The 72,089-nt window shown below is 37.5% G+C and overlaps 3 protein-coding genes across 3 annotated transcripts; 2 read left to right on the forward strand and 1 right to left on the reverse strand.

The window, feature by feature from the left end:
* The first annotated feature begins 3,898 nt into the window (after positions 1–3,898).
* On the forward strand, positions 3,899–7,823 carry LOC131629672 (uncharacterized). Its single transcript, XM_058900453.1, has 2 exons — positions 3,899–4,203; positions 7,202–7,823. The coding sequence occupies exons 1-2, from the start codon at positions 3,899–3,901 to the stop codon at positions 7,821–7,823; spliced, it is 927 nt and encodes a 308-aa protein (XP_058756436.1).
* A 26,102-nt stretch (positions 7,824–33,925) lies between these two features.
* On the forward strand, positions 33,926–40,567 carry LOC131629673 (uncharacterized; the record flags this gene model as incomplete). The annotated part of the gene is made up of 2 exons (XM_058900454.1): positions 33,926–35,158; positions 40,496–40,567. Coding segments are annotated over 2 exons (1,305 nt in total), but the record flags the coding sequence as incomplete, so codon positions are not given.
* A 5,437-nt stretch (positions 40,568–46,004) lies between these two features.
* On the reverse strand, positions 46,005–46,877 carry LOC131629674 (uncharacterized). Its single transcript, XM_058900456.1, has one exon. It carries the CDS (start codon positions 46,875–46,877, stop codon positions 46,005–46,007), a length of 873 nt encoding a protein of 290 aa, XP_058756439.1.
* Positions 46,878–72,089: the final 25,212 nt, after the last annotated feature.

Raw genomic sequence — 72,089 nt, forward strand, 5'->3', positions numbered from 1 at the left:
CCCGGTAGAATTGGAACATAAAGCCTATTGGGCCATTAAGAATTTAAACTTAAATTACACTACTGCTGGTGAAAAACGAATTCTAGACATAAACGAATTAAACGAGCTTAGACAAGACGCTTACGAAAACGCTAAAATCTATAAAGAAAGAACAAAAAAATGGCACGACAAGCGTATATCTAGGAAAAATTTTAGCATAGGATAAAGTACTATTATTTAATTCTCGAATAAAATTATTTCGTGGAAAGCTACAATCTAGATGGTCTGGTCCATTCGAAATTACTAACATATTTCCGAGCGGAGCGATAGAAATCAAAGGAAAAACAGTCGAACCTTTTGTCGTAAATGGGAAACGTCTTAAACATTACCATCGTCTCGAGAACGATGAAAATATTCAAATTTTAAAACTTGACGAGCTGCCCGCTCATTCGAGAAAATGATTTTCATTTAAATCGTCGAGCTTACGACATAAAACAAAGCGCTTAGTGGGAGACAACCCACATTTTTATTTCATTTTTCTTATTCTTATTCTTGTTTTTATTTTTTCTATTTATTTAAAATATAATATTTTATTTTATCTTGTTATTATTTTAATCTTCTATTTTAATTTTTTATGCTTTTTACCACTTATAATAATTATTATAATTATAATCAATATTTTAAATCATTGTTATAAAAATCTCATCTTTTTATAATTATAATTATAATTATTATAATTTGTTACATCTTTTAATTTTTATTTCTACCAACGCTAGCCTAATTCTGACTTAATTTTCATACTTTTCGACTTATAGGCTTATTTAGTTACTAACTCATCAAGATGCAAGAAGTCGACAATATGGAAGTTGTGTTTCGAGGAAGAGGACAACAAGCGAGATATGCTAAGCTAGCTCAGAGGCAAATGGGTTTGACTCGCTATCCTCATCCCCCGACTGTGGAGAAGTTAGGAATCGACGAAAGTGTCATGTACTTGCTGAACCAAATCGGTTGGACCAGTTCTCACCTGTTCCGCAAATTCTGTACCTTCCGAAAGCTCACTATGGAGTTCTTGAGCTCATTGACCTATCTGCCTAATTGTGGACAAGGAGTGAGGAGAGGAATTATTCTTTTTCGACTCTTTGGATTGGAATATCAGTTTTGTGTCTGTGATTTTGCTGCTATGTTAGATATCCCTAATGGAGCGGATGCATACACCACAGTTCCAGAGGAACATCTTGCTTACTGGGAGTTGGAAAATTTCTGGGGTAAGATTACTGGAAACGATAATCCTGAAGAGCATGAGTTTCAATCCGAGAGCATTCATAATCCGGCCTTCAGATACCTGCATAAGATTATCGCTCACTACATTTTCGGTAAACCTGAGAATGTCACTGAAGTTTCCAGAGAAGAGTTGTTCATCATGTTCTGCACCTCTCAGAATCGTCCGGTTAATGCTATTACATTTATGCTAGCAAACTTCGAGCGCATCATGCAAGACGAAGTTTCACCTATTATGATCGGCGGATTCGTCACTATGATTGCAAATGCTATTGGTCTGAGAATACCACTGCTTAGATTGACACCTTTTGGTACCTATAACTCCATGGACATTCAATTTTGCTTTAACAGAGGTATCATTGGAAACCTTGGCCCTGATCAGTTTGACCTCCTTATTGATAACAAAGTACTGGATCAGTTCACCTTACCGAATCCAAGGACGAGTGTGCACAACCCTGCTAACTAGCTTTATTATGGTCAGATTCCTGATAGAGAATCATCTCCTGAAACTCCACAAACCTATGAACATTTTGATGATGACATGCAAGTATCGAAATCTGAACCTGACACTCCTCCTGGATACTATGACATGAATCCTCCCGAAGGCGAGCCTGTCCTTGAGTATGAACCTATGCCCGAGGATATTCTTGTGCCTGAATATGAGCCTCTACCCGAAGATAAACCTGTTCCTGAGTATGAGCCTGAGACTCCTACTGGTTCACAAGAAGATCAATCTGAAGATATGACTGATGTCGAGCCTGAACAACAACATCCTGCTGCATCCGCTGAATCAGTTGCCCGAGAAATACTCCTCTGAGGATCGAGCATGCTTATCATCCGATCACACATGGCCAAGCTATAGATGCACTTCAACATGAAGTTCAGCATATGCGCGACGAGCTACACACTCTACAAATGCACTTCTTTGATTTCATCGACACCGTTAATGCTCAATTCGACGAAGTCTTCAAGCACATTTATTCTAATGTGCAAAACAACAGACGTGGCTAGATGTTGACTTTTAGAATATTAGATTTTTATTTCTAGTTTTAGCAAATTTCTTATTCCTAGTTTAGAATTTAATTTTATGCATTTTTTATTCTGCTACTATTAACACTCAGTACCTAGTTTTAATTCGAAATGCAATATTTTATTCATCACTGCTACTGTGTTTTATCTATTCTGCTATCTGACTGCTATATATTCATGAATGCATATAATATACTCAGTCTGGTCACTAATATTTTGCTGTTTATAGTAACATAGCATGTCAATGTTCTGTACTGTTTATCATGTTTTATTGTACCTGTCAGAACACGACCACAAAAGTACATGCAAGACAGGCTTGTTCCCTAGGCTAGGAGACGTCCGTCTCCACCTCTGTGGGCCACCTATCTGCATGCAAAGGACAAGAGACGCCCGTCTCCATACACTGTCCCCCAGCAGACTGCACACCTGAGACACGCGTCTCCCAAGGGCGTGTAGCAGCTACTTTGTTCGTTTGACCACGCAGACCACAATAAGTCCCACTTTGAATTTTGAATTTTGAATTTCAAAATTTATCATTCAATATTCTTCCTCTTCCCCATAATTTCTTCCATTTAAACACCATAAACCACATTCATCCCTCCATCACCACCTCCATAACTCTACATCATTTTCCATTCTTCCTTCCATTCAAAATTCAAACACCACCATAAATCCCTTTTAATTCCATCTTTACTCCACCACTTTCAAACCTCACTATAAAACCATACCACCACCATTCTTTATCTTCACAACCTCCACACCATTTTCTACTCTTTTACTCTCCACACTTTTTTCTCCTAAACACAATATGCCTCCGGGTTCAGTCATCCGAAGTGTGCGCCCTGAGAGACCACCTCCCGACCTTTCACAAATTATCTTTCGAGAGGAAGACGACAATGCTCAACGAACCAAATATCTTGCTTTCTATGAACGTTCAGTTGTCCCCACGAAATTCGTGAACACTAAGTGTCTAGAAACTTTGGGTCTAATAGATGGTGTCACCCGTTTACTCACAAAATCTAGCCTACACCATCTCTGTACCGAACCCGTACCCACTTATGAGCCGTTAGTCTTAGAGTTCTTGAGCTCTTTCAACTACGACACTCCTTCTGATCAACCACTCTTAACCGGTAACATCCAGTTTCGGATGTTTAACCGTGAATATAATTTAGATCAAGAAGAAGTTGCTACGTACTTGCAATTTTCTAATGCACCAAATGCTCATCGCACCATCTTCGAAGAACTCCATGGCCGACCTTGGGAGGAACTCTCTTTTGAATTATGGTTTAATCTGACTGGCGAAAATGCTACCGGTTGGAGGAATCTTCACACTTCTCACATTCAAAATCCCGCTATACGTTATTTTCAACGTGTCTTGGGTAACACTATTTTTGCAAGATCCAACAACCACAAGGTAAACCAAAATGAGTTATTTTTCTTATTTTGTGCGCTAAATAATATTCGCATCAACGCCGCACCATTTATGCTCCAACACATCCAAGGCTGCATCAACGCTCCCGCTACAAATCCCTTCTGTTTTGGCGGCATTATTACCACATTGGCCTATGCCTTAGGCCTCGCTGACGACCTCATCTCCCTTTCCCATCTCATGATGCCTGTTCAGTCCCTCGATCTCACTTACTGCCGTGACTCTCACTTGGTGTCACCCCGTCATGATGGCCGTTACACTCTGGTCATCAACAAAGTTCTAATTCCAACTGTCATACTGCCATGCCCCGAGAAAATCAACATCCGTTATATTCAGCGTTGGAGGCTTGTTAATGAAAACCCTCAAGAAAACCAACCTGAACATCCTAATGAGCCGGTGGATGAAATGGAACAAGAGTTCAACCAAGCAGATGCTGGTTTCAACCAACCTCCTCAAAATAATCCTCCGCCAATTACTCTCGATGCCATGTATGCTGCAATTCAATGCCAAGACCAACTTTTTCAAGCTATGCAGACAAATCAAAACGAAACACTAAGGCTAATTCGAGAAATGCAACAAGAGCACCGTGACTACGCTATTAGGACCGAAGGCCATTACACAGAAATTGCTACACAATTGAATGATCTCAACCTTCATGCAAATGGCTCTCCTACTGATGGACGTCGACGTGTTCGTACAAGAGGCACAAGCAGTTCTCGCAACCGCAACAACGAGGAGTAGTTTCTATGCATTGAGGACACTGCATCGTTTAAGTCTGGGGGAGTCGTATTACTCGCTTTAGTATTATTTTTCCTTTATTTCCTTTCCTTGTAACGTTTCTTTTCAAATTCAATAAAGCATATTTATGAAATTTTAAGTCTTATATGCATATTCCCGTGTCTATTATAACTTTTCCATTTTCTTGAGCCATAACAAAAATTATTTCAAACGATAAATGCATAACCCCGCACGTTCGAGAAGTACGAAGCTACTTACCTTATACATAGAAACCAGAGTAAAGATTCGAGACAATACCCTTATCGTCCCGACACTCTAAAACCCCTAAGTATGCGTAACCGATTTGAATACCCTTTATACCGAAACCATTGACTTTAATTTTGAAGTAACCCTTATTAGTTTATTCTAGCAGTCGGCACCGTCTTAGACACCAACTACGCAGAGAGTCGATGAATATAAGTGTATGATCCATATAATTATTATTATATGCTTAACTGCCAACAGAAATGTACCTACTAAGTAAGGTGATCCTCACACAATCATTTAACCTAACAGTCACAAATCTCAGATATTAAAAACTCATTGTTGATTGGTTCAGAAGTTACCTGGTACTGAATTTGGTAGGAAGGACTACGGTTTGATTCCCCACAATCCACAAATGAGCGCTAAGGAGTATACCACATAAATGTGCCAGAACTCTATAAAAGGATCATAGTCACTAACCGGCTACTCTGCTATGTGCGTGTCAAGATAATGGGCTTAATGTGATTGCACGCGAATGAAACGGGTAAAACAAGGTGACAAGTCAAGGTCGAGCTATGATAGCATGATTCGGATTGGTATGCATGCTGGGAGTTGTCTAATGCCGCTACTGTAAGTTTATTGCTAAGATTCATCTCATAAGTTTCCGATGAAAACACTCTGTGGCTGAGTACGACTCGAACGACGTGGCGGATATGCATTTCATTTCGCTGTCCTCTTGTTTTTATCTTATTATTTGCTTGAGGACAAGCAAAGGTTCAAGTTTGGGGGAGTTTGATAACACGATTTTATATCGTATATTTAGCTTAAAATCCATAAGTATTATTAGTGTTTTCTTTTAATTATATTGTTTTATTATGATATTATGCGGGTATTTGCGATGTTTCAGGTTTTAAGTTCATATCAAGACTATTAGTGAAAAGAAGAAGAAATGGAGCAAAATTCATTATTATTTACTCTTAAAAGATGCAAGAGAGGTGTTGAAGTAAGAAAGAGGTGCAAAGAAGACCCAATTATGCAAAGATGCAAAGCCCAGCCCACGAAGGAGCTGGAAAGAACCACTTGAGCACGTGGAGACGCCCGTCTCCAACGTCTCTCTGCCACGTCATGCAAGGGAGACGCTCGTTTCCAACCGTTCCTATATTTTCTCCACTTGAGACGCACGTCTTAAGTCCGTTGCCTGGGTCTTCTCAAAAAGTGGAGACGTGCGTCTTCGAGTCCCAAGTCAGAACTCCCTACTTTCAAGCAACGTATCTGCAGATCCTCACCTATAAAAGGAGACTGATACCTCAGTTCTCCGGGTCCGAATTTTTGCTAACGAATTTCTTTCCAAGCATTTATTTCTAAGCATTAATTTCTTTCCTGCATTTTATTTCACCGCCTCTTTTTCTCATAACAATTTCTACACCGGAAATTGTTGTGAACCTTTTATAGATCTAGCCTTACGTTAGATTTATTTTTATTTTCCTTGCCTTTTAATTTTACGCCCAATAATATTTGAACAATGATCCAGCCGACCTGTGGCGGAAGTTCGAGTACTTCAAGATCCAGATATATTTCAGGTTAATTTTATTCAGGTTATTTATTTATTGCCTTTATATTATTTAATATGCCTTTCATTATAAATCAAACAAATTTATGCATGTTTAACCGTATCAATATGTCTGGCTAACTAATTAAGATATCGGTATGTAAAGTAAGTTAACCGTGGGATCCGAAATAAATTGGCTTAATTATATTTTATTAAATATCAGTTGTTTTTGGTTTTAGTCTAATTTAATTAATAGAGTCTTAAAATCAATAGAGCGAGAGTTTGAGGTTTTAAGGCCGACTAAGGTTAAAATCAATAGAGCGAGAGTTTGAGATTCTTAACTAGATAGTAGACATAGGACATTAGTTTTAAGGATGGAGAAAGCATATTAAAACTAATTAGAAATTATTTACTTTCAAAAAGTGTTTTTAAACCCGACGCGGGATGGCGAAAGCGTACGTTAGGGAATACTAGCATGAACCGAGTCAACAGAGCGAGAGTTTGAGACTAGGGGATTTAAGTAGATAACAACTTCATAAAGCAAGCATTTTATTAACTAAGTTCATTTGCAAAACCTTTTCTAAATCTAATGGGATGGCGAGAGTGTACATTATGAGTTAGGATAGTGGTCTAAATCAACAGAGCGAGAGTTTGAGAGGAGGATTTTTAATCAACTAAATTAATAAAGATCTTTAATTGAATGCATGCAATAGCCAATGGACCTTCGGATCACCTAAGTTAGACGAAATACATACTGATATACGTTATTATTATATTTCTTAGAATTCACGATTAGCTTTCCCTTTTAGAAACAATCAAAATATTAGTAGCCTTAGCTTTACATAGTAACCTTAGATAACGGTAGATCGATTCATAGTCCCTGTGGATTCAATATCTTTTAAAACTACACGACACGACTGTGCACTTGCAGTTATCAGATTTATAGACACGTAAAGTCGCGATCAGAATACCAATCTTACTGAGGATGTCGATGACATCGAAGAGAATAAGCACACTAAGGTCATTACTGAAATAGGTACCAATGTGATAGACTTAGATGAGTATTCTGACGACGAGTTACTTTCCTCATTGAATCCTAGTGTAGCCAACAGGCTGATGACTAGAAGAAAAGGCAAAGCTATTTCCCAAAGTTTCCCTGAAAAGAATGCAAAAGCTAAGAGCACTGTCAAAGACTCTATCAAGAAGAAGAGTACTTCTGCTGGTCCTATCAAGAGTAGAGTTGTGGCTAAGAGTGTAGGGGTTGGTCCCTCAAAGTCTTGGAGCAAGGTTGTTCCAAAGAAAAGAAAGGAGAGGGAAATTGTTGAATCTGAGTCTGATGTTGAAGGGGATGTCCCTAACATTCCATCAAGGAAGAAACCTACAACAAGCAAGCTTGCTGCAAGTATTCCTGAAATACCTATTGATAATGTGTCATTCCATTATGCCTCCAGTGCCAGCAGGTTGAAATATGTGCTCCAAAAGAGACTGGCTGTTGAAAGGGAGTTGACTCCAAATGCTCTTGAGAACAAGGAAATCTTAGAGCTAATTCAAGAAGCTGGACTATTAAAAACTGTGTGAAACCTTCCCAAATGTTATGAGAGGCTGGTCAAAGAATTTGTGGTGAACCTATCTGAAGATTGTGGAAACAGCAAGATTGTGGACTTCAGAAAGGTGTTTGTGAGAGGTAAGTGTGTTTCATTCTCTCCTTCTGTGATTAATAACTTCTTGGCAAGAACAAATGAAGCTTAACCCGAGCTTGAAGTGATAGACAACAAGGTTTGTCAAGTGATCACAACCAAGCAGGTAAAAAGTTGGCCCTTAAAAGAGAAACTAACTGCAAGTAAGCTGAGCATCAAGTATGCAATGCTTCACAAGATAGGACCAGCTAATTGGGTACCAACGAATCACAAGCCCACTATCTCAACTGTTCTTGGCAGATTCCTGTATGTTGTGGGAACAAAGGCAAAGTTTGACTATGGAACATATATTTTTGACCAAACTATGAAGCATGCTGGAAGCTTCAATGTTAAGGGTCCAATTGGATTTCCATCCCTCCCGTGTGGCATAATTATGACTCAGTATCCCAACATTCCCAATGAGCATGATGTAGTATGCAAAAGAGAAAGCCCATTGGCTTTCCACTATAATTTGTTTCAGGGTACGCATGTTCCAGACATTGTCATGACATCGGCTGAAACATCCAAGTCTGGAGCATCGGCCAGAAAAGCAGAAGTCATAGCAATATTAAAAGAGACCTGCAAAGAGCTGGAAGCTAGGAAGATATCCATTGAAAAGAAGATAAGTACTCTAGAAATGGATGAGGATGAGGAATTTGCAGATGTTGTAGAAATGGAAGATGAAGATGAAAAAGAGAAGGAAGTAGAACCAGAAGAAGAATTGGAAGAAGAGAGTGCCAGTCCTGCTGATGGATCCGAGAAAGAAAGTTATGCAGACACCTCAAGTGGGTCTGACTCTATGTAGTAAATGCAGCTGGAGTTTTGTTTGTTTCTTTTGTTTTGCTTTCTTTCGTTTAGTTTTTTCTGCGTTTTATTCGATTTCGTTCAGTTTAAGCTTTGTTTGAACCTATTTGGAATTTGGGGAGAAGACGGTAGTTTGCTTTGGCAACTTTTGTGGCCAAACAGGGGGAGAAGTAGTAATGTCACCCCAGAATAACAAGTATGGTTTTTGTGTGATCAACATATCTGATGTGCTTATTTTTGTGTTGATCTGTTTGTGCTTGTGCTGCTCTTGTGGTGTGGTTGGTTTTGATCTGTTTGAGCACTGTGTGCATACAAGTGGTGTATGTTGTCTTTTCTGTATTAGCTCTGATTGTGATTGTGTCTTGTTTGATTTGTTTCTGCTGCAAGTGTTTCTCTGATATGGTGTGACAGGTTCTTTTAGCCAAAAATTTGCCAAAAGGGGAGATTGAAGATGTTTTTCATGTTGGCTGCATTTGTGGTAAAACATACCTGAATGTTTAATGTCTTGACTGATGTCATTACATGTTTGATATTGTGTTATGCAGGCTGCATATGTGTTAAACTAATTCAGGTTCTGTTAGTGAATGTCATGACCGATGTCATGACATCCTTGTGTGACAGCAGGAGCTGTTATATTTTATTAATTGTGTTTCCTGATTTCTCTCAATCTACAATTTAGGAAACCTTTTATTGTGTGTTGAATATTTTGTGTAGAAGATTTCGCTGACAGCACATACTGTAACAAGCAGATGGCGTGTAAATTAAGTTAACTTGGTTAACCCTGATGTGTTTCTAAAATAAGCCCAAGGCCCAAGAGCTTCACATAAAAAGTCTGCAATCCTAATTTGGAACGTAGAGAGAAAGATTGTTAATTGTGAAGAACCATGGTTCTGTAGCTGTCTCTTGTACTCCAAGCAATTGTCTTTGATGATTGCGTTGGAATAGGTTGTTTTTGTTAATTGTCACTCTAAGCTTTTAAGCACGAGTGTGTGTTTCTTGATTGAAGCTTTTAAGCAGATCAAAGTGTGTTTTTGAAGTGTGTCTTCTCTCTGAATTTGTGTAATGTTTATTTGTAATCACTGCTGTGATTGAGGGGGAGTAAGTGGAGATACTCGGGTCTAGGAATAGATTGGAATTACATTGGGTAGGTTTTAAGTGAGGAGTTGTAAGCGGGGGAGTTTAACTCCTAATTAATTCTACTTATATTGGATTCCATCCCTGGCTTGGTAGCCCTCAGGTTTCTCTTCGAACACTACCAAACGTGTAGCTCACTTCTACTCAAATTCAGCAAGAATCACCCGACTTTGAACTCGCTTATCTCCCTCATAACGAACCCCCCAACATGAATAATATTCCAAATTTAAGGGAATTTTATGTACATTCCAGAACTTCAAGAATTTCTTAATTCGGAGTTACGAGTAAAAAGTTATGACTTTATTAGTATGAGCTGCTCCAAGAATACGAAAAATGGGTTTTGGAGATGAATATTTCTTCTTTCTAACTTCCAAATTCTAATTGGGAATGGAATGAGGTTGTCTCTACCAAAAACTCCCTTATTATTCTCATTTAGCATGGCCAATATCTAAAATGCCCCCTAACCATGTAGTATTTAATAACTTGCAAAATAGTTCATTTCTAACTATCTCCTTTGAATTCTAACTATTCCATTTATTTCCTTTTTGTAACTCAATATATATATATATATATATATATATATTACTCATTTAATTAGAACAAGGCCAATATGCCATATAATCACCATTTAACCAATTCAAATGACGATTACCAATGTCAGAGAATCAGGGTATTGTAGCGGGGAAATTTGTGAAACTAGAGCCATTGATTGACTTAGCTGAGATTTTAACAGAGTCTCCATCTCGCTTTATTGTTTCCAAAGGAAATGGGAGAAATAGCGAAATAAAACCCACATAAGTTTTTAAAATCAAAACTAATAAGATTATCAGAGATTTAGGTACGGGGGGTTTGTTATGTAAGGGGAAGGTTTTAAGCACCCCTCACATCTACGGTACTCCGTAGGAACCTTTTTATTGCTATTATTGTCATAAAACTTTTTTTTTTTTTAAATATGGTGGGAGGATGAAGAAAGAAGGTTTTAATAGTGAACTCGGTAAGATATCACATCTTAGGCCTACATACCCCTTAAGTGCAATTGGGAAGTCAAAGTGAGTATTTACAAAACTACAAGTTATAACAAACATTGATATGTTTGCTATACTCACTTATTTACCCTTAAGCACAAAGTATATACACCCTGGGGGGAAAGGATCAAAGCTACAAGTTATACTGACATGGTTGAATCTAAGGATCAAAGATGTTTCAATTTAGGGTTTTTGAAATTAGGGTTTTGAAGCACATCTAAACCTAATTGATTTTAAGATTAATTAAAAACCAAATCCTATTAGAGGAGTGGTCTATGGAAACATGGTATCATCAAAGTTGATTTTAACCTAGCCCTAATTAATTCACTTGGTAAAAAAAGTCAAAAGAAAATGATTTAAGAAATGGTTTCAAAACTTATAAAAGACTTGTTATTAATTTAATTTTAAAATGATAAAATAATAAATATTTTTGGATTTTTAAAATATATTAATAAAATAGATAGTTTAAATAAGAAGTGTGCAAAAAATCACTTAAAAATAAGTTAATTTGCTATCTTAATCAATTAACAAAAGTTGCAAAAGAAATAAAAGAAATTAGTAGTATGAAAGAAGGGATTGCAGCCAATGGGGTTTGAACCCACACCCTCAACTTTACAAGCTAAAACCTTAGCCACTGGGCCAAGTGCTTGTGTGTGGTCATAAGGCACCTACTGCAAATAATATATGAAGACAAGTTCTAAGTGCTTAAAAATGAAAATAATTCATAAAGTTGCAAAAAGGGTGGATCGAACCCACGCCTTGTATAGTAAAGCCTTGTAACACGCGCACTTGCCATCTGAGCCAGCTCCTTTAGTCATTAATGAAACACATTGCATTAAACTTAAAATAAAACAAGTCCATGAATTAAAAAAATGAAGCTTCATCTTCAACCTCACGACACTATGATTTTCTGGAAATTTATCAACATCAAAACTCAACCATTTTCAAAAGTGTAAAAGGAAAACATGTTCAGAATTTAATCACGAACTCAATCATGTATCACTCATTCATTTATATTAACTGTAACTCTTGAATTTCTCAGAAAACATGAAGAACCCTAGAATTTCAATTTCAAATGAAATGATTAACATGAACAATCAATATCTAATACCTTGGGGATTTCATTCAGCACATCAAAACAAACAACCTGGTATCAAGAAATGCAACAATTGGTGCTTAAACCATTAAGTTCAAAATAAAATTTTGTACCTTTGAAACTAGATATCGAAACCTCCATTAATGGAGGTCTGGAAGTGTTGTAGTGATCCTGTTAGCTTCACTAAACTCCCAGGTAGCTATTGCAATGCTCACCTTTGATTGAGAGTGGTTGGATTCCTCTGTGGACCTTGACCTGCAATGATGAACAAGTGGAATATGGAGGTTTGGATTCAAGTGTTTCAGTTGGATTCTAATGCATATACAAGTGTCTATATGCTATATCGAAGGTGTTTGAATGGTTAATTTGCCAAGAGATTGCAAGAGAAGAGAGTTTCGAAGTTATGGACTTAAAATCTCAAAAATGGAGAAATTTTACCAACTATGATTTGAGAGAGTTTCAGAGAGACTTGAGGGGGATTTCTGGTGTATTTTGAAGCTTAAAAATGGTCTCTATTTATAGAGAAACATTAGGGTTTGAGTCTGATCACATGGAGTCTCATGGTCCCATAACTCTCAAATGATTCACTTTTTGGGAAAAAGTTGTATGTGACAAAGTTGTTGTATGGATCAAGATCTACAACTTTCATGTTGGAATACTTTTAAGTTCCGTTTTGAATTTTGAAGTTACTTTCACATGAAGTTATGGCTAAAATACTTGAAAAACACTTAGAAATTTTCTAAGTCTTTGAACTTTCCAACTTTGACTTTTGTTGACTTTTTATTCTTGACTGATTTTCTTGATTTTTCTTGATCAAATGACTTCAATAATCATATGTTAATGATTTTCATCTTCAAAAGTCCATAGTTGACCAAATTTCCCAAAAGTCAAAGGTAGTCTTGGACAGTTGACGTTTTTCAAAATGAATTGCATTCTTGTGATTTTCAATTGAATCAAGCTCTCCTCTTTAAATGAATGACACGAGTGGCTTATAATAAGGAATTGGAGATTCTTGAATCATGTTTTGAGCCATGGAGCTATGTCCTAATTAAAAGTCAACCCTCTAGAAGAATTAGGTCAGAAACCCTAATTTGTGTGCCAGGTGAAATTGGAAGTGGTTGATCTTGAATTGAGCCACATTTGGACTTGAATATTGATGAGGATAACCATTTAAGAATGTGAGAATGCTTGAGATTCTTTTGGGGCCTCAAAAACCTAATTTCCTGAGTCTCCTTGATCACTCACCTACCTTGGGAAACAAGCAACAAGCAAGACACAAATCTTTTTTTTTGTATATTTGGGTAAGTAAATTATATATGGACAATGATGGTAATGATGATGATGACAATACTATGCATAAAATAATATGGGATCCAAGGGTCAAAAATTGAGGTACAACAGCTGCCCCTATTTAAGTTCCTTATACTTGATGCAGGGAAGATGGAAATATTCGTAACAGCGTGGTATGAGGGACTTAACTACAAAAAGATAGCACAATTTGGACTTTGAGATCCCACATATACGTCATGACCTGAATGCACGACTCCGAATTTTGCGGGGAACAAACAAAACGAGTCAATTACGGATTCTCTCGTAATGACAAGGACACGTTATGGATTCTCTCATATCAAGGATTATTTTACCATGAGTTGTCTCTGACACTGGAAAGACTCACCACTCACCGGGGAAAGTAAATTTCATCATGGACTGTTTCTGATGCAGGAGAGACACACCATCCATAAGGAAAGCAAACATCGGGCTCCATAATAAATTGTTTTTAACACTGGAGAGACTCACCATTCATTGGGAAAGAACAAACTTCAATATGAACTGTCTCGGATGCTGGAGAGACTAACCATTCATAAGGGATAGCTACCATATTCTTCAACAGACTGTCTTCATCATCTTGAGAAGGCTAACCATTCATCGGAACTTTTATCATGAACTGTCTCTGACGCTGAGAGACCAACTGTTCACAAGTTTCTTCATTGGAAATAACTTGATTGCTCCGTAGAGACCGTCATCTTCTTTCAAGAAAAAAATCTGGGACATACAAGTTGCTCAAATAAAGAGACCATCACTTGTTGTCGGATAATAAATCTGAAAGTAACTGCAATAACAATTGTTGGGGATTTAAATCCAACTTTCTGAGGAACCACAAACAGGTTTTTGAGGAGACCAAGTCTTCCACTGTGCAAAATAAATGCACTCTTAGAATCCAAAATTCGTTGATCCAAATAATCATATCTGATGGAGACAAAGTTCAATCCAAGGTTAAATTGGAAAGAGACATCCAATCAAGACACTTCTCAACGAGGAACAAGCTCAAATGAGGGTTCATCCTATCTTTAGATAGATAAATAAGCTAAAATAAAGTCTCCCCATGAGGGAAAAACTCTTTGGGGAACACGAGGATTATGGGTCTTTCTGCCTAAAGCTGTTGCTTAAATGGAGGGAGTAAAGACATTGCTTGGGGAGTAACAGTAACAAAGTTTCTCATATCAAAAGGATGCAAACAATGTGCATGTATGTAGAGAAAATATGAATGGATGAATGAATGTAATGCATATGCTAACGAAACAGACATATATAATAGAGATAACCACATGGGAAATGACAACACCGAGGTATAACCAGATACTCGACCGATCGTCAATAACATCTTCTGTTGAGACAAAACTTGATGGGGAGAGAGCACTCTCAAATCAATCTTTACTATCGACAGGATCCATTCTGAGAATAAAACCCGTTGAAAAGGGAACACATTCCGAGAAGAAAAACCTGCCTTCAGTTAGAGACAACTTGTGTCAAGACTCAGCTGCTTTATGGGAATAATTTGTTCAATGCTTAACTTCTCACTTTGAGAACTAACTTCCTTGGGAACCAAAGTCAACATCTCCTTTCGTATCCACGAGTTTTAAGAAAATGTTTTGTATTTTCATTTTTTTAATAGCGTGATTTTAACCTTGTCTCTAATTATTTTCTGGACTGCCCTTTCAGCTTTTCAGTCCCCCGAGACGCTCATTTTTCCTAAGTCGCCTTTTTCAGGTTTTCAACTTAGAGAGCTTTCTTTTTCTTTCCTTTTGGTGAAGTATTTCATGACCACATCGGCATTCATAGGATGCGGGAATTCCTCACCATCCATAGTCATGAGAGTTAAAGCACCGCCTGAGAAGGCTCGCTTCACAACATATAGGCCTTCATAATTGGGAGTCCATTTGCCCTTGGGATCTGGTTGAAGAGGTAATATCTTCTTGAGCATGAGATCACCTTCCTTGAATTTCTGAGGTCTAACTTTCTTGTCAAAGGCTCTCTTCATTCTTTCTTGATAAAGCAGACCATGACACAAAGCAGTCATTCTCTTCTCTTCAATGAGATTCAACTGATCATACCTAGCTTGACACCATTCAGCTTCTGATAATTTGGCTTCCATTAGGATCCTCATGGAGGGAATTTCAACCTATATCGAGAGTACGGATTCCATGACACAAACCAAGGAGAAAGGAGTTGCCCTAGTTAAAGTGAAAACTGATGTATGATATCCATGCAGAGCGAGCGGGAGCATTTCGTGCCAGTTCTTGTAAGTCACGACCATTTTTTGGATGATCTTCTTAATATTCTTGTTAGCTGCCTCTACCGCACCATTCATCTTTGGTCGATAAGGAGAATAATTGTGATGCTCGACCTTGAACTCATCACGCAACTTTTCCATCATTTTGTGGTTCAAATTGGAACCATTATCAGTAATGATTCTGTTGGGCACACCATAGCAAAAGATGAGGTTATTCTTTACAAACCTCACGACTACTTGTCGGGTTACATTGGTGTAGGAAGAAGCTTAGACCCATTTGGTGAAGTAATCAATGGCGACCAGGATGAAACGGTGTCCATTTGAAGCCTTTGGTTCAATCGTACCAATCATGTCAATTCCCCATATAGAGAAAGGCTATGGAAAAGAGATAACTTTGAGAAGCGTCAGAGGCACATGGATCTTATCAGCATAGATCTAGCATTTGTGGCGCTTCTTGACATATTTTTAACATTCAGATTCCATTGTCATCCAATAGTAACCCGCTCTTACCATCTTTCTTGTCATTGCATATCCATTGGAATGAGTTCTAAAAGATCCTTCATGAATTTCTTGCATTAAGAGGTTTGCGTCTATCCACGCATCTAAGTAACACCATGTCAAAGTTTCTTTTGTAGAGTACATCTCCAGTTAGGAAGAAATTACCAGACAATTTTCTCAAAGTTCTTCTATCTTTTCTAGATGCCCCAGGTGGGTACTCTTGTCTTTGGAGAAAGATTTTGATGTCATAAAACCATGGCTTGTCGTTGGTGACTTCTTTAACAGCTAATATATGAGTCGTTCTATCAAGACGAATGATTGTAATTTAAGGCGCTTCATTTGGGAACTCCACCTGATACATAGAAGCCAAAGTAGCCAATGCATCTGCCATTTAATTTTCCTCACGAGGTATGTGATGGAATTCAACTTTGTTGAAGAAAGTCAACAGTCTTCGGGCGTAATCTCTATAAGGAATTAAGCTATGATGATGAGTCTCCCATTCTCCTTTGATTTGATTAACAACTAGAGCAGAATCTCCATACATATGCAAAATCTTGATTCTAAGATCAATGGCTTCCTCCATTCCCATGATACAAGCTTCGTACTCTTCCATATTAGTGGTGTTGTCGAACATTAGTCTTGCAGTAAATGGTATGTAAGAACCTTGTGGCATGACAATGATTACCCCGATTCCATGACCATAAGCGTTAATAGCTCCATCGAAGATCAAACCCCATCGAGATTCAAGATCAGGTCCTTCTTTCGGTAAAGGCTCTTCATAATCTTTTGATTTCAAATACATAATCTCTTTATCTGGGAAGTCATCTTGTAATGATTGATCATCATCAATTGGTTGATGAGTTAAATGGTCATCCAGAACACTTCCTTTGATGGATTTTTGGGCACGATATTGGATATCATATTCTGATAACAACATCTACCAGCGGGTAATTCATCCAGTCAAAGCAGACTTCTTAAAAGAGGTACATCATTGGATCCATTTTGGATATGAGATATGTCGTATGGGTCAACATGTACTACCTTAGTCGGCGAGTAGCCCATACAAGAGTGAAACAAGTTTTCTCGAGCAGTGAATATCTTGTTTCATAGGCGATATACTTTTTGCTCAAGTAATAAATGGCATACTCTTTTCGACCAGACTCGTCTTGCTGACCCAGGACATATCCCATTGAATCTTCAAGCACGGTCAAATACATGATCAACGGTCTCCATTCTACTGGAGGGATTAAGATTTGAGGTTCCAGTAGGTATTCTTTAATACTATCAAAATCTTTCTGACATTCTTCTGTCAATTTACACTCTTGGTCCTTACAGAGAAGTTTGAAGATTGGTCCACAAGTTGCAGTCACGTGAGAGATAAATCTGGAGACGTAGTTCAAACGTCCAAGAAATCCTCTAACTTGTTTTTCTCTTCTTGGTGAAGGCATTTCTTGAATGGCCTTGACCTTTTCGAGATCAACTTCAATACCTCGTTGGATGACAATGAAGCCTAAGAGTTTCCCAGAGCGGACACCAAAAGTGCACTTGCTAGGATTCAAACGAAGTTTATATTTCCTCAAATGATGGAACAACTTCAGCAAGTGCTCCACATGCTTATCTTCAGACACAGACTTTGCAATCATGTCGTCCACACACACTTCTATTTCTTTATGTATCATATAATTGAAGAGAGTTGTCATTCCTTATTGATAAGTTGCCCTAGCATTTTTCAAAACGAATGGCATCACACGGTAATAAAATGTGCCCCAAGGTGTGATAAAAGATGTTTTCTCCATATCTTCATGCTCCATCATGGTCTAATTATAGCCATAAAATCCATCCATAAATGAGAAGACATTAAACTTAGAAGTGCTATCAACCAGCATATCAATATGTGGTAATGGGAAATCATCCTCTGGACTAGCTCTATTCAAGTCTCGATAATCAACGCACATTATTACTTTTCCATCCTTCCTGGGAACAAGCACTATGTTGGCCAACCATTAAGGATATTCTGATGTAGCGAGGAAACCAGCATTGATCTGCTTCTGAACCTCTTCTTTGATTTTGTCTGCCATTCTGGATGAGTTCTTCTTAACGTCTGCTTGACCGGCGGACATTCTGGTTTTAATGGCAGTCTTTGCTTTACAATGATGGTACCCAATCCATGCATATCTTGATATCTCCAAGAAAAGACATCCACATATTCTTTCAACAGTTTAACCATTCTTTCTTTGACGCTTGTTTCTAACAATGACCTAATTCGCACTTTTCTTTTCTCTTCTTTAGTACCCAGATTGACCACTTCCAAAGGCTCTTTGTGTGGCTCAATGATCTTTTTCTCGTGCTTAAGAAGACAAGTGATATCTCCAGGGATTTCTTCATCACTTTCCTCTTCAGCTTCGTACACAGGATATTCAAAGTTGGGAGAGGGCCTAGGATCATTGTTTTCAATGGGTTTAATAAGAGATAATATGCACATGATTTATGCTTTATTTTAGAAATAGATAAGAGAATGCAATAGTTTATGTGCAAATTTTGAAAATTATTTTTTAGTATTGGTTTTTTAAGTGTTACCATTTTATGAAAAAGATAAACGATAAACAAAATGGAAGCAAAATTGCTCTTTATTTAATGATTTGAAACGAATCCCTACAGAAGTTCACTTTTTCTTGGGAAGAACAAAAGGAATTATTTTAATCAGCCCGACACAATACTCTTTTTCCTTGGCCTGAGCGAAAGGATTTTTTAAAAAAGACAGAAAATTACTTAGACTCATGAACAATAGAGGAAATATTGATGGAGGTCCAACTGGAGCTAGCCTCTCCATGCGTCACAAAGATTGAACATTCTGGAGCGTCTTCAATGACAACAGCTATGTCTTCATCGTATGGATTGATGAAGCCAGCACTTTGATAGGTCTTGTGTAGAAATTTGTCGTAGTTAATAGATTATGGTTTCTTCCCCTTTAACTTCCGAGGTATGAACCCTATACCACTCTTGTTCTTGATGGTAGGAAGTTCGATGACATTCCCCAACCTTCGTACCATCCTTGTTCAACCACTTCTTAGGCATCTTTCCAGAAGGAAATAGATGCGCCAACTTTCTTTTCGTGCACACAATTGACAATTTCTAAGGCTTGGATTTGAGTCCCAATTTCTTCGATATTAGCATCGATGTTTGGAGCAGATGACAATTGACTAACAAACATAGTTTTATCTCCATAAACAGTTATTAGTTTGTCATTCACAGCAAATAGTCTTCCATAATAAATAGTCTTCCGCATCATCGTTTTTAGTCTTAAAGACCGTCTCTACGGCCATAGATTCTTTACCAAAATCCCTTCTAGGCGCATCCTTCTGAGGAGGAACTTGAGCAAACAGATTATTATTTTTTGGCTTTTCCTTCTAAGGAGGAACTTGAGCGAACAAATGACCGCTTTGAGTCATACGGCTCACATCAGCAATGTTTACAATAGTTGGCACAAGACCAGGCTTAACTTCTTCTGTTCCAGCCATGATTGTAGCACCATACTTCCAGGGAACATTAGTACTAGAATTATAAGGAAATGGCTTTGGCATATGAATTGTGAGAGGAACAATGGCAATATTATGACTATCATAGGGTACCTCTACAACTTTTGGAGCATTAACTTCAGCAGTTACTACATCCACTTCAGTACCTTCATCTCTCTCATAAGTAATATGGAGAGTCCTCTCATCCAACATCTTCTGAATTTACCTTCTAACTTTTCGACACCCTCGGGGGTTCTCAAAACAGATTCTACAAGCAGCATGATCATATTGAAAGAAAGCTAATCTGCATAGGTTGATATGCACCTGAACAAATGTTTATATGATTAAACGGATATCCCAGACTTGATACCTTCCATGGCATTCATGCACCATGTTTACTGAAGCTGACCCATGATTGGGCAAAGGATTTTCTTGAACATTTGGATTAACATCCCTGAAGGTGAGCATGCCACTTCGGACCAGTTTTTGAACTTCACTCATGAAAGGATAACAATTATCAACAGTGTGACTAGGAACACCTTTGTGAAAAGTACAATGAGAGTCAACTTTTTACTAGTATGGAGGATTAGTAGGAGGAAGTGGTGGATCCTGTCATACCCCAATTTTTGACCTAAGATACCACCTCATATCATTGCATATGCATCATTTGCATCTCTAACAAATTGCATAGCCTGTGTTTGTTACTTGTGACTCAGCAGGATTTGATCAGGAAATCACTCATCAGTACAAGTAACAATCAATTAGGGTTTTGTTCTCTCTTCATTTCAAATGAATCATCTTCATCTACAATCAATATTTGGTCCTCAGAGATTCATTTCAACAAGCTCAAAGGCTCTAAACCAACCAGATTAGGGTTTTGACTGAAGATAGCATACTCTTGACTTTTGCTCAGGATTTGACCTAATGACTTGGGACATGACTTCAAGACCCCAAGTGCATCATTTTGACCTAATCCATTGGCTCAGAATATCTCCTACACAAGGATTGATCAACAGTGAAATTTCAAATCATCAGAATTAGGGTTTTAAACTATCAGGGACTGAAATCAGGGATCACATTTGGGAAACCCTAAAAATCCCCAAGAAGTCAATCAAAGGTTTCAATAATCTTCAAAAAAATTCACTTCGACAAGCTCAAAAGCTTTGAATCGACCAAATTAGGGTTGTTCATTCATTCACTCATTCTTTGCAAGATAATTTCATGTACGTGGGTGCTTTCATTTTAAATGCACCATTGCCAATTTGTGTGTTTCAAGAGTTTTGTTTGGAATCTATTTCAAGATTTTGGCCTATGGATTCATCATGGTGAAGAATTGATTCATATGGATTATTTGAAAATTGGTATAAGTTTGGAACAATTCATGAAAATTGCAAGAAATATCTTTTAGTCAATTTGTTGAAAGAATTGCTTCAAGTATGGTTCTAAAACCATAAATTCAAGAATTAAAAGTTCATTGGTGGAAGAACATTCTTCACATTACTCCAAGGATTTCCCATCATTTTCTATATCAAAGGGAATTGAATTTCAAATTCAAAATTCATTCAAGAAAATTCAAACTTCATTTTTGAGTAGCAAATCCATTCAAGGATTCTAAGAGAAATTCAAACATTACAAGTGAAGTTCTTTTACATGAACAAAGTTCTAAATTTCAAATGCATTACAAGGGAACTTTATCTAAAGTTCAAGAATCACAAAATTCCATTCATTTTCAAGAATGCAAAGTTCATACAATTTAAAGTTGGAATGAATTGGAATTACAAGAAAAAGAAAAAAAGCTTCAAAGACTTTCTTGAATTCTTCATTCTTCAAAGTCTTCATTCTTCAAAATCAAATTTCTTCATGCTTTCCTCAATGATGCTCATGTCACATAAAAAAGGAAAACAAAAAGGGGTGAGATTAGCAAAAGTTCAATAATTCAAAAAAAAAAGATTAAAACAAAACAAAAGGAATCAAAGAGATATTCCATGTCCACTTGCAAGAGAAATATCTCATAAAGAATATTTTTATTCTTATTCTATTCCTTGCAATGATTGTATCTTGCCAATCAAGTTTACCAAGTGCCAAACACACCCTTAACTTTTCCTATAAATAGAAGGCTTCACTTCATTGCAAATCACACCAAAGCTACTATACTACTAGCTTTCTCACTTCTCTCTTTTCTCTCATAGTTTTCAAGTTTCTTGGCAAGAAGAAGCAATTCTTCAAACCAAAGAAAACCACTTGAGAAGTGAGAATTCCTAGTTACAAAGTTCCATGGTTTGAAGAGAGTGAAGAAGAAATTCTTCATACCTTGGTGGAGAGTTCCAACTTGAAGTCCATCTTCAAGTCTCCCTAACATCCAAAGAGGTGGTGGCCATCTTCATCAAAAGCCTACAACAACAAGCAAGGTGTTAGAGAAATTGTTAGTAACAATTCAAGGTTGTTAGTAACAATAAGGAATTCAAGGTGTACCTTCAACAATAATCCGGCGAAAACCTCATCGCCGTAGGTAAGTTAATTTCACTCTTTTTCTCAATATTGTTGTTGCTATGAACATGTTTCTCTGTTAAAACAAAATTTCCAGAAAAAAAGAGAAAGCATATGTTATTATCATAAAAAAGGAAACCAATTGTGTCATGGAGAACGAAATTGAGTAAAATACACAAATTCGAAGACTGTTGTTGTTGCTGCAAGTGAAAAAACGCAGAGACAACAACAACAAAGTCCCAATTCAGCAACAACCACAGTTGCAATAAAGGTTCAGAGACACAACAATTAGCAAAGCAGCAGATCTGAATCATACAATCAACAACAATTTTCCAGAAGCAGCGATCAGAGGCACATACCTCAACATCAAAACCGGCAAAAATCTCCTTGCCGTAGGTAAATCATTTCTGCTCTTGCTCTCAATATTACTGTTAATTGTTACTGCAAGTTTGTTGTTCTTGTGCTTCACTGAAAACAGAATACAGAGAGTATAAAACAATTGTCACTAAATCGGAAATGAGAAAGGGCCAAGCTAATTTTTGAAGCAATAAGCAAATTCAAAACAGAATGAAAGCAAAGTTTGGAAACAAAACCTGTTTTGGTTTGGATCATAAAAACCGAGAGTCTCCAAGCTCCTCCCATGGTCGCTGGAAGTTACTGTTGTGTTGAAATCAAGAGAGAGCAAGCACAGTTATTGTTCATTCACAGAAAAAAGAAAAAGAGCATCATTTTGTTGTTGTTACCGCGAGTGAAGAGAGAACCGAGAGAGAATGTTCGGTTGTTGTTCCGAGAGAGAGCACCGCGAGAGAGACTGTGAGCTCGAGAGGGACCGCGAATCCGAGTGAAAGCTTGTTGTTGTTGTTCGATCGAAAGAACCGAGAAGAGATAATCTGTTCTCCCAAGTTATTTTTCCAGAAAAAATACGTGAGGGAGAGAACACAGAGGCGTTGCCTCTTTTGTGTTTTTTAGGGTTTTTTCTAACCCATCCTCTTGCTAACTAACATATGGGCGGATCCGGGTTCCACCTGACCCGACCCGGTCCAGCCCAATGATGTTTTTTATTTGCTTTGCACACCCCATCCGATTTTCAGCACACCTCTGGCCCAATTACTTGGTTTTTTTTACTAACTATTTCTTTTAATTTTCTTTAAAAGATTGTTTGCATAAAAAAGACTTAGTATTTTTATTTTAATATAGGATTTAGTTTGATTTTCTAATCCTTATTGAAAAAACTCCAAAAAAATATTTTAGATGCATATTTGATTTTATGTTTTCTAATTATTTTCTTTTTCCATGAAAAACACAAAAATATCTTTTCTTAGATTAATTTTGTTTGAATTTGATATTCTCATATTATCTTGTGTAGTTAATCATTTAAACTTTTATTTGATTATATCACTTGAATTTTCTAACTGCATCCGAGACTTCGAGATTATTTCTCTGTTGTTCTCTGTTTTTTCTGTTTGTTTGGTCTTCCATTTGCTGTAGAAATCCATAAACAATTACTGGATGATCATGGAATGCTGAAAGCTGTGAACTTATTCGACATTCTTTTCTGCTGGTGAGGATGCTTAACATCTGTTGAAATCCTAATTTATTCCAAGTACATCATTTGAGGATCACGGTAACACCTCAAACTCAGAAATTCAATTTCTCATTCTTCGAGGTAAGCTTAAAACTCCATAACCGCAGAAACGAATTACTTGTCTGTTTTCTTCAATTCAACTTCATTTTCAATCAACTGTTTTCACAACAGTAATCAATTCACTTTCAAATCATGTAACTCATTTTCAAAACGATGTGGGGCCTCTCGAATATTAGAGAGTGTAAGTCCCATTTCTTTTCTTTTTGTACAGTTTTTTAAACAATAAAACTTTTTCAAAATAAAATATTTTCAAACAAAACTTTTCAAAAATATACCATGGGCCTCCATGTAGGTATAAGTCCCAAGCCCCTTTTGTACATACCCATTCCTGTACATGAAATTAGGTATTTCATTGTACACATACATTTTTGTACATATCTCAATCTGTTTTTTTTAACTTTGAATAACAAACCAAAAATGAAGGTTTTCTTTAAATCTTCCCAAAAATACCATGGGCCTCCATGTAGGTATAAGTCCCGAGCCCCTTTGTAAATACCTGTTTACATAGCTTTGAATAAATTCAAGAGGGCCTCTCCCCGAATATAAAGTCCCGAGCCCTGTGTATACAAATGGATCATGCTTACAGGTATATTTCCTTCATAAACTCCATTATATACACGCACTTTGTCATATATGTATAACTGTTCATATTTGTTCATGTACTTGTTCATGTTTGTTCGTACTTGTTCATACTTGTGATTGTGTTATATATGCTTGTTCAACTTAGTACAACACTAGGTTCCCCATAGCCTCCTATTGGGCTTCGTGCAAAGAATCTCTCTAGTTTAGGTTAGGACATAGAGTATGGTTTCCCGGTGAAATCGCTCTAAGAGCTCAAACCAACTATACCATGCCTCCCCTTGGGCTTTGTACAAACGAGTGACCCTCCCATAGCCTCCTCTTGGGCTTACAATGCAAGGACCCTGGATTGTCCCTCCCATAGCCTCCTCTTGGGCTTACAATGCAAGGACCCTCGGATAGCCTCCTCTTGGGCTTCGTACAAGGACCCACGGGCTTCTTATAAGCATCCCAAATATCCAAATCAAAATACCCTAGGAGATTAGACATTTATCATCTCTATGATAGGAGTATCTCTTCTATATCATCACAAACAATCAATCAATCAAACTTTTTTGCCACAAGGCTGGCTAATCAATCAAACTTCTTTTTTGCCACAAGGCTGGCTAATCAATCAAACCGTTTTGCCACCATACTGGCTGATTAATCAAAGTTTTTGTCACAAGGCTGACTTCATTGAAACTTTTGCCACAAGGCTGGCTGATTAATCAAAACTTTTTGTCACAAGGCTGACTTCATTGAAAGTTTTTTGCCACAAGGCTGGTTAAACAAACAAAAACATCTTTATCATTCTAAGCGCCATAAGTGGCATGGCCCAGGGCTTATAATGAAAAGATTTTCAAACAAAAACAAACAGATGTATGTGATGATATAGATTAGATACATCGAACATTTAGATGACATTTGTCTCTTTTCCTTTGCTTCCACTAGCATAAGTGGGAACTACGATTGCTCTGACTTTCTCAACATCCCTTTGAGAATACGTAGGCACAAGGTCGATCCTTGGCGAGCAAAACAAAACAAAAAAAACCATTCAAACCTTAGCACCCGTAGACCCCGAGCTACAGATGCTCTGATTCCCTCTAAGGGATATGTATGCAGAGGATCGCGATGATCTTTGCGAGCATAATCAAACAAACACCTTAGGTCCCACCTATTTCACAATAGAACCTCCACCGTAACATAGAATGAAAAACAATAAAGAATCCTATAGAGTACTATAGATACGTTGGGTGCTAATACCTTCCCTTCGTATAACCAACCCTCTTACCCAAGATCTCTCCCCCCACCTTTTAGGTTATTGCAGCTTTTTTCCTTTTCCTCCTTTGGAAATAATAAAAAGTTTGGTCGAAACAAAGAAAAATCATTTTTTATGAGCACTCGAGCCCAAAGAAGGCATCAGGTGTCTCATCCCACAAAAAAGAGGAACAAAACGATTTTTCGCCCGCGACAGAAAAATGGCGACTTCACTGGGGATTGGCATCTTTTTATTGTTTCCAAAGGAAGGGTTATTTCTAGTTATTGTTTTTTATTTTAATTTTTGTTACATGTGTGATTCTTTGGTTCTGTTACTTGCGTGGTTCTGTTACAAGTGATACATTATGGACAAATCCTAACCCGGATTAAGTACACATAAGAAATTAGGTGGAGGGTATAGTCATGTACAGGCGTACGTGAGAATCCTTCCGCTCAGTGGAGGTTCCTTGTTGGTAATATATGTTTAGCATGTTTCGTAGCGAAAACATTATTGCTGCATTGAACTTTAGAAGCTGAGTTGGCCGTAGAACCCCAACCCATCCTGGCCTTATTAGGACATGGTGCAGAAACGATCCAGGTGAAGACTTGGATAGTTGTCATGCGGAGAACCACACTCAGACGAGTTTTTCTTGAGAATATTACTGGCTCATGAGATGAATTGTGGAAGGCCGGTAATATCCGAAAGAAAAATGTAGACTCTGACGTATCAGTAGAACATGTTGTGCAGGTGATTAACTAGATCTATCCCATTTTTGGTTCTCTGACCTCATGCTCGTGACGCTGGACCTTTGAACTTGTGTGAATTACCATGTTTGTGTTACCATGTTTGTAGTACCATGTTTGCGTTACCATGTTCGTATTACCATGTCTGTTTTACCATGTTTGAATATGTGGCATTCATGCATCCACGCATGCATACATTCATTAGAAAACCCATCTTTTTCCATAAAAAACATGATTTTTCCAAAGATTTAGAGAAATTTTCTTTGCAAACATTAGGATTAAGTTATGGAAGAGGTAAAGAGGCATACCAAGAAATATGGTTTCAAAGCGCCTGATGTGGGAAAACTGATAGAGTTATCATCTTTTGTACAAGATCCTTCGGATTTTAGGAAAAGTTATGGAAAGCTTTTGCCTATCCTGAATACTCATGTTGATGAAGGACTTCTCAAAACTCTAGTTCAGTTCTATGATCCCGTCTACCGTTGTTTTACCTTTCCAGACTACCAGTTGGTACCAACCTTGGAAGAATACGCCAATCTTTTGGGTATTCCTGTGTCTGACAAAATACCCTACAATGGTTTGGAAGCCATTCCTAAGTCACACGTCATTGCAGCAAGTATCCACTTGAAGAAATCTGAAGTAGAGAGTAATTGGACTACCAAAGGAAACCTCCCGGGTCTAACTTCACACTTCCTAATAAAGAAAGCCTTTGATTTCATCGAAACTAGTAGCATGATAGCTTTTGAAGCTGTACTAGCCCTGCTCATCTATGGGTTAGTTCTGTTTCCCAACGTCAACGACTTTGTTGATATCAATGCCATAAAGGTCTTTCTGATTGGAAATCCTGTTCCGACTTTGCTTGGTGACATGTATTTCTCTGTTCATCATAGGAATCGCCAAGGCGGTGGAATCATTGTTTGTTGTGCACCTCTGTTGTTCCAATGGATTGTTTCACACTTACCCGAGTCTCCTATTTTCACAGAAAACCGAGAAGGCTTGCGTTGGCCTCGAAGACTTATGTCTCTTACTAATAATGATATCCGTTGGTATACCTTGGCTCACTGTGGTACAAAAACCATTGAAAGTTGTGGAGAATTCGCCAACGTACCCCTCATTGGTACACAAGGAGGAATTAACTACAATCCGATTTTAGCCCGACGACAACTCGGGTATACAAATTCAGCTAAACCCTTTGGTCTCGCAGTGGAATGCTACTTTTACAAAGAAGGGGATGATCCTCAAAGGTTGAAAACAAGAATGGTAAGAGCTTGGTACGATGTCCGATGGAAAGAAAAAGGTGAAGCGAGAAATTGCATTGCCGTGGACACCCATACCTGCTGGGTAAAGAAAAGAGCAAAAGAGTTTCAAATGCCTTATGTTTATGAAAAACCCATGTTCCCTGCAGTATCTCAATTGCCCAACATTCCCACTATGGAGGAATACCAAGACACTTTAGCCAAGATGAGGATAGAGAAAGACGCTTGGGAAGAAAAGTTTCGTAAGACCGATGTGGAAAACAGAAGGTTGAAGAAACGAGTGAAAGATCACGAAGAAACTCTTTACCGTCAAGATGGATGGCTCATGAGCAAAAATGAGAAGATTCGTCAGAAAGACGCTGCAATCAAGAGGTACATCAAAGAAAGCAAGAAAAATCTTGAAGGATCAACAAGCAACGCTCCGAATCCTGATGATTGGAAGAATGTTGTTGACAAACTGAGGACCGAAAAGGCCGAATTAAAAGCTCACTATGGGAAAGAAATCATGAAGCTCAAGCTGCACAATGCATTTGGTTCTTCGTCTGATGAAGATGTTTAGGATTTGTTTAGATTTTCATGTATCATTTGATTCTGTAAGGAGCTATGCTCCAATGTTGTAACATTTTCCTATTATTTCAATAAAAGAACAGTTTGTGTACAAATGTTTGCAAGGAAATAATCTTTAAAATATTTGGAAAAAATCATAAACTTTTTTTGCATACATCATTCTGCATATCGAGTCTGTTGTATAGAGTCTTATCTTTTGGATCTTTCTCCATTAGATCGTCAAGCTGTCGCGTCTCAAAGTTTCTCGACCGCGCTCGCAATCAGATCACAGATACAATCTCGTTCAAGTAGAAGAAGAGTAATGGAACACTCTGAACAAGAGAATATTGAGCTTCGTGGTACAGTGACCACTCTTCAGGAAAAATTGGAAAGTCTCACTACTCTGGTTGACTCCTTAATGGCCGCACAGAATCAGCCGCCGCCACCAAACAGTCAAGCAACAGTGACATCTGAAGTCACTACTCCAGTTTCTACAGTTGCATTCAGCATTCCATCTTTCTCCATGCCAGAAGGTTGGGGCACGCCTTTCAGCTTCGGTACAGGTTTTCGCCATAATGTTTCTGGGGTTCAAACATCCACAACTGAAGCGCCTGCTGCACAAAGTTCACAGTTCACTCCAAATCAGGGGGTAACTTTTTCTCAAGTCACTATGGCACTTTCTCAACCCACTATGACGGTTCCGACTCCTATGGTTCACACTGTTCCTTACGGAGACAATGAGATTTATCATGATCAGGGTGATAGCACAAATCAGCGAAGCCTTGTAGGAGATCTCCAAGAACAATTCAACAAGATGCAGCTGGAAGTCAAAGCTATTCGGGGAAAAGATTTGTTTGGAAAGAATGCCCAGGAACTATGTTTGGTTCCCAGTGTACAAATACCTGCTAAGTTCAAGGTCCCTGACTTTGAGAAGTACAAAGGTAGTTCTTGTCCGCAAAGTCATCTTGTGATGTATGCTAGAAAGATGTCTACTTATGCAGATAATCATCAGTTGCTTATCCATTACTTTCAAGACAGTTTAACTGGTGCCGCACTGAAGTGGTACACAGGCTTGGATAGCACTAATATTCGAACATTCAATGACCTAGGTGAGGCCTTTGTCCGACAATACAAGTATAACTCGGATATGGCTCCAGACAGAGATCAGCTTCGATCCATGGCTCAGAAAGACCATGAAGCTTTCAAAGAGTATGCCCAACGATGGAGAGAAACTGCTGCTCAGATTAATCCACCATTAAAAGAGAAAGAGATGACAAAGATCTTCTTGAATACTCTCAGTCCGTTTTATTATGAACGCATGATTGCTAGTGCTCCAAGTGATTTCACCGAAATGGTAAACATGGGGATGCGTCTAGAAGAAGGAGTCCGAACCGGACGTCTGACTAAAGAAGGTGGATCTTCGAGTGGAACCAAAAAGTTCGGAGGTGGTTTCCAAAAGAAGAAAGAACAAAGTGTTGACATGGTATCCCAAGGGAGGCCAAGAGGAAATGTCAATCGTCAGCGACAGGTTGCTTCTATTGCACCAGCCGTTAATACAACACCGAATCCGGGATTCACTCCACAGTTTCAACAACCACAGCCTCGACAACAGGCTCAGCAGCTTAACAATAATCAGAATCGAGTACAAAGAGCTCCACAGTTTGATCCGATTCCAATGACCTACACAGAGTTATACCCTGCTTTGATTGAAAAAGGTCTCGTTCAAACTAGAGCACCACCACCAGTACCTGAGAAACTCCCATGGTGGTACAAAGCTGAAGTCTCATGCCCTTATCATCAAGGAGCGCCTGGCCATGATCTTGAGCATTGCATAGCTTTGAAATATGAAGTTCAGAGGTTGGTTAGATCTAATCTTCTCTCTTTCAGAAATTTGAATCCAAATGTGCAAGCAAATCCGCTGCCCAATCATGGAGGACATGTTGTAAACATGGTGTATGGATGTCCTGGTCCGTACCCAGTCTATAATATCAATTTCTCAAGAGCAGATTTGGTACAAATGCACGCCACTCTCTGTCGAGGGCCGAATTTTCGCCAGCATCAATATGGTTCCTGTAGCATATGTTGTGTAGATCCTCATGGATGTTCGATTGTGAGAAGAGATCTCCAAGTGGTGTTGGATAATGGTACTATTCAGATCTACAGAAATAGGGATGAAAATGAAGTTAACATGATAGGATGTTATCCGCATGAGCTTTTAGTCTCAGATATCAACTCGGAAATGCCTACAGTTAACATCATCGTTCCTCATTTCAACATGCTTGAGCGCATGGAAGTTACTTACAACAAGCCAAAGGTTCCTGTTGCTCCTTTGATCATTTGTCTACCTGGACCTGTTCCTTATGACTCTTACAAGGCAGTTCCATACAATTACAATGCCACAATGATAAAGAATGGACAAGAAGTTCCTTTACCTACTCTTTCATCTGTCGTGAACATCGCTGATGTGAGTCGAGTAACAAGAAGTGGACGTGTGTATACTCCACTACCTCCAAAGCAGCCTGTTGCTCCTGCTACCGGACAAAATCCTGTCAATACACCAGTAGGGAATCCTGTGGAAACTCCTGTCAGTAATACAAGCACTGATGTTGGTCAATCCAGTGGAACCAATGTCAATCCTGACTTTGATGAAATTTTGAAACTTATCAAAAGAAGTGAATATAAGATTGTGGATCAGCTTATGCAGACTCCTTCAAAAATCTCAATACTTTCATTGCTTTTAAACTCAGAAGCCCACAGGGAAGCCCTGATGAAGGTCTTGGATCAAGCTTTTGTAGATCATGATGTGACTGTTGACCATTTTGATGGGATAATAGCTAACATAACAGCTTGTAACAATTTAAGCTTCTGTGATGAAGAACTCCCCGAGGAGGGTAAAAATCACAATCTTGCTTTGCACATTTCTATGAACTGTCAGTCAGACTCTTTGTCCAATGTGTTGGTAGACACCGGATCTTCCTTGAATGTTATGCCAAAGACGACTCTGGCTCGTTTATCTTACCAAGGAATGCCTATGAAGTTCAGTGGTGTAGTTGTCAAAGCATTTGATGGATCGCGAAAATCTGTTATCGGCGAAGTCAACCTTCCCATGACAATTGGTCCATAAATATTTCAAATCACTTTCCAAGTCATGGACATTCAAGCTGCTTATAGCTGCCTGTTAGGACGACCATGGATCCATGAAGCAGGGGCAGTAACTTCTACGCTCCATCAAAAGTTAAAATTTGTAACAAATGGAAAATTGGTAACAATAAGTGGGGAGCAAGCTTTGATGGTGAGCCACTTATCCAATTTCTCTTTTATCAGTGCTGATGATGTGGAAGGAACGCAGTTCCAAGGTCTCTCTTTAGAAGACGAATCTTCCAAGAAGAAAGCATCGATCTCTTCTTACAAAGAGGCAGTAAAAGTAGTGAAAGATGGAACTACCACTGGCTGGGGGTAGGTTGTGATCCCTACTAAGAATGAAACCAGAGCAGGTCTCGGATGTTCACCAACATTCTCAAACTGCACCAAGAAGGATGAAACCCTTCGTCCGATCAAAGAAACATTCATTAGTGGAGGATTCCTTAACCCAATTCTTCAAGAGGTCAATGTCCTTATCGAAGAATGCATCGAAGAAGGTCTCTCCGATACTGAAGAAGAATGGAAATGTTATCTCAATGACTCGGGATACATATCTCAGGAAGAACCATATCCTCCTTCAGAGAAAACAAGTGCTAAAGAAATTCCGCCTATTCCTGCAGAGGTTTGGGACACCTTGGGACAACAAAGTGGAAAATTTGATTATATGGTGAAATATACTGCGCCTGAAAGTTCAAAGATTGCGATTGAGGATATCCAACCAACTGGATGGGGAGATTCCTTTGAATATGATAGTCAACCAGAAGAGGCTTATCAGCCCTGTCAATTTTCTCAGCAACCTGAAATTACTGGAGATTTCGGATTCAATGCATCTGCCAAGATTAACAATCCTGAAGATGGTTATTATCACATAAATGCCATTTTTGAAGATGAAGGGGAAGATGGTCCCGCAACTGACTCAGAAAGTGTCGCTGACAATGAGTCTCTTCATCCTGAAGACTGGGAAAAACATCCTGAAAATTCTGAAGATTGTGACTCATCTTATGCTCTTCAAGAAGTAGAAGAAGACCGTTTCAACTCTACAAAGAACAAAGGTGACAAGCCAGGACCTTCAAATCCTGCTCGACCAGCGGTCAATGTCAATACTGGAGATAACTCTGGGGAGAATTTTCCTGAATACATAATACACAGAGGAGTTCGTTGCTACTGGAAAGCTGTCGACGTTCTGAATGTTGTTCGCCGCTCAAAGTAATCACCTCGCTGTTATTTTGACCTCCTGCCTTGCCCAAAGCAGAGAGATGTTTTATAGGGCTTTGCTTTTTAATGTTCCGCCCAAATAACTTTGTGTATAGGGCTTTGTTTTAAAAGTTTCCCTCTTTGTCCTGCCCAAGACAAATGAGTTTGTGTTTAGGGCTTTGTTTCAAAAATGAATCATAAATAAAGCGTCATTTTGAATTCCCTACATTATATGTTTTATTTTTGCTTTTTTCTGGAAATGGTAATCCTAAAAAACCAAAAAAATAAAAAATAAAATAAAAAACTTTTTCAAAAAAAATCTGCATACACTCTTGCATTCATAAATTTTCTGAAATAAATATAAATCATATGTGCAGATTAACTATTGATAAACCCATTGAATGCAATAACCCTATGCCCTCTCCCAACTTTGAGTTTCCTGTGTTCGAAGCCGAAGAAGAGGAAGAAGAGGAGATCCCGGACGAGATCTCTCGATTACTTAAGCACGAGGAAAGAGTTATTCTGCCTCACAAAGAGCCTCTAGAAAAGATCAACTTGGGTTCTGAAGAAGACAAAAAAGAAGTGACCATTGGATCGCTGCTTGATGCTGATATCAAGAGTAAGTTGACAGACCTTCTCAAAGAATATGTTGACGTGTTTGCCTGGTCCTACCAAGACATGCCTTGGTTGGATACCAATATTGTTCAGCATTACTTGCCATTGAAGCCAGAATGTCCGCCAGTTAAGCAGAAATTGCGAAGGACTCACCCTGATATGGCTAACAAGATCAAAGTGGAAGTTCAAAAACAGCTCGACGCAGGTTTTCTTGTCACCTCCGAGTATCCTCAATGGTTGGCCAACATAGTGCCAGTTCCGAAGAAAGATGGTAAAGTCAGAATGTGTGTTGACTACCGTGACTTGAACAAGGCCAGTCCAAAAGATGACTTTCCATTACCGCATATCGACATGCTGGTTGATAACACTGCTAAGTTCAACGTCTTTTCCTTCATGGACGGGTTCTCTGGTTATAATCAGATCAAGATGGCTCCCGAAGACATGGAGAAGACATCTTTCATCACCCCATGGGGTACCTTTTGCTACAAAGTGATGTCGTTTGGATTAAAGAATGCAGGCGCAACTTACCAAAGGGCAATGACTACTCTCTTTCATGACATGATGCATAAAGAAATTGAAGTTTATGTGGACGACATGATAGCCAAGTCCAGCACAGAAGAAGAACATATTGAATACCTTTTGAAGTTGTTTCAACGACTAAGGAAATATCAGCTTCGCTTGAATCCTAACAAATGTACTTTTGGGGTTAGATCTGGAAAACTCTTGGGTTTCATTGTCAGCCAAAGAGGTATTGAAGTAGATCCCGACAAAGTCAGAGCTATTCAAGAGATGCCTGCACCAAAAACTGAAAAGCAAGTAAGAGGATTTCTCGGACGATTGAACTATATCTCCAGATTCATCTCTCAAATGACTGCTACTTGTGGGCCAATTTTCAAGCTTCTCCGCAAAGATCAAGGGGTTGTATGGACTGAAGATTGCCAGAAAGCGTTCGACAGTATCAAAGAGTACTTGTTAGAACCACCAATATTGATTCCTCCAGTTGAAGGAAGACCATTAATCATGTACCTTACCGTGTTAGAAGAATCCATGGGTTGTATGCTTGGACAACAAGATGAAACCGGTAAGAAGGAGCATGCCATCTATTACTTGAGTAAGAAATTCACAGACTGTGAGTCTCGTTACTCCATGCTCGAAAAAACGTGTTGTGCTTTGGCTTGGGCTTCAAAACGTCTCCGCCAATACATGATCAACAATACTACTTGGTTAATCTCCAAAATGGATCCGATCAAGTACGTCTTTGAAAAGCCTGCCTTAACAGGAAGGATTGCCCGATGGCAAATGCTGTTATCCGAATATGACATTGAATACCGTGCTCAAAAAGCGGTCAAAGGAAGCATTCTCGCCGATCATTTGGCGCATCAACCAATTAATGAATATCAATCTCTCAAGTTTGACTTTCCTGATGAAGATGTCTTATACTTGAAGATGAAAGATTGTGACGAACCGTTACCTGAAGAAGGTCCTGATCCTGGATCAAGATGGGGCCTAATTTTTGATGGAGCAGTAAACGCTTTTGGCAATGGAATTGGGGCAATCATCATCACTCCCAAGGGTACTCATATCCCGTTCTCCGCCAGACTGCTATTTGATTGTACCAACAACATCGCAGAATATGAAGCTTGTATCATGGGTCTCGAAGAAGCCATTGACTTAAGGATCAAGATCCTCGACATATATGGAGATTCAGCCCTCGTGATCAACCAAATCAAAGACAAATGGGAAACTTACCACCCTGGCTTGATTCCTTACAGAGATTATGCAAGACGTCTGTTGACTTTCTTCAACAAAGTTGAGTTGCATCATATACCTCGAGATCAGAATCGAATGGCAGACGCCTTGGCTACTCTATCTTCCATGTTCAAAGTCAATCATTGGAACGATATGCCTACAGTCAGAATCACGCGCCTTGAAAGGCCCGCTTATGTGTTTGCAACTGAAGCAGTCATCGATGATAAACCGTGGTTCCACGACATCAAGCGCTTCCTTCAAACTCAAGAGTACCCGCTTGGGGCATCAAACAAAGATAAGAAAACTCTAAGGAGGCTTTCTGGCAGTTTCTTCGTGAATGGAGATGTGCTATACAAAAGAAACTTCGACATGGTTTTGCTCAGATGTGTGGATAGACACGAAGCAGACATGTTAATGCATGAAGTGCATGAAGGGTCCTTTGGAACTCATTCAAATGGGCATGCAATGTCCAAGAAGATCTTAAGAGCAGGATACTATTGGTTGACAATGGAATCAGACTGTTACAAACACGTGAAGAGATGTCACAAGTGCCAGATCTACGCAGATAAGATCCATGTGCCACCGACTCTACTCAACGTTCTCTCATCTCCATGGCCTTTCTCCATGTGGGGTATCGACATGATCGGAATGATCGAACCGAAAGCTTCAAACGGTCATCGTTTCATCTTAGTAGCCATTGATTACTTCACCAAATGGGTCGAAGCAGCATCTTACGCCAATGTTACAAGACAAGTGGTTGTGAGGTTTATCAAGAATAACATCATTTGCCGATATGGTATTCCCAGCAAGATCATTACTGACAATGGTTCAAACTTGAACAACAAAATGATGAAAGAACTGTGTGAGGAATTCAAGATTGAGCATCATAACTCTTCTCCTTACAGACCAAAAATGAACGGCGCCGTTGAAGCTGCCAACAAGAACATTAAGAAGATCGTCCAGAAAATGGTCGTCACTTACAAAGACTGGCATGAAATGCTGCCATTTGCTCTACATGGGTACCGTACTTCAGTGCGTACTTCAACAGGGGCAACTCCCTTTTCTCTAGTATACGGCATGGAAGCTGTCCTCCCCGTAGAAGTTGAAATTCCATCAATGAGAGTCCTCATGGAGACTAAGTTATCAGAGGCTGAATGGTGTCAAAACAGATACGATCAGTTGAACTTAATCGAAGAAAAACGTATGACTGCTCTATGCCATGGACAGTTATACCAAGCAAGGATGAAACAAGCCTTCAACAAAAAGGTTCGACCTCGTGAATTTCAAGAAGGCGACCTCGTGCTTAAAAAGATCTTGTCTTTTCAAACAGATTCTAGGGGCAAATGGTCTCCTAATTACGAAGGCCCGTATGTTGTCAAAAGAACATTTTCCGGCGGCGCCATGACTCTTGCAACCATGGATGGTGATGAACTCCCACATCCTGTGAATGCTGACGCAATCAAGAAATACTTTGTCTAAAAAAAATACAAAAGAACAGCTCGGTAAGTCGAAAACCCGCAAAGGGCGACTTAGGCAAAAATGAGCGTCTCGGTGGACTGAAAACCCGAAAGGGCGGTCCAGGCAAAAATTAGAGACAATAAACAGAAAAAATTCATCCTGGTAGATTGAAAACCTGAAAGGGCAATCTAGGCAAAAATTAAGGATTTATGACAAAGTAACTGCATCAGTCAATACTTCGTCACCTGAAGAGTCTTCTTCATCAAAGGATCTTCAATCAAATCATCGCCAATCTGAAGCGACAAGCACAGTTGGAACTCAAGGTTGTTAGGGAATAGTGGTTATTGCTTTCAATGTAGCCTTTTCCGCATAATTACCATTTCCAACTTTTGTAAATACTCCATGGAATCACGCCTTTAGCTGATTACCATCCTATTAAATAAATTTGAGCCTTGTGCCCATTTGTTTGCAATCTTTAATTTCTTTCAGCTTGCAAAATGACGCTTTAATTGTGTTATTCACTTTTGAAACAAAAAAGAAAAAAATAAGTTTTAAATGAATTTACTTCACTTTTCTTTTTCAAAATAAAAGCGAAATTTTCCTTTGAGTTGTGAACAACAGAAGGAACATCAGCAGTCGTCTCCACAGGATGAACAAAAGGATTCTCCCTGAAAAATTGTTGAGACAACGGTATTCTTGTCCCAGAAAAGAATTCTTGAAGCAATTATCCCTCGAGGTAAAGAAGCTCTTCTATCCCCAGTGAAGAAGCTCTTCTATCCCCATTGAAGAAGGTCTTTTATCCCTAGTAAAGAAGATTTTCCATCTCCAGTAAAGAAGATTTTTCCATCTCCAGTGAGGAAGTTCTTTCATCTCAATGAGAAAAGATGCTTATCTTCCCCAGAGAAGTTTAAAGCATGCAACACCATTCATCACCCGTGTTATCTACACCGTGTTGAAGAACATTTGCCAAGTATCTGGTTGTATTGCGACGTCGGTCCTTCTCCAGTATATACTTCATTGTCTGTCAGTCTCGTCAGCATGCATGCTACATTCATGACATTCATCATTCATACATATTTGCATCATTTATGCATTCTTGCATTTTTCAATAATCGCTTGTTCAGGATATATCTATCCCAAAAAAGTAGAGAAAAAAGAAAAAAAGAAGAGAAAAAAAAGAAAAAGAAAAAAAAAAGAAACAAGTATGGGCGTGTCATCTCTCCAGTAGGCTGTCACCCATAAGCAGAAAGAACATCTTCTTTCTCCAGTTCCCCACTGAGATCATTCCTCGTGGAAGAAGGTTGCTTTAGTTGTCTCCTCTCAAAACAAAGGAGAAAATCCCCATTTGAGTTCATTCCTCATGGGTACAAAGTCTTGTTTGACTGTTTCTTTCCAAGTTCATTCATGGATAGAGCCTTGTCTTTGCCAAAAATTCAAATTCCGATTCCTCAAACAGAGTCGTGAAAAAATGAACCATAAACAATAGCCTCATCATCTGAGCAGTTTATGTTTCTTTCAAAAAATTTCCTCTCAAGGAAATCAATCATGAAGATCATTTGACGATCAGGGCCTTATTACTGTTCACAAGGCTGAATAACCAGTAATTTCCCTAGCAAAGTCTCCAGGATCATTTTATCACTTGGCTGATAATTGATCATGTCTTCAAAACCACTATCACAAGGCTGGTAGTCGGTAACCTTTTGTTCTGGTTATATTATTCAACATGTCTATCACAAGGCTGATAGTCGGTAATATTAACCGAACCTTTGAAACTCTTTTTACCTTGTCAAGTCTATCACCATGCTGGTAGTCGGTAACACAGTTTCATACCTTTCACCTTCGCATTATTAAACAAGTCTATCCCTCTGTTGATAGTCGATAATGTCGATAGGTAAGCTTTTCTTACAAAGCTATCATTCCCCGGTGAAGCATACACTTGCTTCCCCGAAAAGAAAGAAAACGGATTCTCTTCCTAAAACGGATTGAGGTATCCTTCCCAATCTCTTCTTCCCCAGCGGAGTCAGTTCTTGATATCCCCTCGGTAAAGATATCCTTGCATCATTCGCAATTTTGGTATCTTAGGTCCAAAATTCGCGTCTTCTGATATTTAAGTCTCTTCCACCCTATCAAAACGAAGATTTTCAATCTTCATGTCTCAGGTTGAAGAAACTTAAATAGGGGCATCTGTCATACCCCAATTTTTGACCTAAGATACCACCTCATATCATTGCATATGCATCATTTGCATCTCTAACAAATTGCATAGCCTGTGTTTGTTACTTGTGACTCAGCAGGATTTGATCAGGAAATCACTCATCAGTACAAGTAACAATCAATTAGGGTTTTGTTCTCTCTTCATTTCAAATGAATCATCTTCATCTACAATCAATATTTGGTCCTCAGAGATTCATTTCAACAAGCTCAAAGGCTCTAAACCAACCAGATTAGGGTTTTGACTGAAGATAGCATACTCTTGACTTTTGCTCAGGATTTGACCTAATGACTTGGGACATGACTTCAAGACCCCAAGTGCATCATTTTGACCTAATCCATTGGCTCAGAATATCTCCTACACAAGGATTGATCAACAGTGAAATTTCAAATCATCAGAATTAGGGTTTTAAACTATCAGGGACTGAAATCAGGGATCACATTTGGGAAACCCTAAAAATCCCCAGGAAGTCAATCAAAGGTTTCAATAATCTTCAAAAAAATTCACTTCGACAAGCTCAAAAGCTTTGAATCGACCAAATTAGGGTTGTTCATTCATTCACTCATTCTTTGCAAGATAATTTCATGTACGTGGGTGCTTTCATTTTAAATGCACCATTGCCAATTTGTGTGTTTCAAGAGTTTTGTTTGGAATCTATTTCAAGATTTTGGCCTATGGATTCATCATGGTGAAGAATTGATTCATATGGATTATTTGAAAATTGGTATAAGTTTGAAACAATTCATGAAAATTGCAAGAAATATCTTTTAGTCAATTTGTTGAAAGAATTGCTTCAAGTATGGTTCTAAAACCATAAATTCAAGAATTAAAAGTTCATTGGTGCAAGAACATTCTTCACATTACTCCAAGGATTTCCCATCATTTTCTATATCAAAGGGAATTGAATTTCAAATTCAAAATTCATTCAAGAAAATTCAAACTTCATTTTTGAGTAGCAAATCCATTCAAGGATTCTAAGAGAAATTCAAACATTACAAGTGAAGTTCTTTTACATGAACAAAGTTCTAAATTTCAAATGCATTACAAGGGAACTTTATCTAAAGTTCAAGAATCACAAAATTCCATTCATTTTCAAGAATGCAAAGTTCATACAATTTAAAGTTGGAATGAATTGGAATTACAAGAAAAAGAAAAAAAGCTTCAAAGACTTTCTTGAATTCTTCATTCTTCAAAGTCTTCATTCTTCAAAATCAAATTTCTTCATGCTTTCCTCAATGATGCTCATGTCACATAAAAAAGGAAAACAAAAAGGGGTGAGATTAGCAAAAGTTCAATAATTCAAAAAAAAAGATTAAATCAAAACAAAAGGAATCAAAGAGATATTCCATGTCCACTTGCAAGAGAAATATCTCATAAAGAATATTTTTATTCTTATTCTATTCCTTGCAATGATTGTATCTTGCCAATCAAGTTTACCAAGTGCCAAACACACCCTTAACTTTTCCTATAAATAGAAGGCTTCACTTCATTGCAAATCACACCAAAGCTACTATACTACTAGCTTTCTCACTTCTCTCTTTTCTCTCATAGTTTTCAAGTTTCTTGGCAAGAAGAAGCAATTCTTCAAACCAAAGAAAACCACTTGAGAAGTGAGAATTCCTAGTTACAAAGTTCCATGGTTTGAAGAGAGTGAAGAAGAAATTCTTCATACCTTGGTGGAGAGTTCCAACTTGAAGTCCATCTTCAAGTCTCCCTAACATCCAAAGAGGTGGTGGCCATCTTCATCAAAAGCCTACAACAACAAGCAAGGTGTTAGAGAAATTGTTAGTAACAATTCAAGGTTGTTAGTAACAATAAGGAATTCAAGGTGTACCTTCAACAATAATCCGGCGAAAACCTCATCGCCGTAGGTAAGTTAATTTCACTCTTACTCTCAATATTGTTGTTGCTATGAACATGTTTCTCTGTTAAAACAAAATTTCCAGAAAAAAAGAGAAAGCATATGTTATTATCATAAAAAAGGAAACCAATTGTGTCATGGAGAACGAAATTGAGTAAAATACACAAATTCGAAGACTGTTGTTGTTGCTGCAAGTGAAAAAACGCAGAGACAACAACAACAAAGTCCCAATTCAGCAACAACCACAGTTGCAATAAAGGTTCAGAGACACAACAATTAGCAAAGCAGCAGATCTGAATCATACAATCAACAACAATTTTCCAGAAGCAGCGATCAGAGGCACATACCTCAACATCAAAACCGGCAAAAATCTCCTTGCCGTAGGTAAATCATTTCTGCTCTTGCTCTCAATATTACTGTTAATTGTTACTGCAAGTTTGTTGTTCTTGTGCTTCACTGAAAACAGAATACAGAGAGTATAAAACAATTGTCACTAAATCGGAAATGAGAAAGGGCCAAGCTAATTTTTGAAGCAATAAGCAAATTCAAAACAGAATGAAAGCAAAGTTTGGAAACAAAACCTGTTTTGGTTTGAATCATAAAAACCGAGAGTCTCCAAGCTCCTCCCATGGTCGCTGGAAGTTACTGTTGTGTTGAAATCAAGAGAGAGCAAGCACAGTTATTGTTCATTCACAGAAAAAAGAAAAAGAGCATCATTTTGTTGTTGTTACCGCGAGTGAAGAGAGAACCGAGAGAGAATGTTCGGTTGTTGTTCCGAGAGAGAGCACCGCGAGAGAGACTGTGAGCTCGAGAGGGACAGCGAATCCGAGTGAAAGCTTGTTGTTGTTGTTCGATCGAAAGAACCGAGAAGAGATAATCTGTTCTCCCAAGTTATTTTTCCAGAAAAAATACGTGAGGGAGAGAACACAGAGGCGTTGCCTCTTTTGTGTTTTTTAGGGTTTTTTCTAACCCATCCTCTTGCTAACTAACATATGGGCGGATCCGGGTTCCACCTGACCCGACCCGGTCCAGCCCAATGATGTTTTTTATTTGCTTTGCACACCCCATCCGATTTTCAGCACACCTCTGGCCCAATTACTTGGTTTTTTTTACTAACTATTTCTTTTAATTTTCTTTAAAAGATTGTTTGCATAAAAAAGACTTAGTATTTTTATTTTAATATAGGATTTAGTTTGATTTTCTAATCCTTATTGAAAAAACTCCAAAAAAATATTTTAGATGCATATTTGATTTTATGTTTTCTAATTATTTTCTTTTTCCATGAAAAACACAAAAATATCTTTTCTTAGATTAATTTTGTTTGAATTTGATATTCTCATATTATCTTGTGTAGTTAATCATTTAAATTTTTATTTGATTATATCACTTGAATTTTCTAACTGCATCCGAGACTTCGAGATTATTTCTCTGTTGTTCTCTGTTTTTTCTGTTTGTTTGGTCTTCCATTTGCTGTAGAAATCCATAAACAATTACTGGATGATCATGGAATGCTGAAAGCTGTGAACTTATTCGACATTCTTTTCTGCTGGTGAGGATGCTTAACATCTGTTGAAATCCTAATTTATTCCAAGTACATCATTTGAGGATCACGGTAACACCTCAAACTCAGAAATTCAATTTCTCATTCTTCGAGGTAAGCTTAAAACTCCATAACCGCAGAAACGAATTACTTGTCTGTTTTCTTCAATTCAACTTCATTTTCAATCAACTGTTTTCACAACAGTAATCAATTCACTTTCAAATCATGTAACTCATTTTCAAAACGATGTGGGGCCTCTCGAATATTAGAGAGTGTAAGTCCCATTTCTTTTCTTTTTGTACAGTTTTTTAAACAATAAAACTTTTTCAAAATAAAATATTTTCAAACAATTTTCAAATCATTTTCAAAACAACAAAACTTCAAAACTTTTCAAAAATATACCATGGGCCTCCATGTAGGTATAAGTCCCAAGCCCCTTTTGTACATACCCATTCCTGTACATGAAATTAGGTATTTCATTGTACACATACATTTTTGTACATATCTCAATCTGTTTTTTTTAACTTTGAATAACAAACCAAAAATGAAGGTTTTCTTTAAATCTTCCCAAAAATACCATGGGCCTCCATGTAGGTATAAGTCCCGAGCCCCTTTGTAAATACCTGTTTACATAGCTTTGAATAAATTCAAGAGGGCCTCTCCCCGAATATAAAGTCCCGAGCCCTGTGTATACAAATGGATCATGCTTACAGGTATATTTCCTTCATAAACTCCATTATATACACGCACTTTGTCATATATGTATAACTGTTCATATTTGTTCATGTACTTGTTCATGTTTGTTCGTACTTGTTCATACTTGTGATTGTGTTATATATGCTTGTTCAACTTAGTACAACACTAGGTTCCCCATAGCCTCCTATTGGGCTTCGTGCAAAGAATCTCTCTAGTTTAGGTTAGGACATAGAGTATGGTTTCCCGGTGAAATCGCTCTAAGAGCTCAAACCAACTATACCATGCCTCCCCTTGGGCTTTGTACAAACGAGTGACCCTCCCATAGCCTCCTCTTGGGCTTACAATGCAAGGACCCTGGATTGTCCCTCCCATAGCCTCCTCTTGGGCTTACAATGCAAGGACCCTCGGATAGCCTCCTCTTGGGCTTCGTACAAGGACCCACGGGCTTCTTATAAGCATCCCAAATATCCAAATCAAAATACCCTAGGAGATTAGACATTTATCATCTCTATGATAGGAGTATCTCTTCTATATCATCACAAACAATCAATCAATCAAACTTTTTTGCCACAAGGCTGGCTAATCAATCAAACTTCTTTTTTGCCACAAGGCTGGCTAATCAATCAAACCGTTTTGCCACCATACTGGCTGATTAATCAAAGTTTTTGTCACAAGGCTGACTTCATTGAAACTTTTGCCACAAGGCTGGCTGATTAATCAAAACTTTTTGTCACAAGGCTGACTTCATTGAAAGTTTTTTGCCACAAGGTTGGTTAAACAAACAAAAACATCTTTATCATTCTAAGCGCCATAAGTGGCATGGCCCAGGGCTTATAATGAAAAGATTTTCAAACAAAAACAAACAGATGTATGTGATGATATAGATTAGATACATCGAACATTTAGATGACATTTGTCTCTTTTCCTTTGCTTCCACTAGCATAAGTGGGAACTACGATTGCTCTGACTTTCTCAACATCCCTTTGAGAATACGTAGGCACAAGGTCGATCCTTGGCGAGCAAAACAAAACAAAAAAAACCATTCAAACCTTAGCACCCGTAGACCCCGAGCTACAGATGCTCTGATTCCCTCTAAGGGATATGTATGCAGAGGATCGCGATGATCTTTGCGAGCATAATCAAACAAACACCTTAGGTCCCACCTATTTCACAATAGAACCTCCACCGTAACATAGAATGAAAAACAATAAAGAATCCTATAGAGTACTATAGATACGTTGGGTGCTAATACCTTCCCTTCGTATAACCAACCCTCTTACCCAAGATCTCTCCCCCCACCTTTTAGGTTATTGCAGCTTTTTTCCTTTTCCTCCTTTGGAAATAATAAAAAGTTTGGTCGAAACAAGAAAAATCATTTTTTATGAGCACTCGAGCCCAAAGAAGGCATCAGGTGTCTCATCCCACAAAAAAGAGGAACAAAACGATTTTTCGCCCGCGACAGATCCCTTAATTGAACCTGATTCTTCTGCAGTAGTACATGGAGAAGTTCAGCATATGTCATTGGAATGGGATCAAACGGTGGATACCTTGGAGCCCTTGGTTGATTTTGTTGCTGAGGTGCCTATTGTCGAGGCTATTGCTGAGGTCTCTGAACATTCTGTTGCGGATCCTGATTAATAATGGAAGTGATAACACCAATTTGTTGAGGTTGATATTGTCTCTTCCTTCCTCTTGAAACGGCGCTTACAATTTCTTCTTACTTTTCGGCAAAGTTACTACCAAACCTTTTTGCCCCACCACCAGATGATGATGAACCATTTTCTTTGTTCATACGACCTTCTCGGATACCTTCTTCAAGTCGCATCCCCATGATTACCATCTCAGTAAAGTCATTGGGTACGCTCGCCATTATTCTTTCATAATAAAATGTACTTAGGGTCTAGAGGAACACCTTAGTCATTTCTTTCTCTCCCATCGGATGGATGATTTGAGGAGCTAGTTCACGCCATCTTTGCGCATACTCTTTGAAAGATTCTTTCTCCTTCTGGGACATAGCGCATAGTTGATCTCTATTCGGCCCCATATTAATTTTTTACTTGTATTGTCTGATAAATGCTTCACCCAAGTCATGGAAAGTACGAATGTGTGTACTATCCAAACCCATATACCTTTTCAAGGCAGCTCCAGATAAGCTATCTTGAAAGTAGTGAATTAGCAGGCATTGATCTTCAGTGTGCATGGACATCGTTTGGACAAACATGATCATATGACTGTGAGGAAAAAATTCTCTTTGTATTTCTCAAATTCTGGGAGTCTGAACTTGGCAAGAACTCTGACATTCGGAACCAGGCATAGATCATTAACTTCTTTCCCAAATAGATCTTTTCCCCTTAGGGCCTTGATCTCTTTCTGTATCTCTAGAAATTGGTCTTCAAATTCTTCCATTCTTCCCATACCTTCAGAAGGTTTGCCATGGAAAATTTCTCATCGTGGAGAGGAACATGATTCACCATAGCAAGAGTAGTAGCCATAGCATCTTGAGGAATTGCATTTTGTTGAACAAGAAATTTTTGCCCAGCCAATTGGAAATCCATCTCTATTCCATACGACCTAGTGGTCATAGGATTCAATACTAGAATTGCAGAAATCTGAGGAGTCTCGACTTCAGAGATCACAGTAGCTTGAGCTTGAGTTGATGGCTGACTCTGAGCAGCCACCAGGTCTTGAACCATAGATGTTAATCTTTCAATCCAGAGCATAAGACAACAACTTCCTCTTGTCCCTCTTGATCATCAATTGTACCATCTTCCATTCTTCGACGATGATTGGCGCGAGTAATATACTGGTGCGTCAGTTTGACTTTCTGAAGAGAGAAGGAAGGAATAAGACTCTAACTTAGGAGTGAATGTGACATGATGCATGCAATGCAAAAGACCTTTTCATTTTTATTTTTTCAAAATATCTTAAAACATCTTTCAAGGAATTATTAAGATCATGTAAATGTAAACACTATAAGGTAACTTGAAGATAAAATTTCATTCATTACTAATAAGGGACAAGGGTCATCCTTGGCACAAATAAGGGATAAAGGGTCATCGAGGGTATCGAGGGTCATTGAAGGTCATCGAAGTACCATTTTATTTCAAGAGTTTACAATGGGACAAGAGACGTCGAAGGTACAAATAGTTTCAAGAGTTACAAAATAGAAATAATAAAAAAATCTAGTAAGAGTCCTAAAAGCAACCATGAGATCTCATTGTGAAGTATCCATGTCATCTTGACTCTTCTTCTTCAGCTTAACCTTTTCAAATTTTTCAATGATGCTCTTCCTTGTATTTTCCTTAGGAGAGAGTGCTTCTTCTTGCTTCCTCTTATTCTCTCTTGCATACCTAGAAATTAGCTTCCTTTTCCATAAGCTACCCATCTTGGAGGAAAAGTAGGTCATCTTTTTCTTTGAGTTCTCATCAAAGAGATATTCCATCATACCCTTCTCACATTCTGATGCTTCAAACCTGTTCTTCTAAAACTCTCGTGATTTCTTCATCTTCTTTAGATCTAATTGGAGATCTTCCATTATTGGAGGAGAAACAACACGTGCAACTGGTTTTTCAATAGGAGGTGAAGATGTCTCAGGGAGATAAGGCACCCTAAGTTCAGCAGCTCTTGAACTAATCCATTCCACAAAAGGCTGAGGTGAGAGATCCCCTTTTGTTTTACAATCTTTGATTTCTTTTCTATGACTTGGATGCCAAGCATTAGCAGTCATTTCTTTAAAGTCTTTGTCCTCTATTCCCTCTTCAAGGAAAAATCCATCCAATAAGATATTCCTTGGTCTTTTGTCCATAGGAAACCCAAATTGACGACGAGCTAGAATAGGGCTATAATTGGTTCCTCCTTTTATACGAAGAAGATGTACATTGGGGAAATTACCATAGCTATCTAGGGTCTTCATTCTACAAAAGTAGTTGTTGGTCCAATCAATATCAGTGTTGGTGAAAGTCATGATCTTTTGAGACAACCTTTGTCCTTCTTGAAGGTCCCACAAATCATTGGTATTTGGAAAATGAGAGATGTACCACTTGTATAACAAAGGAGTACAACATGTGATCATTCCCTTTCCATAGTAATTCCTCAAATGAATGGAGTAGTAAGTGTTCCCAAGCAAAGTAGGAACAAGGTTTCCTTTCATAAAGACTTTGATGACATTCATATTAACAAAGTTGTCAATATTTGGGAACAATAACAATCCATAAACCAGTAGGGAAAATACAGCTTCAAAGTCATCTTCCTTTCTTTCTTTTGAAAAGGTGAGAGCTTTCTCTATCCAAAACTGAGCAGGAAATCTAGGTAATTTCCCTTTAGTAACCATATTCTTCTCAATCTCATCCTTCATTAAGTGGGTGAAATTTGCAATGTCATGAGACTTTGGATCTTTTTTCAAACTAATAAAGGGAATCCTTATAGTAATGGGAAATCCTATGATACTTGCATATTCTTCCAAGGTTGGTAAAAGTTGATAATCAGGGAAGGTAAAACGATGATACAAGGATCATAGAATTGAGCCAATGTGGAGAGAATCCCTTCCTTCATCTTTGTCTTGAGGAGATATAACATCTTTCCATACTTGTCACATAACCTATCTTGGTTGATAATCAAGGATCCTAACTTTCTCAACTCTTCTACCTTTAAACTCTTGAAAGTGTACCTCTTAGTTTTTCTTCTTTCAAGTTCCATTCATATAATGTTTACAAAAAAAGTTTCTTTTAATTTCTCAAAAGATATTTTGGTTTTAAAATGCATGGATGCATGGATGCAAACATAGTAAAAACATGGGGTTTAAGGGTTCAACGTCACGAGCATGGAGCCATAGTTCTACCCATCCCAAAGGTGTGTACTATGATTATTTCGTACCTGTAGAACAAGGTTCTAAAAAGTTCCAGACTTAAACCGTTCAACTTGGATATTATAAATGTCGCAATTAACTTGCTTGTTTGGATAATATTCCAAATACAGTTTCCACACTACGTCCTAATAGCCAAGATTTGTTAGGATGTTTCTAGGTCCCCAGCTTCTACAACCAAGTTGAACGCAACGATGTCTTTCCAATTAACTTGGTCAACAAATATTACTTTCAAAGTGACCTCCAATGAGTGATGTATCTCAAATTGACTTCTTTGGGATTACTGCCTCGAGATCAAATGGCTTTACCATCTCCTATCATAAGTGAACTTAAATCCGGGTTAGGATTTATCTCACCACAAGGGGAATCAAGCCCTTTCCCAATACAACCCAAAAAATGTAACAAGTATTCACATATGCTGTTTATAATAACAATTTATACAACAATAAAAATAGGGTCAACCCTTAGGAATAATGTATCCCCAACAGAGTCGCCACATTTTTGTAGCGGGAAAATTTGTGAGACTAGATCCATTGATTGACTTAGCTCAGATTTAACAGAGTCGCCACCGTACTTTATTGTTTCCAAAGGAAATGGAAGAAGGAGAGAAATAAAACCCACAAAAGTATTTAAAATCAAAACTAATAAAATTATTAGAGATTTGGGTACGAGGCGTTTATTATGCAAGGGGAAGGTTTTAGCACCTCGCACATCTACGGTACGTCGTAGGAACCTTTTAATTTCTATTATTGTCATAAAAATACTTTTGTGTTTTTTTGTTTAAATAGAGTGGAAGGGTGAGGAAATAAGGTTTTAAAAGTGAGCTCGGTATGATATCGTATCTTAGGCCTACATACCCCTTAAGTGCAATTGGGAAGTCAGAGCTTTTGCAGTTCCTCTTAAAAGGAAAATAAAAGAGCCAAGTGGCAAAATCTTTTTGGGTGTTGAGCTTTAGCAATATTCAACGGGTTTTTAAAATGTTAAGATTTAAAATACTTAACAAGTTTAATAAAAAGAGATCCAAGCTTTAACAATACAAGGGTAGGGTTTAATAAAAGAGGTTGGTTGAGCTTTAGCATTACAAAACCAAGGGTTTATTAAAAAAGGTTGAGCTTTAACAATAAAAAACCATTTTCAAAACAAGTGGGGGTGCAAAGCTTTAACAATACTAAGCACAAAGTAAAACAGTTTTGGAAAAAGAGATAGAGTACCTTGACAATTTTAGTCAATACCATTCCCATTCCTTTTGATATTTAGCAATAACTTAAGCAATCTATCACGAATACCTCAAGTGATGTGTGTGATAACATGTGTATCATAAGAGTAAACAAGTGAGTATAACAAAGATATCAATGTATAAGACTCAAATGTAAATGGCTTAAGGACAAGAGAATGTTTATACCTTTGTTTCAATTCCTGTATGAATGAATATGATGGATGATGGATGAATAAGTATCTCATGCATGTATTAGTAAAGAAATTATATATATACAATGATAATAATATAAACAAGGTATAAAGATACAAGAATAAAAGTCAACAAGTATATAAACACAAGTGGAAAAGGATTAAAGCTACAAGTTATATTGACATGGTTGAAGCTAAGGATTAAAGATGTTTCAATTTAGGGTTTTTGAAATTAGGGTTTTGAAGCACTCTTAAACCTAATTTATTTTAAGATTGAACCCACACCCTCACCTTTACAAGCTAAATCCTTAGCCATTGAGCCAAGTGCTTCTGTATGATCATAAGGTGCCTCTAGCAAATAATATATGAAGAGAAGTTCTAAGTACTTAAAAATAAAAATAATTCACAAAGTTGAAAAACCGGTGGATTGAACCCACGCTCTTGTATAGTGAATCCTTGTAACGCGCACGCTTGCCATCTGAGCCATTTCATTTAGTCATTAATGAAACACATTGCATTAAACTTAAAATAAAACAAGTTTATGAATTCAAAAATGAAACTTCATCTTCAACCTTACGATACTATGATTTTCTGGAAATTCATCAACATCAAAACTCAACCATTTTCAAAAGTGTAAAAGGCAAACATGTTCAGAATTTAATCACGAACTTAATGATGTATCACTCATTCATTTATATTAAATGTAACTCTTGAATTTCTCAAAAAACGTGAAGAACCCTAGAATTTCAATTTCATATTAAATGATTAACATAAACAATGAATCTCTAATACCTTAGGGATTTCATTCAGCACATCAAAACAAACAACCTGGTATCAAGAAATGCAACAATTGGTGCTTAAACCATAGAGTTCAAAGTTAAGTTTTGTGCCTCAAAAACTGGAGATCGAAACCTGGATTAATGGAGGTATGGAAGTATTGTAGTGATCCTGTTAGCTTCACTGAACTCCCAGGAAGCTATTACAATGCTCACCTTGGATTGAGAGGTGTTGGATTCCTCTGTGGACCTTGACCTACAATGATGAACAAGTGGGATATGGAGGTTTATATTCAAGTGTTTCAGTTGGATTCTAATGCATACATAAGTTTCTATATGTTATATAGAAGGTGTTTGAATGGTTAATTTGCCAAGAGTTTACAAGAGAAGAGAGTTTCGAAGTTATGGACTTCAAAGCTCAAAAATGGAGAAATTTTGCCATCTCTGATTTGAAAGAGTTTCACAGAGATTGCGGGGAATTTCTGGTGTTTTTTGAATCTTAGAGATGGTCTATATTTATAGAGAAACATTAGGGTTTTAGTTCGATCACATGGAGTCTTAAGGTTCCATAACTTGTTTTTGAAGCAATGTTGCAAGACATGGTTCCAATGCATAGTACAAGCATGCTTGGAGTGGTTGGACACTTTAAACATGTTGTGTCTGAGATTTAGGTTGAGTGTATGCAGAAGAAACAAGGTGGGAGCTCAAGGAGAGTGGACTTTGTGATTAAAGTTGGCTTTTTTCAAAATGGAAGTCTTGCCTTTAGTCTTGAAATGGAATGGACTCTTGGAAAATGCTTGAAACACTTGGTCCATAGCTCAAAAGTAAGTAAATGGTGTCTTGAACAAGTTATAGGGTCTGCAAGAAAGGTTTATACAGATTTGATGCAAAGTTTGAAACTTGGTTCTTCATGAAATGGCTTGAAATCAAGTGTTATGGTGCCCTATTCACAAATTCATATCTCTTAGCTCAAGCATTGAAATCTCGTGCTATTGGTGTCTTTGGAAAGCTCTTGCAAAACTCTTCTACTTTGGTCTTTGGTTCCCCTTCAGATTCATCTTGGATCTTGGTGAAAAATGTCCATGAAGTTAAGGAAAAACTAGGTTAAAACACTTAGAAATTTTCTAAGTCTTTTGTATGAAACTTCATGATCCCATAACTCTCAAATGATTCATCTTTTGAGAAAAAGTTGTATGTGATAAAGTTGTTGTATGGATCAAGATCTACAACTTTCATGTTGGAATACTTTTGAGTTCCTTTTAAAGTTACTTGCACATGAAGTTATGGCTAAAATACTTGAAAAACACTTGGATATTTTCTAAGTCTGTGAACTTTCGAACTTTGACTTTTGTTGACTTTTTATTCTTGATTGATTTTCTTGATTTTTCTTGATCAAATGACTTTAATAATCAAATGTTAATGATTTTCATCTTCAAAAGTCCATAGTTGACCAAATTTCCTAAAAGTCAAAGGTAGTATTGGATAGTTGACTTTTTATCCAGATGAATTGCATTCTTATGATTTTCAATTGAATCAAGCTCTCCTCTTCAAATGAATGACATGAGTGCATTATAATAAGGCATTGGATTATATTAAGATTTGTTTTGATCAATATTCTTGTTTTGATGATAACATTATATATGAATTTTGTATAAGACAATGTGGTACTCTAATCCTTTGCATTTTCCATTTTAGGAAATATATAAAGAGTATGCACAATTCAGCGCTCAAAAGCACCGGCTCATAAGGTTCTGGATGGCTACATCAGAACATGCTCTGGCAAGACATCAGAAGATGGTCAAGCAGAATCAGAACATGGACTATGAAGCATCAGAAGAACATGAAGTCAGAAGCAGAAGCACTGATGTTCTGAACGGTATCACGCTCAAGCTCTTCAAAGTCAAAAGACAAGAAGATGCTATGCACCAAGCTGATTGACTATGATATTCAAACGTTGTATTCACAAATCTGAGTTCAGAAGCAAGTACAAGATGATAGGCTATTAAGTCTAATCTCTGACTGACAAAAGGAACGTTAGAAGCTACAAAAGGCAAAGTCAGTAAAAGCAGCAAAAGCATGGCTCGAGGTAGTTGACAAAAGTGTGAAACATTAAATGCAAAACTATACTATTCACGCAATGCATTAAATGCAACCCAAGGGTCATCTTCTCAAATGCCTATAAATATGGAAGTTTTGATCAGAAGCAGCTAACCAACTATTATGAAAAATACTGAAACGCTGTCAAATTCAAAGCTCACGAACTTCATATTCAACATCACAAACTCTTGTAATATTTAGTCAGTGTTAAGTTTAGAACTTAAGAGAAATATCACTGTTGTTATTATAGCTTTATAAGAAGCAATTCAAACTCTTGAAAACTTTATTTTACATTGATTTTAAAAGGTTCCTAGAGTGATCAGTGTGATCAGTAGACTCTAGAAGACTTAGAGGTTATTTAAGATGTGATTTCCTAGAGTGATCAAGTTGTGATCTGTATACTCTAGAAGACTTAGAGGTTATCTAAGTGGAAAACCATTGTAATCAGTTTGATTAGTGGATTAAATCCTCAGTTGAGGTAAATCACTCTAAGGGGGTGGACTTGAGTAGTTTCGTTAACAACGAACCAAGACAAAAATAATTGTGTTCATTTTTTTTATCTTATAAGTTTTTAAAGTCACACTTATTCAAACCCCCCCTTTCTAAGTGTTTTTCTATCCTTCAATTGGCATCAGAGTGTCGGTTCTAGGTGCAAGCACTTAACCGTGTTAGATAAAAAATTCAGGGAGAAAAACACAAAGTCTATATATGTGATTCAACTCCTACACATGTTCCTACACCTGAACAAAACAACAATGGAAATGGTTTCAATGGATATTCTAGACCACCAGTGTTTGATGGTGAAAACTTTGAATACTGGAAAGATAGACTTGAAAGTTACTTTCTTGGTCAAGATGGTGACTTATGGGATCTAGTCTTGGATTGTTACAGACATCTTGTAAATGCTCGTGGAGTTAAGATGTCAAGACAGGAAATAAGTGATGATCAAAAGAAACAATTCAAGAATCATCACAAGTCAAGGACTATTCTGCTGAATGCTATTTCTCATGCTGAATATGAGAAAATAACAAACAGAAAAACTGCTCATGACATCTTTGAATCCTTGAAGATGACTCATGAAGGTAATGCCCAAGTCAAGGAGACTAAAGCTCTTGCTTTAATCCAGAAGTATGAAGCTTTCAAGATGGAGGAAGATGAAAACATTGAAGCAATGTTCTCAAGATTCCAGACTTTGACTGCTGGATTAAGAGTGCTTGACAAGGGATATACAAAGGCTGATCATGTCAAGAAGATCATCAGAAGCTTGCCCAGAAGATGGGGACCAATGGTGAATGCATTCAAGATTGCTAAGAATCTGAATGAAGTTTCTCTTGAAGAGCTGACCAGTGCCTTAAGAAGTCATGAAATAGAGATGGACGCAAATGAACCTCAAAAGAAAGGTAAGTCTATTGCATTAAAATCAAATAATAAAAAATGCACTAACACTTTTCAGGCTGAAGAAGAAGATTCTGAAGAGTCAGAATCAGAAGAAGAAGAAGAAGAAGAAGAAGAAGAAGAAGAAGAAGAAGAAGAAGAACTTTCCATGATCTCCAGAAGAGTAAATCAACTCTGGAAGAGTAAGCAAAGAAAGTTCAAGAACTTCAGAAGTTCTAAAAGGCCTGAAAGTGGAGAATCATCTGGACACAGAAGATCTGACAAAAATAAGGTGACATGCTTTGAATGCAAGGAGCCAGGACATTACAAGAATGAGTGTCCAAAGCTTCAGAGGGAAAAGCCCAAGAAGAAGTTTGAAAAGAAGAAAGGCTTAATGGCTACTTGGGATGACTCAGATTCTTCTGATCAAGAGTCAGACTCTGAAGACGAGCAGGCAACATTACGCTGATGGCCACTGTTGATGATGAATCAGAATCTACATCAGAATTAGACTCAGACTCTGAAGAGGTATTTTCTGAACTGTCTAGAGATGAGCTAGTTTCTAGCTTAACTGAAATTCTAGAAATCAAGGATAAGCTTACTATCAAATACAAAAAGCTGAGAAAGCTCTTTGCATCTGAAACTAAGAAGCTTGAATTAGAAAATTCTGAACTTAAGAAAAAAGTTTTAAAACTATCTAAATATGCTGAGTCATCTTCTAGTTCAGAAAAGTCTATTCCAAGCATGAACAATATTCTTAAGGAATATGACTTGAGTTTCAGAAAATTTCTATCTAGAGGTATTGGAAGAAGTCAACTTGCCTCTATGATATATGCAGTTAGTGGAAACAAGAGAGTTGGCATAGGCTATGAGGGTGAAACCCCATACAAACTTGAATCTGTTGATGAGATGAAAATCACATACAAACCCTTGTATGATCAATTCAAGTATGGCCACTCCCATGATATTATGCTCATATCACATGCTAAAAGTTTCCACATTACACATAACAAGAAGCATGTGACACACACTATAAAGTATCATGTTGCTTAGAATAGGGAATATCATGTTGTACCTCCTATTAATTTTCATGCTAAACCCAAGTTCAATCAGAACTTGAGGAGAACTAACCATAAAAGACCCAAGAAAATGTGGGTACCTAAGGAAAAGATTATCCCTGTTGCAGATATCCTTGGCAGCCAAGAAGACAAAGGAAAACATGTCATGGTACCTGGACTCTGGGTGCTCGCGGCACATGACGGGAAAAATGTCTATGTTCCAAGACCTGGTGCTTAAATCTGCTGGAGAAGTTAAGTATGGAGGGAATCCGAAGGGCAAGATCATTGGCTCTTGAACCATAAGCATTGGTAACTCTCCTTCCATAACTAATGTTCTGCTAGTAGATGGATTAGCTCATAACTTATTGTCCATAAGTCAATTAAGTGACAATGGTTATGACATAATCTTCAATCAAAAGTCTTGTAAAGCTATTAGTCAGAAGGATGGCTCAATCCTATTTACAGGCAAGAGAAAGAACAACATTTACAAGATTGATCTTAAGATCTTAAGAATCAGAAGGTTACTTGTCTTATGTCTGTTAGTGAAGAGCAATGGGTCTGGCACAGAAGATTAGGTCATGCTAGTTTGAGAAAGATTTCTCAGATTAAAAAACTTAATCTGGTCAGGGGACTCCCTAATATGAAATACAAATCAGATGCTCTTTGCGAAGCATGTCAGAAAGGGTATTTTTCCAAACCTGCATTCAAGTCTAAGAATGTTGTCTCTTCCTCTAGGCCACTAGAACTTCTGCACATTGATATGTTTGGCCCAGTCAAAACAGCATCTGTCAGAGGTAAGAAATATGGATTAGTCATCGTAGACAACTATAGCAGATGGACGTGGGTAAAGTTCTTGAAACACAAGGATGAGTCTCATACAGTGTTCTTTGACTTCTGCACTCAGATCCAATTTGAGAAAGAGTGTAAAATCATAAAGGTCAGAAGTGATCATGGTGGCGAATTTGAGAACAGATTCTTCGAAATTTATTTTAAAGAAAATGGTATTGCCCATGATTTCTCTTGTCCTAGAACTCCACAGCAAAATGGAGTTGTAGAACGAAAGAATGGGACTCTACAAGAAATGGCCAGAACCATGATCAATGAAACCAATATGGCTAAGCATTTATGGGCAAAAGCAATTAACACTGCATGTTATATTCAAAATAGAATATCTATAAGACCTATTCTTAATAAGACTCCTTATGAATTTTGGAAGAACAGAAAGCCCAACATTTCTTATTTCCATCCATTTGGATGTGTATGTTATATTCTGAACACTAAAGATCATCTGCATAAGTTTGATTCTAAGGCACAGAAGTGTTTCCTTCTTGGATATTCTGAACGCTCTAAAGGCTACAGAGTATATAATACTGAAACATTGGTTGTTGAAGAATCAATCAATATCAGTTTTGATGATAAGCTTGGTCTTGAAAAGCCAAAGCAGTTTGAGAATTTTGCAGATATAGAAATCTCTAATTCAGACTCTGAAGAACCCAGAAGAAAAGTTTGAGAAGATCAAGTTGCTGCATCATTAGAGAATCTAAGAATTTCTGAAGAGCCAACTATCAGAAGATCTTCTAGACTCAACTCTGCTCACTCAGAAGATGTTATCATTGGGAAGAAAGAAGATCCCATCAGAACAAGAGCATTCCTTAAGAACAATGCAGAATGTCAATTTGGTTTAGTATCTCTTATTGAGCCAACTTCTGTTGATCAAGCTCTGGAGGATGCTGACTGGATAATTGCCATGCAAGAAGAACTAAATCAGTTTACAAGGAATGATGTTTGGGATCTGGTTCCAAGACCAAAAGGATTTAACATCATTCGAACTAAGTGGGTCTTCATAAATAAGCTAAGCGAAAAAGGAGAAGTTGTAAGAAACAAAGCCAGACTGGTTGCTCAGAGCTATAGTCAGCAAGAAGGTATTGACTATACTGAAACCTTTGCACCAGTGGCCAGGCTGAGTTTGAAATGAGCATGATGGGAGAACTCAAGTACTTCCTTGGGATCCAGATCAATCAAACTTCCGATGGAACCTATGTTCATCAGACCGAGTATGTGAAAGAACTTATGAAGAAGTTTAATCTTTCAGAAAGCAAAGAAGCAAAGACTCCTATGCATCCAACGTGTGTTCTAGGTAAGGATGAGGTAAGTAAGAAGGTAGATCAGAAGCTCTACAGAGGTATGATTGGATCTCTTCTATATCTTATTGCTTCTAGACCTGACATTTTATTCAGTGTTTGTCTGTGTGCAAGATTCCAATTAGATCCTAGAGAATCTCACTTAACAGCTATTAAGAGAATTCTGAGGTATCTGAAAGGTACTACTAATGTTGGTTTTGTCTACAGAAGATCTGAAGAATACAACTTAGTAGGATTCTGTGATGCTGATTACGCTGGAGATAGAGTTGAAAGGAAAAGTACTTCTGGAAGTTGTCAATTTCTTGGAAGTCATCTGATCTCCTGGTACAGCAAGAAGCAAGCTACAATTTCCCTCTCTACAACAGAAGCAGAATATGTTGTTGCTGCTGGATGTAGTACAAAGATGCTCTGGATGAAGAGTCAGCTAGAAGATTATCAGATATATGAGAGTAACATTCATATCTTCTTTGATAATACTTCTGCTATTTGTTTATCTAAGAATCAAATCTTACATTCCAAAGCTAAACATATTAAGATTAAACATCATTTCATTAGGGACTATGTTTAGAAGGGTGTTCTATCTTTAAACTTTGTTGATACAGACCATCAATGGGCTGATATCTTTACAAAACCCCTTGCTGAAGATAGGTTTAAGTTCATTCTGAAGAATATCAGTATGGATTTATGCCCAGAGTGAAAGGATGAGAAGTTCTGATATATGGATTAGATTTGAAATGCTCAGTTTATTTTCTCTTATAAGAAGTTATGAAAATGTTGATCAGTTAGATATTCTGATTCTGTTATTGCTAACATTTCATATGTCTAAGTTGATTCAGAATCTCTTTTATTGCAAAACAGCTGTCACCAGCTATTCCAGAAGATAAACACGTGTTCACTCTGTAGGGACAAGCATGGGTGCAGTTGATGAAACGCCGCCCTAGGTAATTGTGCAAATCATTTCAAATATCACGTTTTACCCTAACGTCACTCAACATTAAATGCTAACTGATTTAAACTCTGTAATCTTTTTCACTCAGAATCATATTGCATATCATTTCAAATCCGTGCCTATATATATGCATCTCTATATCATCTCATCTCTTTCCATTCTCTCTCTTTTTTCATTGTCTGTGCTTGTTCGTCTCTCTCTCTCTCTCTTTTTCATAAACCCTAGTTTCGTAACCCCTAAATCTCAGTGTGAATCCATGGCTTCTTCATCAAATGTTCAACACAAGGTCTCATCAAATCAAGTTCAACAAAAGAAATCTACAAACCCTCCTTTGAAGACCTGTTTGATTCCTTATGATGAACTAGAGGTTCTCTGTGAAACTATGGTGGATTTTGAAAATCTTATGGCTCATGATTTCAAAATCAAAACTGGAATGCTAGTACAAGGATGGACAAATTTCTTTGAAAGGTTGATTGGACCAGTTTATCCTATTTTGGTTAAAGAGTTCTGGACACACGCTACTGTTGCTTCAACTGCTATCATCTCCTTTGTGTTAGGGAATGAAGTTGTAGTAACTGAAAATCTAATAAGAAAACTGTATAGTCTTGATGGTATATGTGGAATTACTAGAGCTCTCTCAGGAAGAACTGATTGGGAAAAAGTTGATCTAGAGTTGTTTACTTCTAGTGTTGCCTCTCCATACACTATTGATTTGAAGCCTCCTTACAAATTATGGGCAAAGATAATTCTGGGATCTCTCTATCACAGAAGACCAACAAACTCTGCTACTTACGTCAATCAGGATCAAAAGTATGTTTTGTTCTGCATTGGAAGAGCCATGAGAGTAAATCTTCCTCACATTCTGTTTCAGCATCTGAAAACAACTGTTGAAGAATCAAGGGAAGAAGAACGTCAGAAGTATCCTAAGATTAAGACAAATACTATTCCTTTTGGAAGAACGATATCATATATTCTGACTGAAAGTGGTTTGTTAGATACTTTGAGAGCAGCGGGCTCTTCGCAGAACTTGACTGCTATTCGTGGGAGTATTCTAAATGCTCAGTCTCTAAAAAGGATGCACTTGATTGAAAAGGTGACCACTCCTCCAAAAGTGTTTCAAGATATTCTGACTAGAAGAACGCCTGTTGTAAGCTTCTCTCATATGTTCAAAGAGGAGCTAGACAAATCTGTTAAAAGATATCTGAAATCATGTGTTAAAGCTCAAACTTTTGTTGATCCTGCTTGGATTCGTGGAAGAACTCTTCCATCTCTAGATGAGTTAAGGAAGAAGGACAAGAAGAAGAAAGAGAAGAAGCTGAAGAGAAAGGTCACAGAAGAAGGACCTGATGCTAAGAAAGCAAAGAAGCAGAAGAAACCTTCAGGTATTGTAATTTCTGAATATGTACCTGCCACTAATTCTGAACGTGTATCAACAGACTCTCTTAAAGTACCTAGAACTTCTGAACAGTTTCAGAAGCTAATAGAAGATGCTTTCAAAGCAGATTCTTCTAGCTCTCATTCTACTTCTTCCCTTCCACCTCAGAAAAAGCCTACTCCTTCTGAACTTCCATCCTCTTCAACCACTTCAAATAGACTTCATTCTCTACAAATTCTTAACCACCAACCTCTAATTGCTATTTTTCCTGAAATTCCATCTGAAAATATATTGTCTACAACATCTATTCCTTCTGCAATCTCACCTATAATTGATCATTCAACCACCTCCACCACAGATTCTATATCCTCTCTAACCTCTTCTTTCACCTCTTCCTTGTTCTCAAGAGAACCTGAACCCTACTTCTTTCTGAACCCAGACTTCTCGACCACCCAATTCAAAATTAAACCTTCTGAGCCTTCTGTTGGTGTACGTTTTGAATTTTTAAAGCTTAAGGTACAGGCAGGTCTAGATGCACTGAAGGTAGCACATAATGCCAACCTGGATTATGTTGCTTCTGGGAATCTCTGGAGAGCTTTCAGAAGAGAAATCAATTCTGACCTTCTGAAGCTGCAAGAAGCTTGTCTAGTTGATGCTCCTGGTCCTTCTGAATTTCTAAGGGACTTTGAAGAAAGCTACTTATTTCCCATCAGAAGCTGTAAATCTCATGAAGAGAAAGAATTGGTTGATGAGCTTGAAGAAGTGCATCCTCTGGCGTTGGTTGTGTGGAAGCCTCAGTACAACGTTCTAACTGGAGACTTTTAGTCTATATTCAACTGGCTTAGGGAGAATCCCTCTGTTAAAGCACCAAGTATGGTATATCCAAGTGTTGAATACCCATTAGAACCAGTTGCTCCAACACCTCCACAGAATCTGGCTGACATTCTTCTGGCTCTTGAAACTCCAGATGCTGAGATCCCTGCTCCAGTGTATGTTGAAGATGCTTTTGAATCAGAAGCTAATGCTGAGAATCATGATGCTGAGAAATCTCCTGCTAAGGAAAATCAAGATGATGTTCTCATGCTTGAAGCACATGCTGAGGATCCTCCTCTTATGGACAATAGCTTTGATGCTTCTTCTGCTGGACCTTTTGCCTCTGTTTTGATAAACACCATGAAGGCTCTTCAACATAATCAAGCTGACTTGGCTACTCGTCTGGACAAGCACGAGGATACTCATGATGAGTTCAGATCATTCATGAAGAATTAGACGGAAGACACTACTGAGATTAAAAACCTTATGGCCATCTTAGCTAATAGGCTCGGTCCGTCGAAGTCTGTCTTGGTCTTAGTTGTTTTCTTTTGTTTCTATGCATCTGTTTTCTGCATCTGCTTCTATCTATCTTGTGTACCTTCTGATATTTGAATCAATGAAATATTATCTTCTTCACTCCGTGAGTCTTTTATCATTTGAATCTTTTAATGCTTTTTAATGTTATGACAAAAAGGGGGAGAAACATGATAATTGATTTGGTTTATTATATCAGTTGTTGGGATTAAGTCTCAACATTTCCTAACATTATTTGCAAGTTCTATGTCTTTGAGATTTTTTGCACGATTGAAGATATTCTGAAAAAGCTCAACATGAGAAGCAAATACATGAGGAAAAGCAGTTCTATAAAGAAGCATACTCTTGAAAATTTGAAGCAAGCTTAGTGCTGTGAAGCTTCAAGATCAAAAGCAAGAAGAATGTTCTAATATTCATTTTTAGAATTCTCTGATATATTCTTCTTAGAATGCTCTGATATATATTCTTTCTCAAGAATGTTCTGATACATTCATGCTCTGATACATTTTGTTTAGTACGCTCTAATACATTCCAGGATGTAAAGATGCTCTGATACATTCAAGAATGTTCTGATTCAATCAAGCATGCAATGATTCAATTGATTACAAAGGAGAAATTCAAAGCTCTGAAGTTGTCCTCTGGAAGCAAGAAGCAGAAGCTCTGAATATTCTAAAGTTCTAGGCAAAGTGAAAGTCTCTACTGAAATGGAAAAATACTCAGGGAAGTCTTTTATTTATAAATTCTTCTAGTATTTATTTCAGGGGGAGATTGTTAATCTCAAGGTGAGACATATTCACACACTCTGATTATATGCTTATGCTATATCTGTGTAATTGTCTTTTGTCATCTGATATTATGGTTACAAATTCATTTCCATTATATATGTTTTTGTCATCATCAAAAAGGGGGAGATTGTTAGAACAAGATTTGTTCTGATCAATATTCTTGTTTTGATGATAACATTATATATGAATTTTGTATAAGATAATCTGATACTCTAATTCTTTGCATTTTCCATTTCAGGAAATATATAAAAAGTATGCATAATTCAGCGCTCAGAAGCACCGGCTCAGACGGTTCTGGATGGCTACATCAGAACATGCTCTGGAAAGACATCAGAAGATGGTCAAGCAGAATCAGAACATGGACTATGAAGCATCAGAAGAACATGAAGTCAGAAGCAGAAGCACTGATGTTCTGAACGGTATCACGCTAAAGCTCTTCAAAGTAAGAAGACAAGATGCTCTACACCAAGCTGATTGACTCTGATATTCAAACGTTGTATTCACAACTCTGAGTTCAGAAGCAAGTACAAGATGGCAAGCTATTAAGTCTAATCTCTGACTGACAAAAGGAACGTTAGAAGCTACAAAAGGCAAAGTCAGTAAAAGCAGCAAAAGCATGGCTCGAGGTAGTTGACAAAAGTGTGAAACATTAAATGCAAAGCTATACTATTCACGCAATGCATTAAATGCAACCCAACGGTCATCTTCTCAAACGCCTATAAATATGGAAGTTCTGATCAGAAGCAGCTAACCAACTATTGTGAAAAATGCTGAAACGCTGTCAAATTCAAAGCTCACGAACTTCATCTTCAACCTCACAAACTCTTGTAATATTTAGTGAGTGTTAAGCTTAGAACTTAAGAGAAATATCACTGTTGTGATTATAGCTTTATAAGAAGCAGTTCAAACTCTTGTAAACTTTATTTTACATTAACTGTAAAAGGTTCCTAGAGTGATCAGTAAACTCTAGAAGACTTAGAGGTTATCTAAGTAGTGATTTCCTAGAGTGATCAAGTTGTGATCTGTATACTCTAGAAGACTTAGAGGTTATCTAAGTGGAAAACCACTGTAATCAGTTTGATTAGTGGATTAAATCCTCAGTTGAGGTAAATCACTCTAAGGGGGTGGACTGGAGTAGTTTCGTAAACAACGAACCAGGATATAAATAATTGTGTTCATTGTTTTTATCTTATAAGTTTTTAAAGTCACACTTATTCAAACCCCCCCTTTCTAAGTGTTTTTCTATCCTTCAGGAGGTGCGCGAGAGCAAGCATGGGGTGACCGTTCAAGGCAGTCACTAGATCTCATGGCCATTAAGAGGCCAATTGACGTATGCTAACGAAGATGTCCTTCGTGCGAGGAATGCGATCTTAGAAGTAGAATCCCTACCGGATAGGGAATGCATAGATGTAAGCGCAGGGTGACTGTTCAAGACAGCCACTAGGTCTCATGACCATCGAGAGGCCAATTGACGGGCACAAACGGAGATGTCCTTCGTGGGAAGGACATGATCTTGGAAATAGAATCCCTACAGGCTAGGGAACGCGTAGAAAGACCTGCAGAATTAAGTCTCCCCTGGTCTTAAGGATAATTCCCACACTTAGGTTTTTACAGCAATTTATATATAAACCAAAAATACAATAAAAAAACAAATATTCAATTAAACAAATATTTAATTAAATTGATGTAAAAAAATTAATGTAAATAAAAAACTATAAATAAATATATAAATAAAAGAAAATTAAATTAAATATTTAATAAAAAGACTTAAACCCTAACCCCAAAATCCTAACCCTGAAATTTTAGCCAAACCCTAATAATTAACCCTGTACCCTAAACATTTAACAAACCTGGGAGCATAATAATTCACCATTTGTTTTGTCCCGAGCAGAGTCGCCAGCTGTAGCAACCTGCTCTAAAAATTTAGATTTTAGAGTCGCCACCTATTCTACCAGGGCGAATAGGAAACCCTACGAAGTTTTAGAGAATTCTGGGTAAGTTATTATATTCAGGTCAAGGGAAGGTGTTAGGCACCCTTAACCCTTTCCTAAGGTTTGCATTTAAGGTTTGTAAGAGTATTACGGTAAGGTTTATGGTTTATGGCTAGTGACAAAAAGTGAATAGGGTTAAAAGTGAGATTTAAACCTAATTGAGGTTTTGGGGAAGGGGACTCGCCTTGTTACCAAGTGCCTACGTACCTCCTTATGGAGGATCAAAGTCAACGTAGTTCGGGGAGGGTTGTACGCCTTAGAATTAGTATGAATGTGTGAAGGTATTTTGAATTACCTTATCGCAGTTTTTGAAATCCGTAGTTTGTAAGGTATTTGGAATTACCTTATCGCAGTTTTGAAATTCGCAGTTTATGAGAGAGATGTGTTTTTGATGTGGCGCACAACCCTGATTATTATATGTTTCATTAATCGCGATGATCAATAGGTTTTATCAACATAATTAACGAATTAAATAAAGAATTGCTAATTATTCTAATCGATTTGATTCGATTATCACCGTTAGAAAATTGATGTGTTTTAAATAAATTATTAGAACTGTTTTGGGAATTGAATTATTTTAATATTACCCATCGCAACCAATTAGTTTGATTAAAACGATTAATAAATTAATGAAGGATTGTTAATTATCCTAATCGATCGATTCAATTATAACCATTAACAAATTGATTGTATTTTAAATGGGTTATTAATATGAAGGAAATTGATTATCGTTAATTATCGTAATCAATAGGTTTGATTAAAACAAATAACGAATTTATGAAGATTACTAATCATCGTAACCAATCGAATCGGTTAAAACCCTTAGTAAATAAGCCTATTTAAATATATTATTTAATTAATTAAATAATTAATTATTAATTGAAAATTCTAGTAACACACGCTCGATGTCAAACTGGATGTTATGACATCCACAATTACGCAGCACAAGCAATTATAACAAACAACATAAAACAGTAAAGAACACATAGAATTGTTTACCCAGTTCGGTTCAAACAACCTACTATAGGGGCTACCAAGCCAGGATGAAGTCCACTATCAGTAGTATCAATTCAAAGCTAAACTCCCCCGTTTACAACTTATCACTTAATCACTACCCAATGACCCTTCTACCTAGGTTCTACCTAGATATGGAATATCTCCATTCCACTCCCCCTCAATCACAGCAGTGATTACACATACACAATAAACAATTACAGATAGAAGACACACTTCAAAAACACACCTTGATCTGCCTAAAAGCTTCAATCAAGGGACACACACTCGTGCTTAACAATTTAGAGTGACACAACAAAAACACAAACGAATTCCAACGCAATCATCAAAGATAATAGTGTGGATCACAAGAGACAGTTACAGAACAACAGTTCTTCACAATACACAATCTTCTGTCTGCGTTCCAAATTAGGATTGAAGTTCTTTTTATATGCAGTCTTGGGCCTTGGGCTTTTAAAGAAAGACATTAGGGTTAACAAAGTTAACCTAATTCACACGCCAATTGTCTGTTACACAATGTGCTGTCAGTAGAATCTTCTGAAAGAAATTTGCAGCACTCAATAAAAAGTTTCCAAAACAGATAAAAGTGATAAATCAGGAAACACAATTAATAAACACTAATAGCTCCTGCTGTCACACGTGGATGTCATGACATCGATCATGACATTCACTACAAAACCTGTATTAGCTCCACACATATATGCAACCTGCATATACACAATCAACCAGGTATGTTTTACCAATAATGCAGCCAACATGCAAACACCTTCAATCTCCCCCTTTGTCAAATTTTTGGCTAAAACATCCTGTCACACCATACCAGAGAAAAAATTGCAGCGAATAACCAAAACACAAAAACACAAGCTAATACAAACAAACAGCATACATCACCAGTATGCACACAATGCTGAGACAAAAACAAATAGACAACCACAAGAGTAACACAAGCACAAACAGATCAACACAAAGATAAGCATCAAGAGCTTTTGTGAAGATGTCATTGATTTTGTTAGAAGCATTCTCATCACTCTTGTTAGAAACATCTTCAATATGCATCATATGTACCATTTGCATACTTGCATCATTCAGAGTTCTTTCAGGGTTACCCCCTTCTGAGTGAGTGTGTGGGCAAGGTATTGTTTCAAGAGAGATGAACCGAGATTGTTGAGGTATCTCAACATTGTGAGTTAGCTCTAAACCTGTTTCTGAGGTAAAATTGCACTTTGTGATCATACTAGGGCTATTGTGGTGGGATGTCATCTGATAGTACTCCTGGATATCTAGCTTGTTGGTAATATCTGGATCAGTAGTTGACTTTTGTACGAGGTTCCATTTGTCCTCCACCTTGTTTTTAATGTAGTAAGACATAGTTACGACATTCCACTCTATATTCTTGTGAGATACACCAAGATATGTCCAGCTTTATTTAAATCAATTCAACAGATTAGTAGAAATCATACCTGTCATCAGCTCAGCATCTTCAGCTGTGATTACAAGAATCCTGCTCTCCTTGCTTACTTGATCTTCCAAGTGTGACTGTGAGTCTAGATCTCTTTCCATCCAGAATCTTGAGACTTGGTCTATCTCTAGAATATTCTTTCTCAAGGGATCATGACTGTTGATGGATCCCTTCCTTGGGACAGTATTTGGAGCAGTGATATCTCTTTGAATGATTCTTTGAATATTTAGTGAAGAACACTCATCAATCCAGGATGCTTTGTTCGTCTCAATTTGCACAATTGAGATCTCAGCTAGTTTTGATGGTAAGACATTTGTATTAACATTGACCTGATCTGCTGAGTGATACAGCTCACTTCCTTCTACAATATCCTTTATGACTGTTTTGTTCTTGTTTGTAGCTGAGAAACCTACACCCTTCTTGAGATGTTTGTTTCGCCTGGATTTCCTTTTTATGGAGTTTCCTGCTTTCTTTACAACCTTCTCTTCAGGTATGTGATGGCTTGAGTGACTAGATTTCACCCATGGCTTTTGTTGCGATGGCTTCTCTTTAGTCAGGTTTTCCTGATGAGGTGTACTTCTATAGGAAGATTCCTGAATCTCAGGGCAAGTGAACCTCAGGTGACCTAACTTCCCACATTGATAGCACCTTTTGGCAGAGATAGGAGTGTGCTGAGCCTCTTATTTTTCCTTCTTTCCCCTTTTTGTGTCTTGCACCTCTCCTTCTAGATCAACAATGTTCATCATGAGTTTTACTCTTTCTTGTAACAGTGCATAAGCATTTTTATACATTGTCAATCTCTTGCTCAATTCTCCATTTAGTACACACATCTCAGAGTATCCAGTAGCTAGTTCTTCGATGGTAAGTTCTTCAATGAAGATCTCATCATCAGACTCATCCATTTCTTCTAAAGGACTCTTGTTTTGGGAGTTGGAGCTTCTGATTTGATGGTTCTTTCTTGAACTTTTTGTTCATTGATCCTTTTGGTCATGGGATAAGTAGTTAGAGACTTGGAATTTGTTGTCTCCCATAGATAACAATTATTTTTAGATCTGACTCCTTTCATGACTTCTTCATTTTCTTTGTTGGTAACAATGCACTATTCTTTAGTGAATCTGACATACATTCCTTCATCACACAGTTGGCTGATGCTTATAAGGTTTGTGGCCAGTCCTCGCACAAGTAGAACATTATGTAAGTTAGGAACACTTGTCGCACGCTCGCGAAAAATGAACAGAGTCGCCACTATTATATTATCCCATAAGGGAAAGGAATATCAGGAAACCTAACAAAGAATAAGAACAGGGTCTCACGACCAGAGATCAAGGTACGAGAGTCGGTTACGCAAGGGGAAGGTATTAGCACCCCTCGCGCCCATCGTACTCGATGGTATCCACCTATGTTTGTTTCTATCTAAAGGGTGTATATCTATGTCTAAACCTAAATGCGAATGAATGCAGAAGAAACACAGGGAAAAGAAGGATTATTTACAATTGTTTCTCTAAATACATCAAAGCCTACGCCTCAATCATTTCTCTAAATACATCAAGGTCTACGCCTCAATCATTTCTCTAAATAGCGGGTAAGAACATACATCGAGGCCTACGCCTCAATCATTTCTCCCACTAAGTAGAAAAGAACATACATCGGGGCCTACGCCCCAATCATTTCTTTCCCACTATGAAAAAAAGAGTAATAGCATGATTCGCGTCGTCCTTTATTAATGTTTTGAAGTTGAAAAAGAAAATGAAAGGAACTTAATCTAATATGAACTAAAAGATGATTCTAAGTCCTAAATTGTCAAGTTAAAGTCTACCTAAAATTATAGGGTTTTAAGGGAAAGAAGACTAAGCCTAAAAATTATGGATTATAGGTCCTAAAATCTAAGGGAGCAAACAAGTGAAATTACAAGATTAATCACAAGTAAGCATGATACAAAAGAGTACTAAAAATGATTAAAAGAATGACTTGGAAATATAGCACAAAACATGAAAACAAATTATTCAATATATAGTGCTAACATGAATTAAAATATACTATTTATTTTCTATGATTTTTATGTGACAAAAGAAAGAATTCTAATCAAGCAAAAGAATTATGATAATAGCCTAAACTAATATTTTTGTGATTATCTTTTATGTCAAAAATTGTGTATTGAAGTCTAAGGATTAGTAAGAAAAATTAGCAATTTAATTACTCAAAGAAAATGGTAAAAAAAACTAATTAATCTAAACAACAAAATGATAGAACCAGGGGGGTGCAAAATAAAATATAGAGTATGAAGAGCCGTGGGCGCAGGGCCCACGGGAGTTAGGCCCAGCTGAAATTATTGTTAGTTTTTTATGCATAAAAAAAGAACATGGGCCTTCAGGGGGTGAAGGATTGAATTCGTTATCTTGCCCAAGCATGTTTGTGATCAATCATTGTTTTTACTTTTATTATGAAAATTAACAAAAATTAAAAATAATCAAATTAAACAGAAGAGGAAAATTGGGGTTCTAGGGTTACCTCAATGTCGATTCAATTTCTCGCTCTCGAATCCTCCCCGACGAAGATAGCTTGTCCACCACCGTGAACACCGTCATCTCACTTTCTCGCTCTCGAATCCTCCCTCTAACGCCTCCAATCAGGCCTTCATTCCCCTAAGGTTAATTCAACGAAAAGCAAACCCTAAAACCTGGAATAGCGATCGAGAGTGATAGCACAAGAAGGTCGGAGAGGAGGATCCACACTTGCAGAGATGCGAAATAAACACAATAACGAGGCAAATGCTTCGGGTAATCTCCTTTCTTGGATTCATCAGTTTTCTCTTCTTCTTCCTTTCATTCGGCTTCCCCTTTTCTTTGAATTTATGTTGAGTTACGTTGTTCTGAGTGTGTTCTTGTTGTGTAAGGTGAAGAAGTATCAGAGAACGGTGATTGGCAGAGGTTCAGCACACCTCTATTCAGAATTCAATGGTGGAACTCTGATGGAGGCTTATGGTCGTGCTTTGATGGTGGTGAAGGAGTGATAAATAGCATGGAGACCGAGAGTTGAAGAGTGATGGAGGTTTGATGAATGATGAGGTGTGAGGATGGCGATGAATGGTTGAGTGGGGTGTAGATGGAGATGAAGTGAAGGTTATGAAAAATGATGAAGAATGGCTTGTGGAGAAGAATGGTTTTGAAGATGATCAATAAAGTGGACCCCTTGAAGAATGGTGAAGATCTCTGTTATATAGGGATGAGAGGTTAGTTCTTTCTCTTCTGAACTTTTCTGTTAGATTCTGTTGAGAATCAGTTTTTTTTGGATATGTTAGTTAGGTGGTTGAGAATTAGTTAGGAATTGGTTATAAACTAGTACTAGGTTGTTATACTGTTAGAGGAAGTTGGTTTTTCTGTTATAACTGAAGGTTAGTGAGAACCTGTTAGGTAGTTAAAATTGGTTGGTGAATTTGTTATGGAAGTTTATTATGAATTGGCTATAGGTTGAAACTGAATAGGTTTGAAAAGTGGTTAGGAGTTAAACTGTTGGTTGTAAAGTTAGTAACTGATTTTGGAAGGTTGTTATGGTTAGTTATGATTTTCTGTTTTGCAGTTAGAAGGTAGTTATAAACTGTTAGCATTGTTAGGAATTGGGTTAGTTGCTGACTTCTGGTGTATGTTATTTGGGCTGCTGCAGGGGATTTGTTTTATTGACTGGTTATGCTTTCTGTATGCAGGGCCTTTTCGAGTCTAGGTTAGATTTTGTTAGGCTTTTTCTTGTATGGTTTGGCTATCTGAATGCTGTAGGTTTAGTGAAATGATACCTCAAGGTCTGACCTATTGGGCCTGAGACAGATTCGAAGCCTTTTTGGAATGTAACCGGTAGTGAGCTGTTAGGAACATACTTATGTCGAATTGCCCCAATTCTTGAATAACTTTCCATGTTTATTTTAGCATCGATTACTTGCTAATTGTTGAAGATGTTCTTATGGTGCAGGTTTGGAATGAAGGCTACATGATACAGGTGGTGGGGGTCTCAAAGATGAAAAGAAATTGAAGATAGATTTAGGACAATTTTTTTGTATTAAAAGGTGTAATGCAATTGAATGTATTTTTGATGTAAATGATGTTTTGGGTAATTTGGTAGATGGGTTTTGAAATGTATAGTTCCAAGAGTTTGTATTGGAACTTTGAATGCATATTGTGCCTTTTTGTGAATTTATGAACTGAACTTTGTGGTTGATATAAAATGATCATACTTTTCGAACAATGCATTACCAAGTTATGGTGTTTACACGGTGTATGAAGTTTGAGGGGTGGATCCAAGGGAGTTTAGAAAAGACCTAAGTTTATGTAATAATTTTAAAACTTCTTTTTGTAGTGGTGAAAATTTGAACGATTGGATTTTTGTGGTTAAACAATATGTAATGATGCCCTTGATTAATAAATGAATAGTGAAATAAAACCTAATCCATTTGGTCTCAATAAAGCTTTGATGAGCACAATCATAGGGAAATAAACCCTGATTCTTGATCCTCATTTGAAATGTTGTCAAGCTCAGCATAGGGGATTAGAAACCCTAATTTCCATGATCCTTGATCCTAATTCTAAGTTACATAATGATGAATGTGTGAGTTATGCTAGATGGTCTAAAGTGATGTTAAAACAATAAGCCAGTTAGGAATAAAAATTGGATGGGCAAATTTTGGGGTGCAACAGCTGCCCCTATTTAATCGTCTTAAACCTGAATGAGAGATTGGCGTTAGCCTTTTGAACATTCAAGGTTGAAGGAGACTAAATATCAAGTGAAACTGAAAATTTGTCTGATGAAAGATAGGATCCACTGGGGAGAAGATGGTGTCGACTCCACTGAGGAAGAATGTATCAATTCTAGATTGATCAAATTAACTCTGGGTTAGAAATGAAATACATATCAACTCTGGGTTGAAAAAGAAAAGTGGGTCGACTCTGGGTCGAAGAATAAAGCGAAGTCATCTTTGGGTTGGATAAGAGGTAAACATCAACTCGGGGTTGAGAACGGAAAGAGAAATCAGTATTAGTGAGACAGGATATAGGCATCAACTTTGGGTTGAAAAAGAAAGCAAGGAAATTAACTCTGGGTTGAACAAGGAATTGGATAATAACTATGGGTTGAGAGGGAAATAAAAAAGATAACCGTCAACTCTGGGTTGAGAGGGAAAGAGAATAAAAGATAACCGTCAACTCTGGGTTGAGTGGAAAGAGGAAAGATAATCGTCAACTCTGGTTTGAGTGGGAAGACAGATGATAACCGACAACTCTGGGTTGAGTGGGAAATAGAAAAGATAACCGTCAACTCTGAGTTGAGTGGGAAAAGAAACAAGAGATAACCGTCAACTCTGGGTTGAGTGGGAAAAGGCAAAAGGATAACCGTCAACTCTGGGTTGAGTGAGAAAAGACAAGCAAGGAAGTCAATTATGGATTGAACGAAGGATGACCGTCAACTCTGGGTTGAGTGGGGAAGACAAAAGATGACCTTCAAATCTGGGATGAGTGGGAAAGGAGGAAAGAAATATCCGTCAACTCTGGGATGAGAGGGAAAGAGAAGGATCAACTCTGAGTTGAATAAAAGATAACCGTCAACTCTGGGTTGAGAGGGAAAAAGATAACAGTCAGCTCTGGGTTGAGTGGGAAGAGACAAATGATAACTGTCATACCCTAATTTTTGACCCCCCTGAGATGACATATCTTCAGGATTTTCATCAAGTCAAAGTAAGTACCCAGGGCAGTCTGACATTCAATCGAGGGTGTTCAAAGACAAGAAAACTCAGGCAAAGGATCAATCAATAGAGGGATTAGTCTCTAATACAATCATAAGACTCAAAAGCCTCATTATTACACCTATGATTGATTAAGACACCCAGTCATCTAAGTACAGGATTACTCAGATCAACAGACTAGGGTTTGGAGCCTATCAAGGACTAAAATCAGGGATCACCTTTGGGAAACCCTAAAAAGCCCCAAGAGACCATTCAAAGACATTAATCATCTTCAAATAACTCTTATGACAAGATCCACTGGACATTACACCTCAATTCAAAGTCTACACTCATCATTGTCCTCTGGTCGACAATCAGGGTTTTTGACCTAATTCACCAAGATAGTTGACTTTTAATCAGGGCATGGATCCAAAACTCAAGACATGATTCAAGAATCTCTACTACCTCAATATAATCCATTTACATCATTCATTTGAGGAGAAGATCTTGTTTCTACACAAAAAGCCCAAAAAATTCACTTTGTCAAGAAAAGTCAACTGTGTGGGATCATCATTGACTTTTAAGGTTTTTGGTCAAAAAATGACTTTCAAAGATCAATATCATCAATATATGGATGTCAAAGTCATTTGACCAAAGAAATTCAAAGAAATTCATCAAGGAGCAAAAAGTCGGGAATTAGGGTTTTTGAGGGCATAGTGAGAACTCAAAATTTCACCTACACAACTCAAAAAACTTCCAACATGAAAGTTGTAGATCTTGCAAAATAAAACAACATCTCACATAAGAACTTTTTTCAAAAGATCAACCATTTAAGGGTTTTGAAAATTTTGAAGTTTTAGGTCATAAACACTTAGAAAATTTTCTAAGTGTTTTAACCTAGTTTTCATCCAACTTTGGGCTCATTTTTCACAAATTTCCCAAATGATTCTGAAGAAGACATAAACTAATGATTTGAAGTAGATGTTTAGGGCTTTCCAAATTGTGTTCAACCTTCTCCAAATTCAATTTGAGCTAAGAGTTATGCTTGTTCAAAGTTGGCCTCATGAAGTAAAATTATAGGTCATGCATCATTTTTGAACTTTGAAATTTTGTGCACATGACCTCAATTATGGATGCTACACGACCCATAACATATCTGAAACAATGCCATGCATTCATTTTCACCATGCCATAAGGATTGAAGAAGATTCTAAAAACAAGAACATGTGAT

Source organism: Vicia villosa, unplaced genomic scaffold, assembly GCF_029867415.1.
Source record: "Vicia villosa cultivar HV-30 ecotype Madison, WI unplaced genomic scaffold, Vvil1.0 ctg.000589F_1_1, whole genome shotgun sequence".
Taxonomy (NCBI): Eukaryota; Viridiplantae; Streptophyta; class Magnoliopsida; order Fabales; family Fabaceae; genus Vicia; species Vicia villosa.

Coding starts and splice junctions, on each gene's coding strand:
- LOC131629672 (XM_058900453.1), top strand. CDS start 3,899: ATGCCTGTTCAGTCCCTCGATCTCACTTACTGCCGTGACTCTCACTTG. Junction 4,204..7,201: donor CCAATTACTCTCGATGCCAT/GTATGCTGCAAT, acceptor AGACACGTAAAG/TCGCGATCAGAATACCAATC.
- LOC131629674 (XM_058900456.1), bottom strand. CDS start 46,877: ATGAAGGATGAGATTGAGAAGAATATGGTTACTAAAGGGAAATTACCT.